The 71,316-nt window shown below is 44.1% G+C and overlaps 2 protein-coding genes across 4 annotated transcripts; one reads left to right on the top strand and one right to left on the bottom strand.

Moving 5' to 3' along the window:
* The first annotated feature begins 20,795 nt into the window (after positions 1-20,795).
* Positions 20,796-36,666, top strand: Tada1 (transcriptional adaptor 1). Its single transcript, XM_048421008.3, has 8 exons — positions 20,796-20,965; positions 24,773-24,864; positions 25,074-25,139; positions 29,814-29,911; positions 31,380-31,589; positions 33,294-33,445; positions 35,060-35,222; positions 35,557-36,666. The coding sequence occupies exons 1-8, from the start codon at positions 20,892-20,894 to the stop codon at positions 35,707-35,709; spliced, it is 1,008 nt and encodes a 335-aa protein (XP_048276965.1). The 5' UTR covers positions 20,796-20,891; the 3' UTR covers positions 35,710-36,666.
* A 1,512-nt stretch (positions 36,667-38,178) lies between these two features.
* Pogk (pogo transposable element derived with KRAB domain) lies at positions 38,179-52,223 on the bottom strand. Of its 3 annotated transcripts, XM_048421143.3 has the most exons (6): positions 52,090-52,223; positions 51,374-51,715; positions 50,803-50,936; positions 45,826-45,952; positions 45,075-45,173; positions 38,179-43,489 (listed from the first exon to the last, which is right to left on the bottom strand). In XM_048421143.3, exons 3-6 carry the CDS (start codon positions 50,932-50,934, stop codon positions 42,027-42,029), a joined length of 1,821 nt encoding a protein of 606 aa, XP_048277100.2. In that variant the 5' UTR covers positions 50,935-50,936; positions 51,374-51,715; positions 52,090-52,223; the 3' UTR covers positions 38,179-42,026. The 3 variants fall into 3 exon arrangements, with proteins under 3 accessions (XP_048277100.2, XP_048277099.2, XP_048277101.2); XM_048421142.3 differs by lacking the exon at positions 51,374-51,715 and having other exon boundaries at positions 52,090-52,219; XM_048421144.3 differs by lacking the exons at positions 45,075-45,173; positions 51,374-51,715 and having other exon boundaries at positions 52,090-52,220.
* Between the last annotated feature and the right edge of the window lie 19,093 nt (positions 52,224-71,316).

Here is a 71,316-nt window from a genome sequence, read left to right as displayed (position 1 = left end):
TGTGACCTAGCAAAGTCCCATGGCAAAGGAATGGCTTCTGGAAGCAAGGCACCGGCTGTCCCTACTATGCTTCCTTTCAATGCCTGTTTAATTGTCATAGACAATGAGCTTTATTTCATCAGGGTATTGATGCTCAGTGTCCCCCACCCCTGACCACTGTGTGCCTTTCTCTTTAGACTGCATCTTCTGTTTCCCTGCTGTTGGGGCTCAGCAAAAGTCAGAGGGACAGAGGCACGTCTTCCCAGGCTTTTCCCATTCTATTGACTCCCTAGCACTGCTATAGCTAATTAACACAAATTAGGGGACTTAATATAAACTTGCTGTGTTCACAGACCTGGAAGTCAGAAACCCCAGATCAAGCTGGCTCTTCTTGGAGGCTTTCATGGAGACTTCATCCCATATCTCTCAGTTCCGAGTGGCTGTTGGCAACCTACAGCAGTCCTTGGCTGGCAGACACATCAATCTCCACCTTCATTTTCAGATTTCTTTTCCACTTGTGTGTCTGTGTTTCAAATATCATTTTCTCCCCTTATAAGATCATCAGCCCTACCTACTCATGGTAGAGCGTATTTGTAATCAAAACTACTTCAGAGGCAGAGGCAGAAGGGTCACTTGGAATCAGGAGTTTCAAGACCTAGTTATGTAGTAAGACTCCCATCTTAAGACAAAAGCAAAATCCCTTCAAAACCAAAATCCAAATTGCTAAATGGTGTCCTTAAACCCAAGATGGTACCATTTTAGATCTAAATACATTGAAAAGCTCTTATTTCCAAATAAGTGCATATTCGCAGGTGTTAAGCTCCAGGTGCTGGGTGTCTTCCTGGCCCACAATTTCTTCTCCGGTCACAGGTCTTTTTTTTGTTTTCCTAATTTAACTTTTAATTGATTCTTTGTGAATTTCACATTATGTATTTCAATCTCACTCATCTTCCCATCGTTTTGCATCTACCCTTTGCCCTTGCACCCTCCTCCCAAGATAAAACAAAATGAAATTAAAAAGAAAAATCTCATCATGGAAGCTGCAGTGTGACACAGAGAGTCACACAGCAAACCCTTTAGTCCATCCATCTTTACATTGCAATGAATCATCCGTCTGGTTCCAGGCCTCTGGTTTCTGCTACACTATCAATACTGGGTCCTCACTGGGACTCCTTTGGGATATCCTGTTGTTGTCCTGTGTCGTGGAGATCCTGCAGCTTTGGGACATGAAGAGGACTGGCCTCCTAAAGTGCTCTAGCAAGTCAAAGATGGGATGGATGTTGGGATGGGCCAACTCATAACCCTGATTCTGGGCCCGAGTGTTTGACGGGTGGGTCAGCCCACCAGCTCTCCCCCATCCTCACCACCACCAGCGTCATCACTGCCCCCAAGACTATCTCACGCCCTTGGTCTGGCGCGTCTGCACCACCACCACCAGGGTCAGCTCTACTGTGTTGTCCAGGCGAGGAACAGAGGCCATTTTCCCAAGGGCTGCAGCTGGTGGGTGGCAGGGCCAGCTCCCCTACCTGCCACTGGCTTCAAGAGGGGGGCATCTTTCCCTCACTCTCATCACCACATGGGCTACCTCTACTGTGCTGACCAGGTGAGATGCAGGGCCTGTTCTCCAGAGCACTGCAGTGGGTCAGTGGCCAGGCCAGCTCTCCCCTTCTCAGGACTGCAGGGCCAGTACTCCCACCCGCCACAGGTGGTAAAGTGTGGGAGGTGGGGTGGGGATCCTGTCACAGTTCTTACTGGTAACACTGCTTCATCTCTTTTGCCCCCTTTGCTCCAGGATTGACCATTTCTCTCCACCACTGGCTAAAGTCTGAGTTGCCTGAGAGACCCCAAGGGATTGAGTTATTGAATACATTTCTAACCATTACTTCTAACACACATGGAACATGAAAATTAAATTGATATTCCTGGAAAATGATTAGAAAGATATAAAAGTGAGCCTGGATATAGAATTCATAAGAATATAAACCAGGCCTCTGAGTTCTCCCCCCATCCATGTTAGGATGTCCATTAGTTGACATTGTCATATCTATTGAACAAGGATGTCTTCCTTGTTTCCCCTCAGGTGTAGTCAATCATATTGGTGAGACATTCTTAGGAGACACAATCTCAGAGAGAACTCCCTGTCCCTCTAGCTCTGATGGTCTTTCCATTCTTTCTCCCTCAATGACCCCTGAGCCTTAGGTGCAGAAATTGTATTGTAGCTGTATCCATCAGGACTGGGAACCACAACTGTGTTTGATTGGTTGATTTCTGTCATCGCCTCTGACTGCTACAAAAAGAAATTTTCTTGATGAGGGTAAGGACTACATTCATCTGTGAGGATAAGAACAAATATTTAGGATGTAGCTAGGGGTCATGCTGGTTTAATACAGTGGTGGTTGTAGGTTCTCCTCTGAGATCATGACTGCACAGCCCTGCACAAAGAACTTCAGGTCACTAACAAATGCCAGGAGTGGGGGAAATAGTCTTACTTGGGGAAGAGCACACAACTGGCTATCTAATACCAACTTACCAGCCTTGAAAACATGTACACATACAAGTAACATTATATACACTAAGCAAATGGTACATATGTGTTTAACTATATATGTGTATCTATAAAAATTAATTTTTAAAAGAGGACATTAACTTGAAAAATAAAGTAAGGGGAGGTATAGTAGAGGGTTTGAAAGGAGAAAAAGGAAGGGGAAGTGATTTAATTATATATTCAAAAAATAAAAAAGAATATAAGCCAGGTGTTATGGCAAAGAATAAATTTCATGCTTTTTCCAAACAGGGGACCACCTTATATTTAGTTCACTTTTACAAAGTCTGTCTTCAGAGCTTACTTGTTATAGTTATGTGTGAAAATAAAAGGGCTCATTAACATTTTTTAAACATTAGTATTTCAAAAAGGACAGTTTTGAATTCTGTGTCATCTCTAAAAAGGAAATACAGGTCAAGTACATTATGATCCTCTGGGTATTCTTTTTTAAATAAAGGCACTTGGTTTGTGCTCTGTTCTAGATGTACTGAAATAAACCAGCCACTGCGTAGTTAGTGGTATTTTTATATCAAATCTCAACATACAGGGATTAACATGAATGCTTTTAATCATCTTGGTTTGGGTTCTGTGCTACTTTCATTATTGTGATAAGTCACTATGACCAAATGCCACCTAAGGAAGAACGAGCTGATTTGGTTCTAGGAGGAGAGTCCATAACAGGGTGGTGGTGGCAGTAGGCAGCTGGAGCAGGAAGTTGAGAGATCACATCTTCATCCACAACCAGAAATCAGAGAGCCGCCTGGGAGTGGGATGAGGCTGCAAGATCTCAAATCCCAGCCTCAGTGGCCTATTCCCTCCCTCTCCTTGAAGGCCCCACAGCCTCCACAAACAGCGGCACCAGCTGTGGACAAAGTCTTCACGTCCGTGAGCCTCTGGGAGAGCTTTCCCTATTCTAACCACCACAGCTTCCCGTAAAGTGTATCCTGAAATAGGAGAGTGAAGATAAAGGAAGCTTTTGGAGAAAGGTGGTACTGGGGAGTGGAGTATGAATGGAGGAACAGAAGGGAACCAATGAAGAGTTTATTATCAACTGATACCATTTCTCACAACTGGAACTCAATCCCAGCAGGGATTTTTTTTTTTTTTTTTGACTGTAGGCATGCATCCTTGATTGAGAAAAGAAGGAGGAATCTGGTCTTATTTCCCTACCACCCTGTTTCTCTCTCTGTCTTTGGTTGAAAGCTGTTTCTGGGAACATGGACCCTCCAGCATGTTACACTCATCCCTTCAACTCATTATTTTAATACTTGAAGAAAGTCAGGGGTTTTTAGGGTGAACATGGCCAGTGTAGGAAGGTATAAGTACAAGAATAAGGGTGCAAGTAGGGCACTGTCTTATTTACTGTTCTGCTGCTGTGGAGAAACACCAAGACCAAGGGAACTTACAGAAGAAAACATTTAACTGGGGGCTTGCTTATAGCTTCAGGTTAGTCCATGATCACAATGCATGGTGCTAGAGAAGCAGCTGAGAGCTACATCTTGATCCTCAGACAGAAGAGAGAGAGAGAGAGAGAGAGAGAGAGAGAGAGAGAGAGAGAGACTGACTTTGACTGGGCATGGCATGGGGTTTTGAAACCTCAAAGCTAACTCCCAGTGACATGCCTTTTCCAACCAAGTCATACTTACTTCAACAAGGTCCCACCTCCTAATCCTTTCCAAACCTTCCACCAGTTGGGGACCAAACATGCAAACACATGATCCTATGGGGGTTATTATTATTCAAAACACAACATTCCACTCCCTGGCACCTGAAGGGCACAGCCATGATATGAGCTCAACAGAGGCCTGAGTTTCAGACGAACTGATTCCAGGAAAGACCACAAACTGAGAACATTCAGGCAACACCCAGGAATGGACCATCCAAGGGGAAAGTCCCTAGCATTCCAAAGGAAATTCCTAACATTCCAACCTTTGTAGACAGGATCACCTGATGTCCCTTATCCCAAGAAACAGCCACCCTCTTTCACCAAGACACCTCTAGACAAATGTCAGCCAATCAGGGGTCTTGAATCTTAGAAATTCATCACCCCAACCTCTACTATGATTTAAAAAAAAAAAACTCAGCCCAACTAGGCTAGAGTCCCTCTGATCATGCCAATGAGGTGGACACATGGAGAGTCCAAGATCAAACTTGAATAAAGGCTCTTTGCTTTTACACGTAGGATTTGGTCTCTGTGGTGGTCTTTTGGGGGTTACTGAGATCTGGGCATAACAGCACCCATAGGCTTGTAACCATACCATAATGCAAAATGCATTGAGTCTGACTTGAAAAGTACCCATAGTCTTTTAATCTTAAACTGTTTCAAAGACCAAAGTTTCTTCTGAGACTCATGGCAATCTTTTAACTATAGCCTCCTGTAGAGAGCTGCGTGATGCCATGCCTTACAGGTGGCGCTGATTCTCACCTTCCACCTTTCCAATGGTGAATGCTCTCAGATGTGTAACAACTCCATATATGGCTAACGCTAAGATCTGGCTTGCTTCTGTGTTTCTGGACCTATCTGTGTTTCCCACGTGGCTTGCTGGGGTTGGCTACCCAGAGGTTATTTAAGCTGCGGGCTGGCTCTGCCTGGGGCGAGAGGTTGCGAGAGGTAGCAAAAGGATGAGAAGATTATTTTAAGGGCCTGAATAAACCACAGTTAAGAAGAGTCCAGTGTTGTGTCTTCATTGCTGATAAGGCGGACGCGACAGCCTCCTATAAAATCAAAATCAAAAAACAGATCACATATATCTAACATACAGTGGCAAGAAATATATCATGTCATTCCCAAAGGAGAAAAAGAGGTGTAGTGAGGGAATACTGAGCCAAAGAAAAGACTAAACTCTATCAGGCAAACCTCAAATTCTGCATCTCTAGGTCAATGTCCAGGAATATAGATGGGCCTTTCCTTCTAGCTTTGCTGACCGCAGTACACGCCTCTCTCTTCCACACTGCACCTGCAGTCTTCCTTGGCAGGTATCCCATGGTTCTGGTGTCTCCAATATCTTGGAGTCTCAAATAAAAACCCAGGTTTTAACTTCATAGCTTCATACAACAGCCTCTCTGGGCCTCTACTCAAGGACTCCCATGCAACGCACCTGGTCTTGGCTGCTTTCCTTAACCACAGAGGAAGATTTCACAACCCGGTTCTTGAATCCTTTCTTGACTCTATATCCAGAACCACATGACAAAAGCTACTGAGTTCTTCTGCTTGCTGGGTCTAGAGCCCAGCCCCCTCCTTGAATTACATTTGCATAAGCTTTCTGTTAATGGTTTTCTTTGTTGCTTGGCTTTCCTTTAATTCCTTTTCACAAGTTGAAGCTTAACTGGGTGGAGTCTTACTCAATTAGGTCTTTCTTTAAACTTTTTTCCCCTTGATCATTGCACTTGACTCCAACATTACATTTCCTGGTGCTCTTTTTCTTCCTAAACGGTACAGTTTGTATTTCTCTTTGCCTAGTGTGGTGGTTTGATTGTATTTGGCCCTCTTAATCTCATAGGGGATAACACTATTAGGAGGTGTGGCTTTATTGGAATGGATATGGCATTGTTAGAGGAAGTGTGTCACTGTGGGGGTGGGCTTTGAGGTTTCTTATGCTCAGGATACCGCCCAGTAAGTCAGTCAACTTCCTGTTGCCTGCAGGATGTAGGACACTCAGCTATTTCTCCAACACCATACCTGCCTGCCTGCATGCCACCATGCTCCCTGCCATGATGAACTGAACCTCTGAATTATAAGCGAGCCACCACAATTAAATGTTTCCTTTATAAGGGTTGCTCTGGTCATGGTGTCTCCTCCCAGCAATAGTAAGCCTAACTAAGACACCCAGCTTGCTCCTTTTCATTGTAGATTTGCATAAGGGTGATCACTAATCATCACGTACAGAGTCAATACTAGACTGTCTTGAAACTGTCTCTGTCAATGACATCAATCCCAAACTCTTCCAGTTCAGCCTCAGGCAGATTTTTAGGACAAGGGCAAAATCCAGCCACATTCTTTCTCAAAATATCATAAGAATGGCCTCTTGTCTACTTGCTAATATTGTTCTCCTTTGAAATCTTTTGAGCTAGGCCACCACAGTCCACATCACGTTCAACACTACTGTCTTCCATGCTCCTATTAGAATGACCCAGTAAACCTTGGGTTAAAGTGCTTAACTGCTTTTCTAGTTCAAAGCTCCACATTCCTCTAAACAACAGCCTGTCAGAGATGTCCACTCCAAGTACCAGCTTCTGTCTCAGTCACTGTTCTATTTCTGTGAAGGGACATCATGACCAAGGCAACTTATAGAAGAAAACACTTAGTTAGGGGCTGTTTATAGTTTCAGAAGGTGAGTCTATGATCATCATGTTGGGAACATGGCAATAGGTAGACATGTGCGAGAGTATTAGCTGAGAGCTACATCTCAATCCTCAGTAATCAGGCACAGAGAGAAAGAGAGAGAGAGAGAGAGAGAGAGAGAGACTCTGACTGGGCCTGGCACAGGGTTTTAAAACTTCAAAGCCCCCTCCCAGTGACACACCTCCAACTAGAGACCCAGTACTCAAACATATGAGACTATGGGGACCATTCTCATTCAAATCACCACAGACACCAAGAACATTATTTTAAAGTCATTAAAGAAAAGGGAAGTTAGGTTATATTATATATACCAAAGTCTTTCTTCCTTCACTGTCCTTGCCATGAATGAATGACTGGCAGTGTGGTTTCAATGTAACTTGTGATATGTAATGTGAGGTTAAAAGAGGTAAGAGTTGAAGTTTTTGATGATTTATATGGTTTGGCTTGGCCTCCTTGGGTTGCATTACCTACATTTTAAACTAGAGTTCCATATTGGGATTCAACCTAACACTAACATGGGGTGAAATACAGCTACACAAATAAGTTATGAAAAATGTGGTTATTGAAGAATTTATTATAGAGGCAATTTAGAAAGAACAGAAAAGGTGAATAAAAGTTATGAAGTTATAGAATATTCTTACTATGATGTCTTTACATGGAGAGATATGAACGGTGTAAACCAGAAAAAGCAATTCCCAGAACTATAGATGGCTCCACTTTTGTAGCAATGAAATTTATAATTATGCATAGTTAAAGATACATATTTGCATCTTTATTATATGCACAGAGGAGAAAAGCTGAACGTAAAGAGTATCTCCAGCCATTGCAGTGAAGAAAAGGAGCCCTCTGCTGGCAGATTCTGAAAGGTTGTGCATGGGCGCGTTGTATAAGATACTAATGAATGAAGGACACAAATGACAGTTAAGGCTCTTTTCCTTTTCTTCATACCAGCTTCCATCTCGCTGATGACTATTTCCTGTAGTTCTTTTTTTCAGAAGCTCTTGCAATTCACACAACCCCTCATATATGCATCTATTTATCTGTCCTTCTCTACGTTGGAACCAATTCCTCTGCCTCTTGAGAATTCTGAGCTACCTCATTGTCCTCTCAGAGGCATCATGAGTCCACACCTGAAGTTTCTGTTAGGCAAGCTGTCCCCACTAGTGAATGCTAGGTGTTTTCAGTGTTGCACTTTTGTAAAAGCAATAAAACGAAACCATTCTTGTGAATACATTTTTTGCTAATCATACGCAGCTGTATCTATAACGTAAATTTCTGTCAAAGGGATCATCAGTAGAAGGAGATATGCATTTTACACCTTGACACGCTTTGCCAAATTCTCCAGAAAGGTCACATTAATATCCATTTCTACCAGTAATTTGTGAGAGTCCTTGCTTTGGGCTTGTAGCATTGGGCATCATCTTGTAGCTAAGCTTGTCAATCTGAGAAGCAAGAAACAATTTTTCTATTCACAGTTTTATTCAATTAATTGTGAATGAGGCCATGCTCATTTTTCTCAGAGGCTTTGGGCCATTCTCCTCCTGGACTGGCCATCCTTTTCACCGTGACTTGTAAAGGTTTTTTTGATAACTGAAGAAGTCTGACACTTTGTCATTAATTTTGTAAATACAATGTTCCAATTTGTCATTAGTCTTTGGATTTTGTGGCATTTTCCCATGTAGCTTTTTGAAATACTCTATGAACAAATACATTGATTGAAATGGAAGTTACAAAATAATCCCTCACTAGCTCAGAATTGCATATAATAAAGGGTTATTTAGGAGTAGATGCACAGATCACAGTCCTCTGCACAAACAGGCATGAAGAACTGAATCCAGAAGCCAGGAGAGAGAGAGAGAGAGAGTGAGAGAGAGAGAGAGAGAAAGAGAGAGAGAGAGAGAGAGAGAGAGAGAGCATGAGTGAGCTTTGAGTCAGCATTTATAATATAAGAAGTCATGCTCAAGTGGGCTGGTATTTTAAAAGCTACTGACTGAAGGAATCCCTACAACAATTGATTATATTTTTATGACTTCTGATTTTGTTCTTAATTTAAAACAATTTATTCACCACAGAGGATACATTCTTGTGATTTAAAGTCTTTTATGCTTAAATCACTTATCTGCCAAGCACTGACTTTAGTGGAGAGAGAAATATTCAGTTTTAACTTTGTAGACATTTTTATAGATAGTTTCAGTTTTCTAAAATGAATGTACATTTGTTTCTATAATTTAAAAGTTCCGGTAAATCAAAAAAGACAGTAAGGCGCGATGACCCAAAGGATGAAGCCGGGAGACAGAAAGAGCAGCTAGTTTAATTGGCGTGTTTATTCAGTACACTGACCACCTGTAATTTACCAGGTCCAGTGCTGGGTCCTGATGACATAATACAAGCCCAGATTCAAGAACGGACAATGGGAATTAGGAGGCGGAGAAGCACTGGTGGAAGTGTTTTAGACTGCAGAACAATCACCATGACAACAAGAGCCTGAACCATCACTATGGAGGGACAGTGCTCGAAATTAGGACTGGAGAGAGTGTGATTGGTGAGGATTTTGAAAAAGGTATACAGGCATGGTGTAGATGCTTCAAAATTGTGCTTTTATTTGTCAAACAGGTTATTGCTTTCCCTTTTCTCTTTTGGGGAAGCTAGAGACAAACTACGCAGACTGAAAACAAGTATAAGATTTACCAAGCCATTGCTATGCATGACTATCCCGGCTAGGGAACAATGCATAACCTTTGACTCAGAGAATAATCAAGCATTATAACACATATTATATCTGCAGTGGCCTTGTGGCCTGGAGCTCTGCTTATGCTGTTTATTGGAGAGCCTGTTTGATTGACTGATTGGTTAAATGAGATTTCTCTGTGGTCCTGGCTGTCCCAGAACTCCCTCTGTAGACTAGGCTGTCCTCCAACTCAGAGATCTAGCTGCCTCTGCCTCCCAAATGCGGGGATTAAAGATGTGTGCCACATTTTCTTCCTACGGCAACCATAAAGATTTCTGTCCAACATTTAAAGCCAGAGAGAAACTGACACATTTACATGCTGCTTGGTTTCAACAGGGAAAATCGATCAGGATTTGAATTAGTAGGAGTGTCCAACATTTTGACATTGCAACAAACATGTTATCACCTATAAAGTTATTATTGGGTCACTTTTATAGTTATCCAGGGTAACAAGCAACCCCTGAACCCCAGGTTGGACATGCATATTTGGTTATTCTGTTATGTGTTATGTGATTTCTAATGAATACAAGTGAGGTCACATTTATCATGTTCAAATAATAACATTATGCCCCCTACCATACCCCTTCCCTTCACTTAAAACTTCCAACCTCACTTTGGGGGTCACTGGGGGCTTGGACAACTCTGAAGCAGAGGGGTACACACAGGCACTATCTGTCTGAGACAATACTTCAGTCGCTTCATGTTCTGGGCCTTGCTTGTCCCTGTGGTCACTGCTGGCCTAGCCCTATACTGTCCAGCTGCCATCTCAGCATCAGCACTATTACTGCTCCTCTCTTGGAAGCCCCTGCTTAGACCTGCCCTGATTCCTCCAGCACAAACCAAGACAGATCTTCGCATTGACAGCGATCTATCCTAAAGCTCATGTATACAGAGGGGAAAAGCAGGAAGAAACCACATTCACCATGTTTTACACCATGTCTCTTTGTCCACAAATGTAACAAAGGCCCTGGGCTTCCAATGCAGCACAACGATACAGCTGTAACAATGACATACTTCCTGTAATTTTGAAGAGTGTCCATTCTTACTAGGAAACAGCCAAGTGCATCACTCCTCTGAGGGAGAACACTTCCTCATCTTGGAGTTAACTATTAAGATATAGTAACTGTGGGGTTTCAGAGAGCTGGTACACAGTGAGGGTGGCGGCAGATGCCATCGGCTGCACGGATTATAGCACACCACACCGCCTCAACTTGCACTAAAGGAATCTGTGAGAAGCATGCCTCTCACATGTGAGAATGTGGTTGCGGCCCTCCACAGTTAATAATCTGAATGGACAGTATAAGCCCGTCTAGTCACAGGCAAGACCAGGCTCCGCCCCCAGGACGCTAACTGCCAGATTCCACCCACAGGATGCTCTAATTTCGCTCACTGCTGGACCCTGTCCCACCCTACAGAATAAAAAGCTCAATTTCTGGGCATGAAACCCAATAATCTCCACCCTGAAAAGTTCCACCCTCTTCCTAAGAAGCTCTCTATAAGCCCTGTGTCCTGTTTAGTTTGCTGATGCTTCTTGCCCAAGTGGAGGCAGCCACCCTCCTGACTTTTTTCCTCCCAATAAATCTCTTGTGTGAGGTTTGTTGTGTGGTGTGACTTTGAGGTATTCCTTGGCTCCTGGCTTCCAGGATACCTTTCACCCGAGCTGTAATGCTCACAGGCAGTCCTGGAAAGGAGAAATATAAGTGGTGAGTCATGTACTTTATAAATTGTTCAATATCCTTTGTTATCAGGGAAGCACAGTGAAAACTGTGAGATTCCATCTCGGCCCGTCAGAAAGGCCACCATAAATCATACAACCCCACCAAACCAAGCCAAATCCGCTGACTCCTAGTGCTGCTGAGGATGGAGAAGGACAGGAACCCTTAGTCACTGTTGATGGGAATGCAAACTATTGCAGCCATCATGGAAATCGTAGCAATTCCTCAAGAAAATTGGAAACAGATCTGCCACGTGACACACTTTGGGGCACATGCCAGAAGGGCTCCAGGTCCATATGTCATAGAGACCCTCGTGCACCGAGGCTTCCTGCTGCACTGTTCACAATAGCCAGGAAATTGAACCTGCTTTGATATCCACCAACAGATGCTTGAATAACAAAAGCGCGGTGCATGTACACAATGCAGTTTTTATGCACTGTAAAGAAAAATGAAATCATGACATTCTCGGGAAGATAGGTGGAACTGAAAGTCATTATGTACAGAGAAATGAGGCAGATTCAGAAGGCAAACATGTTCAGTCTTACAAGCAATACCTAGGTTTAAAATTATGTGTGTGTTTGCCTTTCTAGCTATGTGTGTAATCTACCAAACTAAAAAGGGAGTCCACCCCCAGGGACACACTGCCTCCAACAAGATCACATCTACTTCAACAAGGTCACATCTAATCCCTTCCAAGTAGTGCCATTCCCTAATGACTAAGCATTCAAACATATGAGTCTATGGGGGTCATTCTTATTCAACACCGCTGCCAGTACCACCACCACACACACATACACACACATGCACACACACACACACATACACACACAGGCATTAAGAAAACCTGCACTGAATGAACAGAACAAGTGGAGACATTTTCTTATTTTTATTCCCTTACACAATATAGTAAGAAAACGATTTACATAGTATTTCCATTATACTACATCTTATAAGGAATCCAGATTTCAAGTTTATTTGGTGGATATGTACAAATTATATATGAATATGGTTCTACCTTATTTAATGGACTTCATTCCCAATTTTGGTTCCTATGGGAATCCTGGAATCTGAAGGAAGACGTATTCGGTGTAGTGCTTGACAAATATGAACCACAGTTGACTTGGTTAAAATGTCAGTCGATGAACTCTGGTGTCATTCAGACTCAGTTTCCCCAGTTTATTTCTGTCACCCATTGTGTAATCTTGGGCATCTATGGCGTGAAGATAACAGAAGTTTAAACCTCACTGAGGTAGAGCGGGTTAGTGGAAGTGATGCAGTGGCCCTGACTTTAGGTAGACACTCAGTATGTGTTATCTCTATTCATAGGGCCTGATGAGGAAGCGCCCTCACAAAGGCTTCTGCTATTTCCCACCACTGGGGGAGGGAGGCAACATACGTAAGATCTCTTCCGTAGACCCCAGTCTTCCTCACTCAGGCTGACCAAAGCCTCTCCCAGGTTGTTTCCAAATTCGAATAATTGTTCAATTTCTTCCTGTAGAATTCAGTTTTGAGTTAAAGTCCAGAAATGTTATTTTTGGAAAGACTGACAAAAATTCATCTTTGAATTGCCTGGTGTGTTAGCCCAAAGGTCAGGGTCTCCTGGAGTTTCACCTGAGATGCCTGTTAGCCGCTGGGCCTCTCCCTGGGTGAAGAGTTGACTGGAAAGCTATGGTCGTCACCAGAATTGGAGCATCCCGGAGCAAAGGTGAGGAAGCAGCGCCTCCTGGTGGCTTCCGCGGAGACACCAGCTAGTCTCTTCGGAGCTGCGGATCTGGAGTCTCCTGTTCATTCAGCACTAAACCATGGACCAGGAAACACGGTCTGAGTCCCTGCCCTTCCTTCTGGGAAATGGCTGTTAGCCCAGAACTCCTACTTCAGGACAGGGTTTTCTTTTTGGCAGACAATATAATATAACCACATAAAACATCGCAGAAAATCTTCAGTGGAACTGTTAGGATAAAAGAATAGGGGATTATATAATGATTGCTTTTTTTTAAATTCCATTTTATTTTTGTGTGTGTGTGCCTTAGTATGTATCTGGGTGGATGCATGTGTGCCCTTGTGTTTGTGTGAAGGTCAAAGGACAGCTTGTGGGAGTCTATTTTCTCCTTCCATCACATGGGATTCAGGAATCAAACCCAGGTCCAAAGGTCTAGTGGCAAGCACGTTCCCCCGCTGAGCTATCTTGCTGCACCCACATGCTCTTATTTTGAGCCGGATATGGTGCCAAGAGCTTTCAGGAATGCTTGTCTATCTGTCAGAATAACTTCTCACAACAGCCGTCAGGTAGGCAATACTATGATTTCCACGTTGCAGTTGTGGAAGCTGAAGCAGAGTGATTAAGAAACAGTAAACACAGGAAGAATCAAAGTCGACCTCAGTCAAAATATCCCTGCAGTTTGCCCTTTAACCCTATGCTCTTTTCCCTTGCTACACTCCAGTACTCTACAAAATAAAGTGGGCACCATAGCAAGAGAGAGGTAACAGACAACAAGAAGACATCATTATAGAAACAATCCAACTTTTAAAAAGGAAACAGACAAGAAGCCAATCAGAAATGTAAGAGTGACTTTCTTATCTTGTGGGAGAGTGTGTTCCCAAGGACGCGGTGAACTCAGTAGCAGGTGGATGGTAATGCTGTCTGTACAACTCCAGGCAGCAAACCGCCTCCCTGATTTTGACCAATGAGCCTTGATCAAATCTTGTAAAACTCATTTACTATGTTCCTTCCCTGAGGTCAGATTTTCCTAGGGAACACCAGAGAGCAGTTCGTCTTTCTGGGCCAACAAGGGCCTTTTCTTCTCTGGAAGGCGATTTCAGAAGCACATTCTGCTTCCAGCGAGTCTCCCCACATCACGAGCAATCCCTGTGGCAATGTGAAAGCTTGGGACATCTCCCTGTCGGAATGCCAGACATCTTCTGGCATCATCACCACACGGAGTATGTTTGAGCACCTTGTAGCTCTCACCCACACGGTGAGCAGTGACTACAGTGTTTCCAGCCTTCGCCAGACCTCAGTTTTAGCTCACTGCAGAGGCTGCAGAGGTGGGAAAGGGCTCTTTTCCAATAGGTGCAGTTTAATAACTCATGCTTGGGATAGTTTTTGAGGCCTCATATATATCATCTATGATCACGTCCACAGACAACTTTACCTGGAGTTCTTTAAGCCATCTGCTCAGCTTCACTGCAGATGGTGCTGTTTTACTACCATGTAGGACCAAGGAGATGTTGGCTGCCAGGCTTCTATGGTGAGAAGGGGTACAGAAAGGCGCTTCTGAGACTGACTTCACAGGAACAGTCTAGAGAGACCTAAGGTTGTGCTTACAGTTGGGGTGTTGGTTTTCTGTTAGTGCACCAAACAACGAAAACTTAAAAGACACCATATGATTCTGGCTCACAACTTTGGAGACATCGGTCTGTACTCAGTTGGTCCATTACCTTTGGGATGGCAGGAAGGGTGGCACACGGTTCACGGGAGAGCAAAACTGTTCATGGCTGAGAACAAAAAGAATGAAGAAGGGGCTGGGTCTCCCATAAGGGCACACACTCAGTGACCTAACTACTCCTCACAGGACCTATGTCTAAGAGGTTCCACTGTCTCCCAGCAGCATGAAGCTGAGGACCAAACCTCCAACATGTGGCCCGCTGGGGATGTCTAGCCCCAGCCACAGCAGTTAACTAGTCTGTGTCTCCCGGCTCACCCCACACTCTGCCCTGTGAGCTGAGAAAATGCAAATGCATCTCTGCTTCCCTTCTATTAGCTGGAAGGAAAAACTTCATGATATCCTAAAGAATATAGAAAAGACTAACCTAACATTCGTAGTGTTCTTAGCACTCTTTCTGAATACATGAGGACTGCATGGTTGATGTGCAGAAATCACGCCTTGCTTGGCCTTCGACTGCCTACATGTCTTTCCCTTTGAAGACACACAAGTCCAGAAAAAGGTGCTTCACTCAAGCACAGTAGTCATGGGATAGATCTGGAAGATGCTGGGCTTGTCTTTCGTTTGATAAACCCCTAGGCGCCTTCCATTTCTCAGTTCTAGAAACTGGTCTCTGAGAGTGTCTGAGAAAAGGAGACCAAAGCTACAATCATTTCTGTCATAGAATCAATGCAAGTCCCCCAAATGTAGATGTCAGAGCTCTGACCCTCAGCAGGGCTATATTCAGAGATGGGGCCTCTATATTCAGAGATGAGGTAGCTAAGGTTACCTGAGGTCTTTAAGGCGGGTCTCTGATATGCTGGGATTAGTGTCTCTCAGTTTCCTCTACATTGTCGTGATAGTCCATTGTGAAGGCAAGTGGGGGCAGGAATTCAAGGTAGGAACTTGCTAGGTGGAGTGGGGGTGGGGATGCTCTTTTCCAGGCCTTCAGAGGGAAGATCTTCAGGAAGGCAAGAAGGCAGTTCGGGCAATTTGGTTCAACACAGTTCAGTTGGTGGTGGTGTTGTGAGGGCCAGCCATGATAAATCTGGGCAGAAAGGAAGTTCTTTACTTCCAACCATTATCACCCGGGACTCTGGCCATCAATAAATTTAAATGGAGTCTAGAGTCTCAATAGTTTACCCTGAGGCGATGCCTGGCAGGCCGAGATTACCTGCCCCCCCCCCCCAAGATCAGACCATTCAAAGGAAATTCCTGGCATTCCAAGCACTGTAAATAGAAACACCTGCCAGCAATTCACCAGGACACCTCTTGACAAATGTCAACCAATCAGGGGTCCTGGACCTCAGAGACCCCCTCACCCCGACCTTTACAACTATAAAAACCCAATTCTAATTGAGCTTGGGGCTCTCTGAATATTCCAATACATTGAACATGCAGAGAGAGTTTGCAAACTTGATTAAAATAAAGGCTCTTTGCTTTTAACATATGGGACTTGGTCTCCTTTGTTTGCTTTTGTGGGGACTCACGGATTTGGGCATAACAGTGCAGTCTTGAGAGTCTGACCCCATGTAGTTTATTCTAGGCATCCTTAAGTACAAACAGTTTGGTGAAAAATCTCCTGGTGGTAATAAGTTAATTCCAGGTGCTCAATAACTGGTATTGGTTCAAACCATGAGACTCTGACCCCCTAGTAATTTATTTTAGGCATAATTTAGGCACAGCATAATTTGGTAAAAGCTTATTCTGCTGATAGTTAACTCAATCTCACATTCGCAACAAAACGTACACAAATCTCTTTGAGGAACAAAGTAAACTAAATATAGATTGGACGTGACTACATTGAAACGCTTTGTAAAGTCCATAAAGGCAGGTCCTATAGATTGACTGAGGGTTTGGTGTTGGGAAAGTCTCCAGTCACACAGTAGAACCAGGCTAGAACAGGTCACCAGGCCAGGAAACATGTCAGCTCCCAGCCTTCTGGGTGGATAATAGGTATCACATCCTTCTCTTGAAGGCATGACCCTGTGTGTTTAACATGATAGGTTCCGCTCGGGCTTATTTGTGAGCACAAAGACCCCTGAGCAGAAGCCATGGAGAAATGCTGCTTATTGGCCTGATCCTCATGGCTTGTTCAGTATACTTTCTTATACCACCCAGAACCACCTGCCCAGGAGTGGCACTGCCTACTCAACAGTGGGTTGAGACCTCCCCCTCCTACATCAATTATTAATCAGAAAATGCCCTGTAATTTGTCCAGGCAATCCGATGGGGCCCTTTTCTCCATGGAGGTTCCTCTTCCCAGATATATCTAGGTTTGTTGTAAGTTGACAAAAGCCAACCAGCACAGTGTCCTTACAAGAATAAACACCAGAGACTCCTGGTTTTCTCTCATCTTGAGAACTCCCTGGGGAAAGGCTAGGATACAGGCAGAAGGTAAGTCTACAAGCAAGGGAGAGAGTACTCACAGAAACCAAATTGACTAGCATCTTGATTATGGACGTCTAGCCTTCAAAAGTATGAGAACCCAATCTGCCCCTGGTATGTGTGTCTGTCCCTTCCTCGTTCTCCCCTGCTCCTAGCCAGGGTTCCCATATCTAAGCCACATGGGATTCTGGCAAGCAGCCTAAGCAGAGCAAGACGAATGTCTGAAAGCATTAAAGACACACAGTTTCTAAAGGGTCTGTGGCTAGAACTATGTTTCAATAAAGCCGTGTTAAGTGTAAACATATGTATGTAGGCATTTAAAAATGTTATTCTTAGAATGACTTCAAAGACATCACCAGACTGCCAATAAGGTCCATGATGCAAACCCAAAGAAAACACCAGACAAAAACAACCCCCCCACCTCTTTCTGTGGTGTTGGTATGTCTCTCAACTTGTTTTAAGCCAAAAATTTTACTAGGGCCCAACATAATCCAAGTCTATAACTTTTAACTATACTAGAATCTATTGTTTGCTACGGTCATATAGGGAGGAACATTAAACAGAATCCTCTAAAATATTTGATTTTACCAGGCATTTATATTGAGTATGAGCCACTAAATAACACCATGTAACCTTATGTATAGACATCATATGTTTAGTTTGCATGTGCATGTACCATATGTGCTGTAGCATACCATGTACGTCTTTCAAATGACAGCTAACATCACAGTACATTTGACAAGGAAACGGGATATTACAACTCTTGCATAGCGGAGTTGTTGGTGTTGGAAATGGAAACAACCCACACACTTAGTGACACTGTATAGAGAAGATGGCCAGTAAGGGGCACTAAACCCCTCACGAAATGGAGAAACGAGTTTCTCCTGTACTAGGCAGGCACTGTAAAGGGGTGATGGTTTCCAAGGAGGTCTAAGGTAACCAAGCAGCCTTTCTTAGAGACTCCATAGCCAGACCAATTCACAAGTCCATCGGCAGCAAGTGTCTGTCGGTAAGGATGTGGAGAAACCGGAATTCCGATCTTTCGGTGGGAATGTAAAAATGATGTAGCCACTTGGGGAGCTACATTCCACAAAATCTTAAATGTAGAAATAGCATATGGTCAAAGGATCAGATTTTCTGGGCATTTATCCAAAAGAGCCGATATAATAGAGAGCTCAGAGAGGAACAACACTCCTTACAATAGTTAGCATGTAGCCCAGCCTAAAAGTAACCACCTTCAATAATCATAATAGTTAGGCTGTAGCAGAGCCTAAAAGTAACTACTTAGAATAGTTGGGATGTGGCCTAGCTTAAAAATAACTACTTGCAACAGTGACAATAGTTAGGCTGTTGCCTCACCTAAAAGCAAGTACGAGCAATAGTTACAATAGTTAGGTTGTGCCTAGCCTAAGAGTTTGTTGACAAGTGACCGAGGTAAGTATATAGATCAAAATGCTACTTAGTCTCAAAAAGGTAGGACATTCTACAAAGTGTGACAACACAATTGAATCTTGGGTACCTACTATGTCATATGAAGACACATGTGATGAAAAAGACAGATTTTTTTATGTCACAATTCCATTCATAGGAGGTATTTAAAATAATCAGATTCCTAGAGTCAAACATTAGTAGGGACTGGATGCAGGAGAAATATGGAGCTAGTAATCACAATTTTGGTCCAGCAAGATGAACACTCTAGAGGTCTGCTATACACAGTTGTGCACATAGTAACATACACTTTAAGATTTTGTTATGAATTGATTTCATGTGGTGTTCTTAGAAAACAAAACCCAAAATAACCGCTAAGCCCAAACCCAAACCCAAACCCATAATGCTACATAAAATTCCAAAAACTGAGAAATAAGCAGAGGCCAAGTTTGTGTGACCGTGTAAGCAAAATAGCTACAGAAACAGGGTGCTGAGATGGGTAAAGGTGCTGGCCACCAAGCCTGACCACATGAGGTCGGGTGCTGGAATGTACATGGTAGAAGGGCAGGACTGAGTCCTGCAAGCTGTCCTTTGACTTCACACATAGGCTGTGGCCCTTGAGCCCCTACACACACACATACACACACACACACATACACACACGCACATAAAGTAAATGAATAAAACAATTGTAAGCGTTGGTGAGAATTTCCCTTTGGATTGTATTGGCCTATGGAAATAAATTGCAGAGAACAGGCACTATGTAAGTAATATTATCTGCCTCCAATTATCCATCCTAGTGAAAGGGGGCGAGTGCCAGGCACATGGCAGCAGTCATTTAATGCACCTTAAGAAAAGCAGGCAGCCAGGCCAACTCTGTAAGCACATGACAGGCTTGTGGGTTAAAGTTGGGACTTACTTTTGATTATCTGTAGGATTATTACAACTTTTGGAAGGTACTTGACCACAGAGACAAGACATATTTTTAAAGATGTAAATATTCTCATCATTTGGTCCCACGATTTTTTTCTGGGATTCTGTCCTCAAGTAATAACTCAAATGAGGAGACTCTGCATGAAGATGCGTGTCGTAGTATCGCTTTTAATACAGAAAAAATAGTTTACAGTCAGGAAAGTCATTTGCATACTTCTGTTAGCACTGGGCTGCAGAGCCAGCACAGGGGTCGAAAGCAGTTGTTGCTCTTCCAGAGGACTAGAGTTTGCCCTAGTGCCCTCCTCTGGCCTCAGGGGGCAACTCTCTCTCTCTCTCTCTCTCTCTCTCTCTCTCTCTCTCTCTCTCACACACACACACACACACACACACACACACACGTGGAAGCATACACTCACAAAGACATATACGTAAGAATAAAATCCTAAAAAAATGCTGTCACTAAAAGTATGAACATTAAGGCAAAGTCATAGCCTGTTCTATATAGAGAGTTCTAGAACAGCCAGGACTACATAGAGAGACCCTGTCTCAAGGAAACAAAAGACGAAAAATAATGCAAGTAAGAATTTACATTAGGTTTCAAAAAGTTGCAAACAGAACCTAGCTGTGACTTTCGTGTGTGGATGTGTGTGTGTGTGTGTGGATGTGTGTGTCGCGTGCACATTTGAGGCTGCACAGGGAGGAAGGGCTAGGTCCTACCACTTGACCTTGACTCGAAAAAGGCTGTCAGTGCAGTTTTTCTCCGCAAGCCAGGCTAGCTGGTCACTGAGATTATTCCAGGGTCCTCCTGTCTCCGTCTCTCACCTCCCCCGAGGAGCTTTGGGTTTTCTGTTTGGGAATTATTTTATTTGGTCAGCAAAGGCTGAAGGTCCAGTACTTGAATAACACAAATCCTGCCTTCAGGGAACTTAGGTTTGAGTGGCGGGAGGCAGGAATCGAGATAAACCAACTAAGCGTCATCACCTAGATGAGTACTCAGAGAATAACTTGGATACTGCACGTGCGTACTCTGCGTCTGGAGCTCTTCCTTCTGGAAGGAAGGCGTGGGAATTCAGAGCCCGGCAGTCAGTCAGGGCGGGGTCTGGCGGCCAAGGCCGCGGTCCCAGCGCCGCCGCGGGCGGGCGTAGTTTGGGCACGCGCCTACTAGGTGAAGCGGATCACGTGACCCGAGAGGCGGGAGTTGGTGAACGGAGTTTAACCGGGTGCTCGCCCGACCGTGAGACGGGCGGGGCCGAGAACCAAACAAAGCCAACGTCTCCCGAGCGGCTGGGGGCGGGGCCGGCCAGTCGAGTGGAGCCTGCCGAGGCCCGAGCGCAGGCCTTCCGCCGAGTTGATCTTACGGTTGCTGTTCGCTGTGGGCCGCGCGGTCTGCGGTCGGCCTGAGACGCGCGCTGCAATGGCGACCTTTGTGAGCGAGCTGGAGGCGGCCAAGAAGAACTTGAGCGAGGCGCTGGGCGACAACGTGAAACAGTAAGAGCCGCTGGGACCAGCCTCGGGGCCTGTGCGTGGGTGTGCTTCTGGCCCGGGGCTGCCGTAGTCCCTGGACTCCCTCCCCTCCCGGAGGCCTGAGGCGCCTCGCGGCCGCCGCGGCACCCGTACGGATCCCGACCGGGACTCGAGGCGCTGGAGGATTGCCTCCCGGGCTCGCCGGAGACCAGGGATGCCCGCGTGGGGCGGGAGCAGAGTCTGAATGCCAGGGATCCGGCGGCACTGGGGCGCGCCGGGGCGGGGAGCCGGGAAGGCTTCCTGGAGGCGGAAGCCTGCGGCGCTTCGGGGCCAGCGGGGCTGCTGGTGAGAAGCGCTTTGAGAGCGGGTTGGGAAGGGACACAGATGTCAGGGGAAGCCGGTCACCCAACGCCACAGCTTCCACAGGGATCCAGCCGGCCGTGAGACGCCCTTTTCAGCTCTCTTTACGGATTATCAGATCCTCCAAAGGGGTGTGAGATCGACACGGTACTACGATTTGATAGACAGGGCACCGACACCCCCAGAGGTTAGTTACTCCCCAGAAGCCAGCGGCTAAGGATGGGACCAATCTGGTTTCGGCTGTGAGATGCTTCACGGAGGATGTAAAGGGACCCTCAGGCGCCCAGCCAGACTGTCAGGGGTGACAGCTCCTTAAACTGCAGCCTGCTGCGTCCCGAGGAAGTGCCTCAATCTTTTGGGGACCGGCAACTCTGTCAAACCCGTAGTTCCTGGCATCCATGCAGAAAAGATTGTCCAGAGACACCAGTGAAGGAGAACTGGGGTCTGCTGATGGAAAGGCTCTCAAGACAGGGCACTCAAGAGCGTCGGTTCAGGCTTCTCACCCGGCCCCCGCTTTAGTAAAAGGCTTTAAAAAAGGATAATTATTACATTTTAATAATACATTTAATTGTATATTTTAAGCACCAGAGATAAAAAGAGATGCCCAGGAAAAGGGTAAGACAAACCTGTATGCATTGCAGCTTGGGATGGAAAGGGATCCTGGCAGTCGGGGCCCAGGGAATACTAAGTGCTGCAGCTCGGGTGGAGGAGCATTCTGGCAGTCGGGGACTTGGAACAGCCCAGGTCACAGTCAGCGTAGCAGCTTACAGCCCTTCTCTAGGGAAAGTTTCCCCAATGTAACAGCTCTGTTTCTGCAGGAGAGGGTTTCCCCAGCAAAGTTGTTACAGCAGGGCCTGTGCTTCCGAGTGTAACAACTCTGATCTACTACTAGGGGAAGGTTTCCCCAGCCAAAGTCTTAAGTCTTTTTTTATTTTCTTTTCTTTACATTTTTGTTTTTCGAGACAGTATTTCAACGTAGCTTTGGGGCCTGTCCTGAAACTAGCTCTTGTAGACCAGGCTGGCCTTGAACTCACAGAGGTCGCCTGGCTCTGCCTCCCGAGTGCTGGGATTAAAGGCATGCTACCGCCAACCAGCTCCCAACCAAAGTCTTACAGCTCTGGTCCACTCTGCTCCTCCTTCTCTGGCTTCCCCAGTGAAGTTGTAAGGGGAAGTCTTGCCCAGCGAAAGTCTTACAGCCCCACTACACTCTCTCTGCTCCAGGGAAAGAAGGTCTTCACCCAAATCTCTGTTCAAGAGATTTTTTTGGGAGGGAAGAATCCTAGAGAGTGGTTGCCTTTTCCAGGGTGGAACAGGTGCAGGACTTATATAGGGCTTCTTAGGGGTGGAGTTTTCCTGGGGTTGAAGGGTAATTGCTTAGTTTTCTCTGCTCAGGACTTAGTTTAGTTGGTCAGGGGCAGAGATGGCTGATTTCAGGACCATACTGTGTTTCTCACACTGGCCTTTTTTGGTGGTGGTGGGGTGGGGGGCAGGGCATGTTTTCTTCATTGGCTCTGATTCTAAAAAGTGTATGTTCCCTTGCCACTGGTTCTGGGTTCTGGGTTCAGGGCTAAAGCATTTTTGCTGGCTCAGGTCTGAGAACCAGGGTGTGTTTCTTTTACTGGCTCTGATTTCAGGGCCAGGGTGGGTTCTTTGGCTAACCCTTTTTCTCTACAATACTCAGGTGTGGGCATAGGCTTCTCAATGGAGAGTCACAGCTATCTTAGCAAATGTATTTTGGTGGCTGTCTTTTTTTTTTCTTTTTCTTTGTTACAATTTTCTTTCCCCTTTTGCTGGTGAGTCGCATGGACTTATATCTGATAAGTCAAAAACCAGGCGCCATTAGGTTGCACAAGTTGGGATGACTAGAAAATCGCAGGCGTGCAGCCAGAAGGGAGAAGGAGGTCTCAGGCAGATGATGTTGTTTTGGAGTTTTTGGTTTCAGCCAGTGACAGGTTTTAAGCTGACTGGGGCGAGGGGCTCTTTTTCCTTCTTATGTTCTCAGTTTGATCATCCTGCCACAAGACCTTGACACTAAGCTCCATGGGCAGCCAAGTAGTATCATGGAAGGACCCTGAGGTGCAGGAGGAAATTAAATTAAAAAGTTACTTTAGTAGGTAAAAAGGACAGCTTTTTGCCTTCACTAGAATGGCTTTATGCTTTTGTAATACCGAGTGGTAAAACTTAGGTTTAAAAAGCATCCCAGAAGAATTGTCTCCTTTTCCGTACACAGCGTGTGCTCACAAGATTCCGGCAGTGAGTGGTCTTACATGGTGCTAAAAATGAAGGCCATGGCTTGTGTATGATTAGCTTTCACTTTGGTTCGCTACTGTGCCTTCCAGGATCACACATGCATCGGTCACACAGTAAATTCAGGGCTGACAGGAGTGTTTTGTTAGTTAGCAGTACTTCCAGTCCAATTGTACAGACCAAAGCTCATTGTGATGTTGTCAGATATGGTGCTGAGTCTAAACTTCATTGATTTGTAATGGGAAATCCACAGGTCTTTGTGCCAGGTGTTAATAATGCAGTATAGAATTGTATGGGATTCTTCTTCCATTTGAAAAGCTGCCTCTTGGTTAAGGTTGTTTTACAAGCTTGTCATTTCCTCCTAAGCAGTTTGCTGTGCATTGTACATCGTGACCATTGAAATGTGATCCTGGGTGGTGGGTGCATGAAGCATACACAGAGTGCATGAATGGAAACCGTTTACTGTTATCCAGAGGTCCAGATGTTAAAACCAAGTTCTTTCTGCTTCTCATATCCAGGGATATTTTCTTTTTGGTGAGGTGTTTAGAAACTCAGTTTTTCTGCCGATTCGATTAAAACGTGAGCTCATCTGAAGGGAAGCATGGTACCCAGAATGCCCCCCTCCAATAAAAGTGCACATTTAGGAATGAAGCTGCCATGTAGGCTTCTTGGGGGCAGCTTTTGAAAAGGTGACCCCGAGAAGGGAAGGCACAGCTGTGCCTGTTGTGAGTCAGCCCCGGGCCCACACCAGCCTCCTTTTAGGGAGAAAGGATGTTTCCTGTTGGTCTTCGGTGTCTTGGGTGTGTCCATGTGCTAAGCCTGCTGAGACAACATGCCACAGGCTTGTTGCTTAGACCACAGAAATTAATTTTCTCATGGCGCTGGAGGTTGTAAATCCAAGGCCAGCGTGTTGAAGGGGTGGGTTTCTTCTGAGACTTCTGTGGCCTCTCTGCAGGAGTTTGGAGTGTCCGCCCCCTTCCACAGTGCTGACTAGATTAGAAGGTCATTAGCAATCACCTTCATGGGCTCACCCTAACTCAGTTATATCTTTATATAGGCTTTAGCCTGGGCCTGGAGCTTCCCCAGAGGAACTCTGGGAGGCTTCCCACAGCTCAGCCATTGACACAGGTTTATAAACTTCTTCCTTGGGAGTTGGAGCAGCTAGAGTGACCCCGGGGACAGAGGCAAAAGCCTGTGGTTTTACTGTTATTTCTCCATCTGCAGATATTGGGCCAACTTGAAGCTATGGTTCAAACAGAAGATCAGCAAGGAAGAGTTCGACCTTGAAGCCCACAGACTCCTCACACAGGACAACGGTAGTCCTTCATTTCTCCAAGTTTCTCCAGACTTACAATAAGTACTTTTGTTTTTGATGTGTGTAAGGTAATCTTAACAATATTAGTTTTAAAAGTTAACTGTTAAGAATGGTAGAGAGTGGGGGAGCATTAAAGTATTTACAAGCTAGGCTAGAGTTTTTCTTACGTTGAAAGTACTCTGACTTGTGACATCCTTCTTTTTTTTTCAGTCCACTCTCATAATGATTTCCTCTTGGCCATTCTCACACGTTGTCAGATTTTGGTTTCTACACCAGGTAAGGGAGTGGGAATGTTTCCAGTGTGGATCACTTGGCAAAGCCAGGCAGCACTGGAACTCAGCTTCCTTCATGGGACACCACTCAGGTTTGCAAAGGAAATGGTCTCTGAATTCCCTAGAACAACAACAAAAAGCTATGTAGGTGATAATTATCTTAACAGATGACTTTCCCATATTTATGACTTTTAATCCTCACTCAGCTTATTACATTTGAGATGAAGTAATGAGAGGGTGGAGTCAGGATTCCTTCAGAAAATGAAGGTAGGGAGGAGGGGCACGTGGCAAGAGGAGGGGATGTTCAGGAGGCTGTGCTCTGAGCAGAACAGCACCCGGGTGTAAAAGTTCAGTGCTTATTTGGCAAATTGTTGGTAGGAGGGTTGGTGAAGACTAAGTGTAACTGGTTGTAGGTAGAAATTGGGGTTCTAAGGTGCACATCAGTTGTTTATACACTTGTCCTTCAGCCAGTTGTAGTAAGGCAAAAGTTAAGTAAGTGCTTTGAAAACTTCATTTGTGATAAAGTTGTCTTAGACTTGTTAAAAACCAAGGATCATGGGCACTTGCTGCCTCTGTGGATTAAGTCAGCTTTTTTTTTTTTTTCAACCAAATGGTAAGTCTATCTTAAAAGTCAGCCAGAAAATGGCTGGTGTTTTGTATTATCCCTTAAGAATTTTTGCTTTTATTGCTTTTACTTATGTGCTTGTGTGCAAAGTGAATATAGTTACAAGTAGCACATCCCCTTGGAGCTGGAGTTCTGGGCAGTTGGGAGTCACCCAGGTCTTCTGCAAGAGTAGTACATGCTTTTGACTGCCAAATCAGCTCTCCAGCCCCTGTATCATACCGCTTTATCATTATAACTAACTTGGATTATTTGTTAAAGAACTCACACATGGTCTAACCATCTAATTCTCTTAGAGAAGCTGTGGATGTTGAGTGTAGTGGATAGTGGTTGTTCTGAAAGGTCAGCGCTGGAGACGGGGTGGCTCCCCAACCCTTTCCTCACTGTTACCACACACACTCCATGGTTCTGTTTAACTGAAATGGAAGTGGACTTTTGCCAGACTTCTTTTATGTATGTCTAAAGTTGGATCATGTTGATCATCTCCTGTGCCTGAACAGAAGAGCCAACCTTGTGAGGGCCGGCTCTTTCTAGGTAGGCATGTTAAGAGTGCCACACTCTGAGCAGACAAGTACAGTGGGCAGAGATAACACAGGCCTGTGGAAGCAAGGAATGGACTCAAGATTAGATTTTATCACCAATATAATTGATACTTGATGATTCTAAGCTTTTACACTTATGAAATACATACAGTAACAAAAAAAAGATGAAAGTATATGTAAAGTAGTACATTTCCTAGTGAAAAATGGCATTAGTAAGCATATACTTGGCTGATTAAATAAAGCTCAGTATTCTTGAATGTATATTGATTATACAATTTTAATGATATACATTAAGTTAGATAACTTAATCTTCACAGCTACTCTTCAGGGTATTATTAACTTCTTTAATAGATACAAAAATAGACATCAGAACAAAACAAGAATTTAAAAATTTGCCCAAGGCCCTGTCTACTTAAATGGTAGCCTTGGCCTAAAGCCAGTCTTCAATGCTGTGGGAAACCCCCTTTCTCTGGGTCATCTTTTCCCCTTTGTGTCCTTACCCTGCTCGCCACCTGCACAGCAGCTGCCGCTGAACTCTGTTCTGCTCCTCCACGTCCCTGCAGTCAGCACTTCATGCTGGCACCTAGGATCCAGTTTTAACTGCAGGAGTAGGTTTCTTTGGGAAATCATTCAACTGTAGAAACCAGATTATGCCCCCCCACCAAGTTTTACTAACCATCTCTCCAAAAACAAAACAGAACAAAGCAAAAACTCTTAACTCATTAAAATGGTACTAACTGAGGCTGGGGAGATGCTCACTGGTTAAGTGTTAAGAGCACTTGCTGCTCTTGCAGAGTAACAGTTTAGTTCCCAGCACCCACATGGCAGCTCACAACCATCTGTAACTGCAGTTCCAGGAGATCTGACACCCTTCCCTGGGCTCTGAGGGTCCTGAGCATATTTGTGATACATACGTGAACATGCAGGCAAACATTCATACTCATAAAATAAAAATAAATAAATCTTAAAAGCACGGTATATCTTGTTACTACAATTACGAGTATTTCTTTTCTTATTCAAGATTTTGGTGGTGGGGCTTGAGAAATGGCTTGGTGATTTAAAACACATACTGCTCTTGGAGGGGACCCAGGTTTCATTCCCAGCACCCCCATGTCCGATGGCTTACAGCTTCCTGTAACTACAGTTCCAGGGGATCCAAAGCCCCCAGCCTCCTCAGGCACCTACACCCCTCCCCCCCCCCAGACACACAAGTACATATTAAAGAAAAATTTTAAAAACTATTTTGGAGGAGTACTTTGAAATTTCTATTTTGGAGGTATTTTTCCCAAGTGTAATACACACTCTCACACACACTCACACACATATACATAACACACACATGCACATTAAGCACTGTTCATAGCTCTGAGAAAGTCAGCACAGACAGTTGTTGGTAAAGACTGCTCCTGACTAGATGCTGCATCCTAGTGCATCCCCTGCTGGGCTCTGTTCTTATGGGGAGTCGGGGAGTCGTTCATTGTCCCTCGTTGTTGCTTACACCTGTCTCTGGTCTGTCAGCTCCAGTGTCTGTCTCTTTACTTCATTACCCTGTCCTTTGAGTGTTCCTCAGCTTCTCCAGGCTTTCTGTTTAATATACTCTCGAATTCAGCGGCTTTTGTAACATTTTCTTGCTTGATTGATACATGTGTTCTCAGACTTTACTGGAGATGCATATGGGTCAGTTATTTTACTTTCTGTCTAGAATATCTGCTCAGTTAGTTGATTTTTTTTGTTTATTTGTTTTTGTTTTTAACTCATGTGCTATTGTTTGGATGTGGTTTGCTCCCCATGGGTTAAGTATTGGGATCTTAGATTTCAGTGTGGGTGGTAATGAGGTGGTGGGAAGTTCTTAGGTACTGGAGTAGCCATCTTCAGAATCAAGATAAGATGAATGTATCTTGTACTCCTGATTATTTGTGTTTTTCTTTTTCGGATGAATAATTTTGCTACATGAACTCCTGAGTTTCTTTTTGGGGAGGTGGGATAGTATGCCTTCTGCCTTCCCAAGTGCTGGGATCACGTGCCACCACGCTAGTTACTGCTGGTCTTGGGAGAGTAATCAGTTTGTTAGAAGAACAAGCCAGATCCCGGATTATCTTTTTGACTTTCCTACCCCCTCAAAAATCTTAAGTAGGTTTCTTCCATTGGCGAATATTCTGCAGTACCAAATATGATCAAGTGCCTACTCAGTGCTGTCCATGTGGAGATTTTGCTGTAGAGTGTGCTGACAGAGCCAGCTGCTAGGAAGGGGTATATGCTGAAAGCTTTGATCTAAGAAACCAGCATCCATACTGCCCACTTTAGCAGGTATCAGACACTGAGTGTGGCTTGAGAAGAGTTGTCATTGTTGTCCCCACACCAGCTCACCTTCATGTGTAGCTGTTGTGCCATCCCATGCTTGGAAGTGAGCAGAGTTTCCTTGTGGGCATGGGAACTGCATCTGCACAGAAGCCTGCACGTGGTTTGGTGCTTCGTTGCTGTCTTCATGGTCTTAATTCTTGAACAAGGAGTTCTACATTTTAAAAATGATTTTTTTATTGTTTGAGAATTTCATACTGCATATGATGTATTTTGATTAAATCTACTCCCATGTTTTTATTTTATACTGATCTAGTTCATGGGAGTGAGGAAAGGCACGCATGTGGGTAATTTTTGAACACAGACCTTGCATTGATAGTGACTTTCAGGCTTACCAAGCCCTCTTTGCTTCTGTGGGTCTGTGTTAAGCTGCCTCTGCCTATCCTTGCAGACTCACAGCCTCTCTGGCTAAGCTTTGTAAGACCTCGTTAGTCCACCTTGGAACTTGTTGAGATTTCATTTCTTTCTTTCTTGTGGGTCGCCTTCCTTTACTTTTGGTTTTAGTCAGGTTTTGAGAAAGAGATATATAAATGTGATCAGTTCACCAGCTTGGGCTATAGCCCTCCAAAACATTAATTAAAAATAAAGGACTGAGAGATGGAAGCAGAAAGACCTGAATTTGGTCCTCTTGAATCCATGTCAAAGGCAGGCATTGCAGCATCTACCTATAATCATCTGCCTGTAATCTCTTCATCGGGAAGGCAAGGAAGGGAAGAGCTTGCTGGCTAGCTAGTTCAGCCAGCATCCAGCTCTAGGTTCCACAAGAGATCCCACCATAATAAATAAGGTAGAGAAGAGACTGAGGAAAATATTAGACATTCCCCTCTGGCCTCTGAGTGCATGTATGCATGCACGCACACATGCACGCATGAGCATGCACACAAACACCCAAGCACACACAACATGCTTGAACACATTAAAAGAGTTTTGCTTTCCTCAAAAAATATAGTTAGAAAACAATGTGATATGAGATTTGTCATTTCATATATAGAGAAGTAAAAAGAGAAGATAAAGATTTGAGCTTCATTATTTAAATTTTCATTACCCAAATGGGCCATGCTTTTAATCTTCAAATGAAGAAAAAAAAATGGTTGTTGTCATTTTTCACTCTGGCTATTGTCTTTTTCACGGTGACTCTTATTTTTCTGTCTTGTAGAGGGTGCTGGATCTTTGCCCTGGACAGGGGGCTCTGCAGCCAAGCCTGGAAAACCCAAGGGCAAGAAAAAGCTTTCTTCTGTCCGTCAAAAATTTGATGTAGGTCTTTCTTCAATAAGGTCCTGGCAGCTACAGTTATCAGTACTAGTGTGATAAACAGCTATGGCATTGGAGGTGGGGGCGGGGTTGATGAAACAGGGTTTCTCTGTGTAGACCTGGTGTCCTGGAACTCAGATCTGCCAGCTACTGCCTCCTAAGTGCTGGGACTAAATGTATCACCACGCCTGGCTAAGTAACTGTGATTTTAAATATTACCAGCAGAGTTGAAGAAAAAAGATTGTAAATATTTCTTTGAAATGTATTCTTGTCAGTGTTTACAGATGAATGTTGTCATTAGCACGTCAGAGTTTCCAGTGATTGGAAGCTGGACTTGTGTTCTCTCACCATTCGAGGCTCAGAGCAAAGGCATCTGGGAGCTTCTGGTAGGCTTCTGTTGAAATCTAGCTCCGCTCTAAGCCCTTAGAGATCTACTAGAGACTGTGAGGCATTTGGCTATTAAACATGTAAACCTTTGAAATATATGTTTTTAGGTAGGAAGAGAAGTTTTCCAAAAGTTTCTCATCCTAGGCTTGCCAGGATGCCTTATGTCAATAACACTACTCAACCTGGGTCTTCACTGTCTCCAGAGGCATACCTGGTTTGAAATGTGTTAGCTATGTCACAGCCTTATACTTAGGAAATGGAAAAATACTGGTATTGTTTTTTTATAATATATACATGGAAACTGTCTCCACTACAAAAGCAAAAGTACCAGGAACAAATCTCCCAGTGATGGTAGAGTATATGAGTTTCATAGGAATGCTGAAGTGTTGACAAGTGAACAAAGGCTGAGTATTTTAGATCATGCCTTAGGCTGTGTGTTAGGAATGCAAGCAGACAGAAGAGCTGCTTCTGTCCCATAGCATTACCTCAGAGTATTTGTCAGAGTTATCATTTGATTTCTTAGGTTTTGTAAATCCTAACTGAAGCATTAATTGTATGTCTATACTTTTAGACTCTACTTACAATTAAACTTCTGTGATTTTCTGAGTACAGTTCCGTGTCGTCTCTTCCGATTGTTATTCTTAGTGTAAGGCCACACATTTTGTCATCACCGAGGTACTGAGTATAATCAGCGGCTGTGGGCATGGAGGTGCACAGCAGTGTGCAATCCCAGCTCTCGGGAGGCTGAGGCCTGTCAAGGGTATGAAGTATGGAAAGACTGTTTCAAAAAAGCCAAAGAACAGTCTGATGTGTAGACAGCCATTGCTTTCTTGACTCACTGTGTAATGGTTTGAATTTAGTCATTTGTATGTGATTTACTTTTTGTAGGTTTTGTTTGAGCCTAGCCTTTCATGACTGAGCCATCTCTCCAACCCACGATTCACTTTTTACTTTGAAAATTTTAATACCCTGTGGTATAGTTTTGGTGGGCTTGCTTTGTAGGTCCCTGTTTCCGGCAGACAGGTTTTTTTGTTTGTCCTGTTACTTGCTATTGAAGTAAATAATTTTGAATTTCTTTATTCAGCATAGATTCCAGCCTCAGAACCCCCTCTCTGGAGCTCAACAGTTTGTGGCAAAGGATCCCCAGGATGATGATGACTTGAAACTCTGTTCACACACAATGATGCTCCCCACACGGGGTCAGCTTGAAGGGAGGATGATCGTGACAGCCTATGAGCATGGGCTGGACAACGTCACTGAGGAAGCCGTTTCTGCTGTTGTCTATGCTGTGGAGGTGGGTTTGCTGTTGGTAATGATTTTTATGAGATGTATGTGTTTTAAAATGATAGTGATAGGAAGGAACTGAATGCCACTCAATTTCATATCTGTCATCATTAAGAGAAACATGTCATACTTCACAACCGAAGAATTGCCTTTATTTGACAGAGGTTCTCCAGAAAGGTTCCTTGCAGCATCCATACTTTTGCTTATCTCTTTTTAAATTTGTTTTGTCAACACACAATAGTGTTTAAGCAAAAACAGAAATCAGAAATTCTAGTGGTTCAATGTTGTATTGAGGAGTGCCGCTTCCCACCGCCTGACTCCCGGTCGCCCGACTAGCTTTACCCAAAATAACCACACGGAGATCTGTATTAATTAAATTGCTGCCTGGCCCGTTATCTCCAGCCCCTTATTGGCTAACTCTCACATATTAATCTAACCCATTTCTAATAATCTGTATCGCCACTTGACTGTGGCTTACCGGCATAAGTCTAAGCAGCATCCGTCTCAGAGAGGAGAGCCATGGTGTCTGCCACACTGCCTTCTTCCTCCCAGCATTCTGTTCTGTCTACTCCGCCTACCTAATTTTATGCCCTATTAAAAGGCCAAGGCAGTCTCTTTAACCAGTGAAAGCAACAGAAATAGAGAAGGACCTCCTACATCAGTTCAAGTCACTTGTGTTTGAGGTAGTGCTGCATTTAAAGAGTGGGCATTTGAACAGTTGATCGTTTGACCCACTGTTTCTTTTATCACTTAGTATTCGACAAAATGTACATTGCACTGATTCCAGACAGTACTCAAGTAACTATAGGTAATTTTCTGGGTCTCATTTTCCTCAAAGTCATTTCTGAGATAGTAGTTGCACTAGAAACATTGAATGAGTTCTATATGAAAACCTGTATTAAATTGCACACGGATGTCTTGATAGCAGAAGTCATACTGGTATAAGTGAGATGCTGAGACTGATCCTGGCTCCCTGTGCTAACATATGCTGGAAGTGTCCTATTTTCATGCTCCCCAACCAGCTCTAATGTACTTGGTTCTTCTATTTGTTTGTTTGAGACAGGGTTTCTCTGTATAACAGGTTTGGTTGCCCTGGAACTCTCCTTGTAGACCAGGCTGCTCTTGAACTCACGGAGATCCACCTGCCTCTGCCTCCTGAGTGCTGGGATTGAAGACATGTGCCACTTGTCTTGGCTCCCTGCTACTTGGCTCTTCTAAAGGTGATGAGAATTGATAGATATGTACAGTATTCTCTGTTTGTAGAGCTTTTGAGAGCAAAAGATTTTGGTAACCAGTGAATACCAGATCTTAAAACTTTTGTCTCATTTTAAGTCAAATTTCAAAGTTAAAGCCTTAGAAAATTTACTTTACCAAAAAATGTTTTCTGAGAAGCGTCCACTTAATGCATGTGGAGTGGTAGAGAGCTCTCACCTTGCATGGGAGGCCCCATGTGATGCTCAATCTCAGCACTGAAGACTATGAAATAAAACCCACCGCAAAGAAAACCACTGCATGTAGAGCAGCTTCTTTAAAGAGAGCCAAGTGAAGCTAGCACATCCTTCCCTCCCCCGTGCCCTGGCTGGGCTCTTTTCATGAGCTTTTGTCGTTCTACATCACCAAATGCAAGGACTGTTTGGAATGGAAGGACCGCTTGACAATGAACATCTTATAGTTTGTTTTTGAGCAGCTCTTGCTATTTTCTTTTGTTTTTCAGAATCATCTCAAAGATATACTGACATCAGTTGTATCAAGAAGGAAAGCTTACCGGGTACGAGATGGCCATTTTAAATATGCCTTTGGTAGTAACGTGACCCCACAACCATACCTGAAGAATAGTGTGGTGGCTTACAACAACTTGGTTGAAGGGTGAGTGACTTCTTACTCTTGTAGTGATCCTTTGCTGCTTGGTCACTGACTTTATGTGAGAGGCCACTGTTAAAGAACTGGTTATTGTGTTTCTGCAAGATTTGACATCAGTGCAGTTATAGAGTGAATTACTTTAGTACCCTTTTAAAACCAGAAGTGATTGTTTGATTGTCTCTCTCTGTGTGGGATGGAGTAGTCCTTCAGTAGTGTTTTCTGATGGTGGCCTCTGCCTGGTGAGGGGGTGGCCTGCTCATGGCCTAAATCTGGGTTTCTGATGGTGGGAAGAGGAGGAAGAGTGGTGGATGTTTGTTGTCCATGTCTGACGCTCATGGCTGTAGCCCAGTCATGGCCTGCGCGCATTTCTGCTTGTTCTCAGCATCCTGTTGTACAAATTGACCTCTGTCTACCATCCACTCAGGCCCCCCAGGGCCATCTTCAGTTCTTAGCCACCCTTTTATGAGTTGGTTCAGGTTATCTTTATCCCACAACATTTAGTGTTAATTTTAGCCTTTTGGAAAAGAGCTCGCAGTGGTTTTCTTTGTGGTTACTGCCGTGGCTATAGTCTGTAAAGACTGGATTTCGTCTGTCTGGTGATCTGGCTGGTGGCTGACAGGAGGACAGAAGTGACAGTGACACAAGATCAAAGAAAACATTGAAGGCTAGGAGGACTGGCGGCAGTAGCAGCGGTGAGATAACAGAGAGGACAGACACTGCCGGGGAGCTGGCAGCACATGGAGAGGTGACGCTGTGGCCATCTCCAGGCTGTGGAGACATGGTGATGAATAGTGTCCTTTCAAATTAGGGTCCCTGTTTAGGTTTCCATCTGTGGTGACATACCTGTTTGGGATTGTTTCATATTTAAGTCATCCTCTCGGGAAAAATGAAAAAAAAAAAAAGTGGTTCCTTGTAGTAAGGTGTGCTCAGAGTTGACTCTGATGGCTTTGCCCTGAAGCCCTCCGTTCCTGTCCCAGTTCCAGGAAGCTGTTGCTCTAACAGAGCTGCTTCCATCAGCTGCTCTAAGCCACAGCTGCTGCCCCGCTCTTTGCTTTGCCTCCTTGTATATTCCTGGCAACTGTGTAGTTACCGCATCTGTACAGATGTAAAGCCAGACCTGACTTCTCGGCTTGTCTTCTATTTGGCCTGTATCTGGTGGCGTTTTTTCCTCATCCTCCCATTTGACTGCTACTCTTCTAGCTGTTTATTTTTAAGCTTGCTATCAGTATGATTTGCCTTCTCCATAATTTTTCAGTTTCATATTCCTTCAGTTATACTGCTTTTGTTGTTGTTGTTGTTGTTGTTTATATGCATGTTTTGTTTTATTTTTCCAAACTAGAAACTCTTCAGGGGCAGCAAGCAGTTTGGTTCAGTACCCTGAGCTTATATGTTAGTATTGTGGGAAGAGGGAGTAAATGTGACTGCATTATATTGTTTACTCCTGATACATGGGACCCTTTAGAAATTAAAATCATGGACTCTTTGTTTATATAGTGGTGGGTGTTTGCTTCATTTAAAGACACTCAGAATGAGGTGTGTTCCAGTGAGCCTCTCTATTCTTGGTTTCACTTATCTCTGTTTTAGGGACTGAGAATATTTCTTTAAAAACTTCTTTTCTAGCCCTCCAGCCTTTTCTGCTCCCTGTGTTAGTCAGAATCCAGCTTCTCAGCCACACCCTGACGATGCTGAACAGCAGGCGGCATTCCTGTTGGCATGCTCCGGGGACACTCTACCTGCATCCTTGCCTCCAGTGAACATGTACGACCTTTTTGAAGCTCTGCAGGTATTTTTAAAATTTAAATTGGCATTGTGTGTATGCACATGGGTGCAAAGTGTCATGGCTTGTGTGTGGTCAGAGGACAGCTTTGTGGGGTCATTGCTTTCCTTCCACCGTTACTGGACTCGTCATCAGGTTTGCACAGCGATTACCTTCTCATGGCTGAGTGGCCCACAGAACCATCTGTTTTATTATCTGACGAGGGATTCACCATGTTCTGATTTAAAGTTTATAGGGTACCTAAGTCATGAGAAGTTTTTAAAAATACAGGTTATACTTTTGAATGCTGGAAAAATAAGTCTATTGAAGTGTAATAGAAAACATGATTTTAAACTCTCAGGTACACAGGGAAGTCATTCCTACACATACTGTGTATGCCCTTAACATCGAGAGGATCATCATGAAACTCTGGCACCCCAATCACGAAGAGCTACAACAAGACAAAGTCCACCGCCAGCGCTTGGCAGCCAAAGAAGGACTTTTGCTCTGCTAAATCAGGAATGGAAGATTTGGGACCATCACTAAATTAATTGATTGCTGAAAATTGAAAGCTTTTGACTCCACATTTCAAAACTGAAGTGTATAATGTATGTATGACCTTTCCTATGGAAATGTGACATTGAGTGCATTTTGTGTTGCTACTGTGAAGCTATTAATAGATGCCTGACTAATGATGACCTGGGTGTCTGTGTCCCCAGGTATAGGAGCAGGCGTTCTTCTGTACCTGAATAGGGAGATTGAGGCAACTGAGGTGTAGTGTCTCTGGTCTATGGTAAGGTAGGTGACATCCTAGAATAAAGATGCTGTTTGTAGCACAGTCCCCATGGTTAGGAGGGCTGCATGTTCAGTGATGTATGTGCTGTATCTGACAGTGAAAAATTCTGCTTTCCCTGAAGAACTAGACTCTGCATATTGGTGGACTAACCTAGTGGTAGTCAGAATCTCCTTTAGTGACTAGTTAGCAGCTAGATAAGTTCCCAGGAAACCCACTGTTTTCACCCCAGAGAACAGGGTTTGGATTTGTGGTGGTTTTTGTTGTTGAGTTTTTTTTCCCCTTTAATACTCTAGTCCAATTCTTAGAATGCAGTTATCCTTGTAGTTCAGTTGTTTTAGCATTAGTGTGTCTAAAGGCTGATGGACAAGCCTGTTAATCCTTTAGAAATGTTTTCATGAAATCTTACAAACTGCTAATTTTCATATTTCTACAAAATGTTTTACTCTTTCAAGTGGTACTATGAGCTTACATTTGACAGTGTTACTGGTAACCAACTTGTTTTAAAGCGATGTTACTTTTCATTCATGTAGTATTGATGGGCAAATTAGACGTACAGATGGGTTATCAGAGGCCTCAGCAGTAGATACATGTGAGTATTTTTGTGTGTTCCTATATCTGGATCTGTGGATTTGATTTTGTATTTTAAATGTGACAAATAAACATTTTGGGAGAAAACCTTTTTCTGTTTATTCAAGTAAGCATATATATACTATATAATCTTATACTGGTTTTTTGAGACATGCTCTGTAGACCAGACAAGCCTTGATCCGCCTGCCTCTGCCTCCCAAGTGCTCAAATTAAAAGCTTGTGCCACCATTGCCCAGGCAGGTAAGGAATATTATCTTCCATAGAAATAGGAAAAATCCAGTCATATGAGAGCTTGGTTCAAACTTTAAAAGAATGTTATTAGGCAACTGACAAGGCAGGTTCCCATTAAGGTATGCATTTAGTGGTATGTAGCCTAAGATTTAAAAAAAAAAAATCAACAGCTTAAGTTGTTCTTGGTACAAACCTTTCTAAGTGTCAGGTGGGTGATACTCAAGAACTTTTAGGGGTTGAAAGGGATTGGCGTGATAGGTACACACATAGTGGTCTTGTTTTGAACTGTTGCTGTGTGAAGGGCTCATGCTGCCTAGTGGGTGGTGTGTGTGTCTGGAATGGAGAATTCCAAAGGGTTCTGTGTAGCAGAGGGTGTTTGTTTGTGTGTGTGTATGTGTGTGTGTCTATCTGTCTGTCCCCAGCAATGGAAAATTCAAAGGGTTTGTGTAGCAGAGGAGGCTCTAAGCTGTAGACTGTTCACTGTGTTGGGCTCTAACCAGTCACTAACCAGTGGGACCACAAACTCCAGAATCAATGCAATGATTTTACCTTAATTATTTTGAGCTCTACACTCACATCTGTCTTCCACGTCAGTTGTCAAGGGATTTTCTGAAGTGGGGGGATAGGCTTGGCGGTAAGGTCAGGACATAAGAATAATTAGGATATTCCAGAGTTCCTACAAAAGATCGCAAACTTTGTGTTCCACCAAAGGCTGGCTCCTTTAGATACCTCTGCCAGTTGTGAATCTATGTGCAGTCTCCTGTAATTAAGAAATTATGAACACATATTGTCAAGGTTCACTTAGGAAAAAATCCCTGGAAGAAGCAAGCTGTTAGAGACTAAGTAGTTATCTCTACCCCAAGGTTTGCAGTCATGTTTAGCCAGTGTGGCTGTTACAAGTCTGCCTTGCTTGCTTGCGGACCAGGCACACACAGTAGCACTCCAGCACTGCTGTCACCCCCTGCTGTGACCTAGTTCACCTAACACTCTACATTGCCTAATAGCACAGTAAAGGCCGGTGAATGACGCTCTCATTTGGGAAAATTATGAAAAATGGAGATTTCTGTCCATCAACTTGTTAGCACATTTTGACTCATCTGTAACTTTTATGGATGTCCTTCTTAACACTGCTAAGACATGACTTATTGAGGAAACCTATCCAAACCCCTCCAACTTTTAAGAACTAGTTTTAAACCCCATAGTCCCCTCAATTAAAAAAAAAAAGGCCTGTAACACAGTACATCCCATGAGGGCTTTGCTTCAAAGGTGTAATACAGTGCTACCAAATCTGATGAATCAAGTATAAGGCAATAGATTAAAATTTAACTTTTGACAATACTAACAGATAAACAAAACCACCAGAGCCCATTGCCTTTGTTATCAAAGTTTATTACTGGGATCAGCTTCTATTTAGTGGAGAGTAGCAGTCTCAGTGTGCTATGGTAATTTTCTGGTTAACTGTTATTCTGCTAAACAGCTGTACTGGGGCTGTTTGGCACAGATCGTCTTCAGCCAGTGAAGGAGAGCTCCCAGAGGACCCTGGCAGCAGAACCATCACTCTAGGGAAGTTCCAGTGCTGTGCAACCTGTAAGGCATCTCAGCTGACAGTGATGTTATGGAATGAAACAGGAGTTAAGTCCATTTTCTACTTTGTTAAGAGACCTGGCTTCTGTGTGGAAAGCCCAACATGGCATCTTTTAAGCTCCCAAGCAAGAGAAACAAAGTCAGGAAAGAGGACAACGGAAGGAGGGGAAACTGATGGCGTGGAGAGTACAGATGTCATGTGGGGATGACAAGACAGCACAGACAAAGCCAATCAGAAACAATTAAGATGTCCGTTCATTCAGATCTTCGAAGTCATTCTCATGTCTTTGGAACTCTGACAAACTGGTTAAAACAGATCAGAAAAGTGGACAGCAAACAGGAAAACGAGTATTTTGAATGACAGATCTAGCAACGGCTTTGCCTATGAGGTTCTGGTAGAATTTTTGTAGCATAGATAACTTTGAAGGAATGTTTTTTTAACAGTTGAATTATGCAAGAATGCAAATTACTAATGTGGAAAAAGTCAATGACTCATACCTATTTTTGTGAAGTCTGAAAGCAGCTGTGGCTCAAGACCTAATCCCTCCCACTGCCCTGTAGATTAAAATATTAAAGAAATTAACCAAATAAGTATGAGTCAGTGGGCCTCGTTCTGTGTAGACAGCAGATCATTTAGAGACTTCTGCCAGCAGCCTGAAAAGCAAAGGCTCGTATACCAAGGGTTGCCTCATTAAAGAGGGTAATAGGGAAGAAGGTAGGGTCATTAACCCTAAAAAGGTCTAGCTGCCAACCAGATTAGGAAGGTAAGTGTAACAGCATTGGAAACTCTCATCTCTCATACTAACCTAGTTTACCTATAGAAAAGTCATCTTCTGGCACCAAGTGTCTTGATTTTGTGGTTATTAATCTCATTCCCTCAGTGACATGTAAGAACAATAGTACAGGAGTGATGGCTTTCTACCAAAGCTTTTCCGTAGTCTTGACCTTTGTGGAGTCAGGCTCTACTGAAGCATCTGCAGAGGTTCATACTTGAGGTTTCTGCTCCACAGAAGAGACACGAGAGCTGTGGTGATGTGGCGCATCTTGGTGCTGAACCACATTCTCTTGTCCAGGAAATACCTTTGTCCTTTCGTGTTTACAGGCTTCTATAACGAGCAGAGGAGACAGCTCCCAAAGGAGAAACGGGGTAGAATGTTGTTCTAAGCTTGTTGCTAAACTTAAGGGTCTTAGGCTTGGCTGATACCGGATGGGATAGGGTGGGTGGGGCTGTCTTGAGATGGGATGCTCAGGCTGCTGCCCAGACCTGAGATGTTCAGAGCCTATTGCCCTTTTCGGCCCCTCTGCAGCCATCTTCTTACAAGTGCTTTTTTCTTCCAAGTGCTTCTATCACTTGGAAGTTTCATTTGCTGGAAAAGAGAGAACCTAAGAATGAATTAGCTTAGATTCCTGGATATTTCCTAACTTTAAAAAATAGCATTCTAGTCCATGACAGGAGGTTGTTTTACTGCCCGTTGTGTATCCCTGTCTATTTCCATCACTCCCTGATGGCATCTGGAGGAGCAGAAACTCATGCTGACCGGGCTGAGTACCTGTGTGCACAGCCGGGGCTTAGCATTGTTTTCTGCCCTCTCCTCTTCCGGGACAGGTTCTGATTGGGTTCCTCGAGTGGTACATTGCTTAGAAAATTACAAATGTTTTCTAACAGAGGGGGAAAGCAAATGAGAAAAGACAAAACAACTGCAACTTCAGCTGCCAGTGGGGGCAGCAGAGTGAGCATCAGGAGGAGCCTGACTCCACGGGACTTTACACAGAGTGGGGGCAGCAGGAGGAGCATGAACCCACGGGGCTTTACACAGAGTGGGGGCAGCAGGAGGAGCCTGAACCCACGGGACTTTATATAGAGTGGGGGCATGGGAAGATAGATTTCAGCTATCTTGAATGCAGTTTTATAACTGCTTGCTCTATCTTAGGTTTAGGGCTCAGTGTTGAGGGTAGGATGTGAGGGCAGGAAGGAGGTGTATGCCACTAAGAGCCTGTGCTTGGGTGGAGACTTCCATTAGGATTTCAGTTGAATGGTGGGTGGGCAAGTAAAATGTACACTTAATAAAAATGTCTTTTTTATAAAGGGAAAGTACGTTAGATAGTTTTAAGTCTCCTGTTAGAGACTGGCCACTTTCCTTTTCAGAGGCTGTAGGTGGAGAATGAGAATGGGTGAGTTGTCTGTGCTTCCCATGTATCCCTTGCTCTGGTATTTTCCCACTCAAGGTGAATAGGGCTGTGGGCTTTCCAGGTGGGCTCTGCCTGGCTCCTCTTCTGCTTCCCCCTTATCACCTGATGACCTTAGACTTCACTCACTATAGTACTATTTCTAGAAATCAATTTTTTAAAAATATTTTTTAATATTTATTTATTTATTTATTATGTATACAATATTCTGTGTGTATGCTGCAGGCCAAGAGGGCACCAGACCCCATTACAGATGGCTGTGAGCCACCATGTGGTTGCTGGGAATTGAACTCAGGACCTTTGGAAGAGCAGCCAGTGCTCTTAACCTCTGAGCCATCTCTCCAGCCCCTAGAAATCAATTTTCAAATAAAATTTATTTTTGTGTGTATGTGGGAGACTGCACAAAGATATGTGTACCATACGCATGTAGGTACTGGCAGAGGCCAGAAGAGGGCACTGTATTCCTTGGAATTGGAATTCCGCTGGTTGTGAGCTGTCATGTGGGTGTTGGGAACTGGCCTATAGTCTTCTGCAAGAACAAACAGTAAGCACTCTTAACTGCTGAGCCATCTCTCGAGCCCAAAGATTTATTTTTAATTTTATATATATACTGTGTTTCTGTGTAGAAATGAGCATGTGACTACAGGTGCCTAGCAGGTTAAGAGGTCCCTGGGTCCATCCCCTGATGCTGGAGTCACAGGTGATGATGAGCTGCATGATGCAGGTGCTGGGAACCAAACTCTGGTTCTTTGCAAGGGCAGCACATTCTCTTCACTGCTGAGCCAGCTCTGCAGCATTTTTAAGACCGAATTAACACTTTTCAGACATCTGCTGACAATAGGAACTGATTGTAATGGCTCACCCCAGCTAAGTTCCATGAGACTAAGATGATGTTTTAAAACTCTCAACATTCCCTAGAGGAAAGCAAACAATATATATTATTATCTCCCTGGTGGGCATGGGTTGATCACCCCAGGACACAGAGCTGAGGCTCAGAGGTACTAAAGCAGACTCCACTCTCTCCCTGGGTCATGGTCCTGCAGATCAGGAACAGGCAGTACAACTATGTTAAGTAATGCAAGCACACAGACCAGCCATAAAAGTTCAGAATTTTTAAGGGAAGAAAGTTATCTTCCCAGACAAACTTTGTGAATGGAACACTGTTGGACCAAGTAACTTTCTGCAGTAGTATTGCTCTCATGTGAAGTGTTCCGGCAGCTCCTTGTCATCTTACCCACTACATAGGTGTTCCTGGATCCAGGCCACAGAACAAAATACCAAAGAGAAAATGTTGATGACCTGTTGTCTACACTGTGGCATGGCAGGCTTTTTTGAACAGAACTAGAAAAGAGAAACTCATGGCCAGAAAAAGGGTGAGTGTTAGACATGACTGGGGCACCAGTGATGGTGAGATCTACTGCTGGCCAGTTACCTCAGCTCTTCCCTCAGTTGACCTCAGCCACACTTTCAGGATCACATTCTTTTGGTGGTTCTCTGGATAGCTCGCTCTCAATTTCCCACAGAACATCATCTTCCTCCTCTAAGTTGCTGGAGATGTGGCACTTTCTGAACCCCTGGACAATTGATTCACTTGAGATGCTGTTCCATGCCATCATGACCCACTCCAGGAAGAGGCCCAGCGGTGGTTTTTTAGCATTTCCAGTGGGGCTCAGTGCCAGGTTCCCCGCCAGAAGCCAGTTGTAATACTGGGCCCGGACACTGTCATTCAGAGGCTTGTAGACCACCATATCCAGCACCTGCAGCTGTGAGGTCAGGCCACCTGGGATGATCACCATGTCTGTGTTCATGCTCTCCATGGAGCTCTTCACCGAGTCGGTGGCGTGACACCGGAAGCCATTCAGGATCAACATCCCTCGTTGTTTGGGCACAGCTCCAGTCCTCCGTTTCCACACAACTTCCAACCAGTCTTGCATCAAGTCCTCAGTCATCCACCCATAGCGGTGGCAGCGGATTTCCATGCCACTGGGGAACTTCCCAGGGGGAATATATGTTCCCCTCAAAATGATGTATGGGGGTAACTTCCTCCCATCAGCCAAGACACCCAGCATGGCTGTGATCTTCAATTTCTCCCTACCTGGTGTCTTGACCAAGACAGGCTTTTCACCCTGGTTGTCTACAGTCACTCTAGAGGGCACTTCTAAGCAGATGGGTGTCTCATCTGCATTGCCCATTTGTGCCACTTCATAGTCATGTGTCCGGCGCAGAGCCAGCACGCTCTGCTGGTAAGTGATGAGCTTCTCAGTCAGGTCCTCGGCCAGGTGCTGGGGAACCGGCACTTTATGCCTCAGAGATAGGTCATACCTTCTCATCATTCTTCTACACCAGCCCAGACTTGCCTTGAATCCTTTTTCTGGAATGTTCATTTCCTGGGCAATTTCAAGAGCTTTCAACTGCATTGCCTCCCTGGTGATGGGGTCCCCTTTGGCCTGCATGTGTCTAACATACTCAGCAACACGCTGGTCCACCAGAGCAAACCTCCCATTCTTAGGGCCTCGGAATGCCCGCCGCATGGCATGGGCACTTTGGAGCTGTGGCTTCACTTTTCGCCAGTCTCGAACATTTTTTTCCAATACCCCAAACTGCTTGGCAGCCTGACAGTTGTTGGTGGTTTCAGCATACTCCACCACCATCAATTTGAACCCAGCATCGTAGCTGCGGCGCATGCCCCTACTGAACTGAAACCTGCTAGCCAAGTCATCAGCTGAGAGGTCACACCCTGGGAAGCCCAGGGCCATGTAGAAGGGGTACCCCTCACTCCATTCAGGCAGCTCAGCGATGTCCCGAGGCAGATGCCAAAAGCTGTTGAATTGCTGAGGTTGAGGGAAATGGGAGGTGGCAGTCATTGGGCTTGCCCAATGTGGAGTGTTAAAGTCAGATTCTTCACTTTCTAGAAGGTAAATAAAAAGGGCAAAAATAATGCCATAAGGTTTAATCTGGCACTCATAAAAGTGAACCAAAAGTTTAACAAATAACCCAGCGTAAGTCCTTATCTATGTCCCATTAGCATGGGCTACCAAATCTTATTTTCACAGTTCGGTCGTGTAGTATAGGCCCTTTGCAGTCGAGCAGAGAGACCTTAGATGCTATGATTATAGCACGGCCACCAAGTTATGAAGTGACGAGAGAACGTTCAGTGGGAACTGAATACAGGTACTAAGCCTGGAGCAAATAATATCAGGATCACGTTTGGATGAAAACAATGTTTATGTGAGGACCTGGTGGTGTAGCCCTGTAATCCCAGCTATGTGGGAGGCAAAGGCAGGAGGATTCTCAAGTTCAATGCCACACTGTCTCAAAATATAAAGGAAACAAAAAGACAGCCGGGGCTAGAGCTTGCTTCTCAGGCTTCATTCCCACTCACACCAGTATCACCCACTGCTCATGTGGATGGGGAGCCAATGTATCCACATTCCTACCTAATACTACAGACATCGGGAAGCACCATGTGCTGACTCACAACCCTTCAACTGAACTGAACCAAATCAAAATAAAGCAACAAAAACAAACCTACAGCAAAAACCAAGTTAGCAAAATGAAGCCTATACTGCAGACACCTGGTTCCTGCACGGCACAGACGGAACTGTTTCATCATACATTTCCATTTGGAAGGTAGTCACAGGAAACAGGGTTTATCGTGATTACCGTACCTTCCAAAACAAAAGGCCATCAGCTATAAAACGCAGTTATGTATCATTAAAAACAGCTATCACATGCCATTCATTTTTAGAGGCATTCTCAACTGTAATGTTAGTAAAACAAAAAGAAAAACATGTTGTGGAATCAGCAAAATATAGCATTTTAAACCTAATCACAGAGAAAAGCAAATATATTTTGGTAGTCTCAAAATTATGATACATATGCACACATACATGTGTGTATAAGTATGTGGGGGTGTGGGGGTACACTAATACACATACTTTTTCTCCCTTCTTTTGAGGTAGTCTCACGTAGCTCAAGCTAAGAATGACCTTGAACTTCAGATCCTCTTGCCTCTACCTCCCAAGTGTTGGGACTAAATATGTTTTTCCAACTCTTTCTTTTGATATATTAGGTACTTCTTAGAAATAACTATCCAAATGTGCACTACAGCTCTTACTGCCTTTCCTACCCAGAGTGGAACAGGTAGCCTAGAGTGTGCTTTGTCCCTCCTCTCACTATGCCTAGTCTGTAGAGACACACAGCATGCTGACAGAGCAGCTCTCTGGTGTGGACCAACTGCTGTGTCAGCCTCAGGTCACTTCATCCATGCACCATGTGCACACCAAAGTGGAAACTCACAGCCAGTAATGAAGAACTGGAGGCCCAGGAGACAGAGGTCACCAAGTTCATACAGTGCTAAAAAGGGATCTTTGCATTCCAAAGCCTACACACAACATTTGTGCCTCACTCCTAAATACACCACAGAATACACACTGACACCGAACACCTAGCTTGTTTCCCGTGGGCGTATGCTGAGTTGGCTCATGCAGTACCTGCAAAGGTTACTCCCTGGAGCCGCCAGTCATCAGAACTAGGGTACTGCTCTTCCCTCTCCAACCGACTGATCACGTCTGGCTTAGGGAATGGGAATTCTGTTCATAGAAAATAAAGCAGGGAAATAGCTGTGTATTATGGTGTAAGGAACACCCTCACCCCCACTGAAGAAGACAGGAGCAGAGCGGGGTGATACTTAAAAACACAAAGGATGGAAAACACAGTCTGGGCGTTCCTGGAGCTTGGTTAATGGGAGCTGGTACTAGGAACAGCAAAGTGCATTGACTAGCAGGGAGGTGGGTGGATAGTCATCGAAACAATCAACATTTTGGAACTCAACTGATCAAAACTGGGAAATTCTTCCAAATGCCTACAGTCTGAGAAGAGGGGTGATGCCCCTGTATGTGTTTGGGTGCACCCTCAAGTGTCTGAGGACAACAAAGCTTTCCTTCCCAAGGACACAGTCCTAGATCCATGATGACATTTTGAAGGCTACACTTTTTATGTTTTTTTAAGTAATGGAAACACTTGGGCCAAAAGAGGACTGTTTTAAGAGCTAACGTGAGTTTTCAAATAGAAAGGCGCCATCTGTATGTCCTGCCCAAATCAAAACCAGGGAATGAAGCTGGCACAGCACGGGAGGAGAGTCCCATTCAGATGAGGAGACTAGATGCAACAGAGAAGACAGAGATAATGATACAGTTCTCTGGGTCCAGAGCTTCGCCGAGACAAAGGAAAACAAAGCATTACCCAGGGACAGGACGGTCTCATAATTCATCCTCATGACTTCCCGGTAGAGGGCTTTTTGTTGCTCTGTCAAAACTTCCCACTCCTCATCCGAAAAATATATGGCCACCTCATCAAATAGGGCTGGTACCTGGAACACGAACAATATTTTCTCAATGACTAGCATGTACGTGCACAGATGTTCACATCTGATGGGCTGTGACAGACAAGTGGGTACAACAATGAAGCCTTCACTCTCACAGGTCAGGTCAGGGCTCTCACCCAGGGGGAATGGTCTGTCTATTCTCACTGCTCTTGAGGACAAGTGTGTGTGAGCCCTCCTGTGTCCCACCACCACAGCAGCTGCCATCATCATGGTGGGGGACTCTGGCATCATCTCCTCAGATACTGCATGAGATCTCACAGTTCACCCGGGACTCCAAAGTCAAGACTCACCACGCCCTGAGTAAGTATCCCCATAAAGCTGTCCATCCCATCTTACAACCTATCTCTAGCCAGAGACCCTAAACTCAACAGGATTACTGCTCTCCACAACATCTTTGAGGATCACACAGACTTTCCTCTTCAGAATGAGTCAACACTCTACACCAATGCTGTCCTGAGGGGAGTCAGCCGGAGAAGGCACCTTACTAGGCCCTTCCAATCTATAGGAGCAAAAGTAGCAGAGAAAGGCTAATTCGAGCTTCACGGACAGAATGAGATTATGTAAGACTAGGATGCCAGCTCCCTGTCCCATTCTTCCATCTCTTTTTCTGGGTCCCAGAAGGAGGGCATGCCTTCCGAGCTAAAGAAGGCCAGCAACCAAAATCTCTTACTTTTCCAACTGATTTGCTTTCTTTTCTACTGCATTTTCTTTTGTGGTCATTAGAAATCGTACTCCAAAGCTCATATTCAGTGATAAGAAATCACCAATGAACTTATTTCTGGCATTCTCTCCTTCAAACTTACTCCTCAAAGCTCTATCTTGGGGCTGGGTGATCATATTGTTTCTCCCTAGCTTAGAAAAAAAATCAGTGTATATATGGCTAGCAGCCTCTTCAAGATCAAGTTGTCTGTCAGTCACTCACACACCCTGGCCTTTCTTCCCTTGTCAACTAGACCCACTTACTATACTGTTACCACTATACTTTCTTCTATATGCGAACACTTGCTGGGAAGCTCCTTGATCTCCCCCAATAATCTCACAACAGAGCAAAGATTTTCAGTTTAGCAAGGGCCGTGGGGGTGGGCTCAGGGGATCCTCATTTCTAGGCAAAAGACACACAGTCGATAGTGGCAAGGTTGAGACGCAGACCCAGCACTGTGTGAGTCTAAGGCTCTCACTAGAGAGGAGAAAGCTTTGTCCCAAAGGACTCTCCATCCATCCTACAGCTGTACTAACTGCTCATTGTTCCCTGATGCCTATCTATCTCTGCCCACTATTCCTCTGGGCCCTTGAGGTCCTCTTCTTTCACACCCACCCATCTTCCAAGACCTAGCCCAGGTACACCATTCTCCAGGCTGTACGCACACCTGCACGACACCTTGATGCCCTGCTTGCAACTCTCTGGCTTGTCACACTGTGCATTTGTTCCTTCTCTGCTCATCACTTAAATCTGACTTTGCTGAAAACAGCCTGCAATTACTTTGTTTCCCTAAGCCAAAGATGCTTCCTATAGCCCAGTGGTTCTCAATCTTCCTAACGCTGTGACCCTTTAATATAGTTCCTCATGCTGTGGTCACCCCTAGCCATAAAATTATTTCATTTTTGCTACTTCAAAACTTTAATTTTGCTACTGTTATGAATTGTAAATATCTGATATGCAGGACATCTGCAACCCCTACAAGGGTCATCTGACCCCCAGAGGTATCACAATACATAGATTGTGAACTACTTCTATAGCTAGTATGCACATACTATATATTGCTGAATGACTTATTGAGGCAAACATATTACCTCTGGATTTCTCTTCTCTTGTCATACTTGGAAGTTTCAAAAATTAAAATTTTGTCAATAAACCAAGTCAACTCTTTGGAGTAAAACTGAACAAAACTTCTTCACATATGGAACAGCAGGAGATAAGAATGGTGTGGTTCCTAGGCTTTCCTCAGACTTCCTCAATCTGAAAACCAGGCAGCTCAGACAATTTCCAGTCTACTCTATTCCTATTACCCAAGATTTTAAACAACTCTCTCTTTGGCCTTTTCACTCCCTTACAAGTTCTAGATCTAGGCCATAACTATTTATACTCTCCTTCTGTTCACTGACAGAAGAACGTAGGCCTAGTTACATCAATCCCTGCAGAGCGGGTAACACATTCTAGACCCGGATAAATGTTGACTTTCTAGAGCTGGTGTGGAGACTCATCTTCTAATTAGCACATGGTTAAAGTATCTTCAACCAAATCCAAAATAAGCACCCAAAGCACAATAGAAAGGCTTAGAAGTCTCCCCAGAGCCCTGTGAAGTTGGGGCAAGACTTTGGGTCCTGCTATGCAGGTCTTTTATTTCATCAAGTGCAGCAGAAGGTAAGCAGCGCTGGCTGCAGTTAAAGCTGAGCGGCCAGGCAGTCTGCAGGCAGTTCCGGCTTCAGTCATCTCCCCACTCGGCCTTACAGTAAGAACCTGCAATTCCTGTCCTTCCTCTCTCACGTGATTAAGGACTCATCAGAGGAGTGTTTTCCAGCTTGTGTGCACTGTCTTGCTTTCCTAGGAAACTGGCGTCCCAATCCTTATCTCCAAGGGCAATATTTTGTAAAGCACTTTCCTACTTAGGCCTACGAGAGAGGCAGCACCTGAGAGGAGCTGGAACCACTGTATCAACGCAGCTCTGCGAGGTTAGGCACTGCCCAGGGAATTTCCAATCACATAAACAGATTATCTCTTTGAATTATTTAAATAAGCTATAGATTTGGGGACTGCTACTGAACTTTTATGGCTAAGGAAGCAGTGGCTAAGTAGCTTAGCTGAATTCAAACAGCTAGAGTCTGATTCCAAAGCCAGTGTTGTCTCAACAGGATACTCTGGCCTTACCAAGGTGACTAGTATGTAATCCTTCTCAGCTCTGCTCTACAGAGGCCTATTCATGTAGACTGATGGGTTTAAGACTCATTCCTTAAAGTTCCTCAGGCCAGCGCTTAACTATCCAGCACAAAACACCACGTCCCATCCCCCGACTTTACCTTTTCCCACTGCCTAGTTTGGCTCCAGCTTCAGGGGTATCTCCTAGCTCCACCCATAGCCTCTCTTCCATGCCTCTGGCCATGCTGTTCTCGTGCCTAGCATGCAAGCTCTCCCCCTCCCTCTGCTCATCCCACTCATTGTAAGGCTCAGTTCAAAGTATATTAATTCTATCTGAAACTGTCTACTCCCATTCTATTACAGAGCATACTGACATGTGAGTACTTCTTATGAACCATCTTAATTATTAAAAAATATGCATTTAAAACACAGATTCTATTTTCCCTTCTCCTAATGTGCTAGATCAGTGTCTCAACCATATGCTATTGACATTTTGGACTACCTAGTTCCTCTCTGTACATGCATGGTTCCTTCAACTGCACTGCAGATGTACAGGGAGCTCCTTGGCTCAAACCGAGGATGCGATAAAGGCCTCACACCCCAACCTCTACTTTGGGTCACAACAACTAAAATTACCTCCATATACTGCTAAATGTTCCAGAGTGGGGAGGGGCAAACTGTCCCTGCTTAAGGCTAAGCTTTCTCTAAGAAGCACACTGTCAGGCCTGAGAGACACTTGCCGCTTTCGTCTGTGAGAGAATCCTGAGCTGCCCTCAGCTGCTTCTTTCCCTTATGAGACTGGGGCTGCAGAAAGGCAGGGATTTGTTTTAATGCTGTGCAGTGGCTGTGGATGGACAACTGACTTCCTGGAGCTTCCAAATGCCCAAACCCGAGCCCCACCTCTCAAGCTGTCAGGCCCCTCCTCCAGCCTCCAGCTACTCTGCTCACTTCTTTCCTGGGCAAGGCCGGCTCTTCTCATTTGTTCAACACAATCAGATCTCTACTTTGACTACACCCGATTTCCATACTGCTCCAGCCTCTTTAGACATTCTGGGTTGCTCGATTTAACCTTAGAATCCAGGGTTTCTGTAGCTTTGAAGTCTTCAAGTTGCCAGAACTGAGCACTGCGTGAGTCAGATCAGAACTGGAGAAGACAGGGTGACAGACACTAACAGGTAAAAGCTTCAGATCAGTGAGCCCTGAGTCTGGCGATGTCCGGCAGTTTACAATGAGACACAACACACTAACGCGCTCCGCTGGCTGGCTGCCGCTCAGGAAGCAAGTGGACACAGGGATCTGGACAGCAAAGCAGGTATCTTTTGGTACCTGAGGTCCTATAGGAAGGGTGGACTAGATAATTTGGAAGAAGGGTTTTTCTAGTTTATTGCCTGCAGTTCTGTGTTCTATGATGAAAGGCTTCCCTTTTATTGGGCACTAAGGACATTATGTATTGATGATATTGATAATGTTTATATACAACAAAAAATATACAACAAAAAACTAAGCAATATCCATTTATTACTTACTAAAAATATTTACAACTCGAGCTTAGTTTCCATGCCTCCAGTACCTACTGTAAGCAAGCGCATGTATTAGATACGGTCGCACTTACACTTGTACATTCCCTGCAGCTTAGCATTTCCACTGACACCTGGGGGACACAAAGCACTCAACGACCCGAGTCTTACAGGTATTTGGTGCCTACAATATCTATGATGCCATTAAGTCAGGCACACGGGAAATGGGTGAATGATAGTGTCAGGCAGACAAGGTCTCAGTTTCTGAGACCTGAAATCAGCCTTGGTGCCTGAGGCCCCGTTCCCATCACCATAGCACCGCCTTTTGAAGCCACGGGTTTTTTTTTTTTCTCAGGAATGCAAACACATTGAGTCTGGGCTATTTTTACTTCCCACGTCTGCCCCAGGAGGAGACCTAAGGCAAACCTGGCTCCCAGGCTGGATTTCCACACCCTCTTACTTACCCATGAGCCTTTGGAACCAATCAGTACTTTCTGCATATCTATAGGGGGGCCATTCTCCAATCCCCGGGTCCGAACCTCCTCCTCTTGCTCTTCTTTTGGAGTCATGTCTAGCGGGTAGGCTGGGGACTCCATCTCTGCACGCAAGATTTAGCAGACAAGCCAGGTGTCAGTGTGAACTCTCAGACCGAGAGGGTGGTTAAGATGCACACAAAACGGCAAAGCACTCACTGTCTGCTTCCAGCTAGAAGAGAGGGATTCAGGGAAAGTGGGTATTTCATCATTATTAGAGGGGCTGTGGGCAAATAATGTATTTGGCTAGCTTCAAATACTTGAAGCGTTGTGTGGCTCGGGAAACCAGACTAGTTATCCCAGACCATTTGTGCAGGACAGAAGTGAGAGCAGCGGACGGGCAAGGAGAGGTTTCAGCAGTGCACTGACAGGCCTAAGCTTCCCACTGCCGGTACCAACTGCACACATTACCGGGGCCAGAGGAGAGCGGTGCTGATCTGCTACCAGGCTAGAATCTGAGCCTAGACAGGAAGTTTGACTAGTTAGCACAAAAACTTATCACCTGGATTTCCCAGATTCACAGGCGCTGTCCACAGGCCAGTTCAGAAACTTAACAGTATTTCTTCCTTAAAGGAAGCCAAGTCCGTGAGACGGAGGGGGGTGTGCCTGGGTGGCGAAGGCCAACCCAGACCTGGCAGGGCTCCTCGCCTCTGGGTCGCAAATTCTCTGTACTCGACGCTTCCTCAGGCCGGTACAAAGAGCTTCCCCTTAAAAGACTGCCGGCAACTGCTGGGTGTGTAGGGAGTGTGCATCTCGTGCGTCCCATCTTCCGGGACTTCCGAAGCCAAGATCTTCCCGGAGTTCGGAGTCAGCGTCTCCAATGTCTCCGGAGGCGGGGGGCAGCCTGCGGAGGCAGGAATGCCCGTGAGGTCCCGGGAGCTTGGGCCTGAAGTTGGCCGCGGCCTGCACTCGGCGGCGGGGCGGGAGGTGGGAGGGGCCGTCGCGAAGGTGCCCGCCGCCGCCGTCGCCCCTGCTCACTTCAGCCATCTTGCCCGACCCTTCCCCAGCCGCCCCTGCACACGCTCCCAGCTCGGGTGCCCCGTGCACCTGCAAGGCGGCGACAGCCCGCACAGCCCACCTCCCCGGCCAGCCCACAACAAAGGCGGCGGCGGCGGCGACAGCTGCCAACGGCGGCCCCCGCCCGGCAGCGGCCCAGCCTCCCCCCGACACCAGCCCCGAGGAAGAGCCGCCCCAGCCCCGCGTTCTGCGCGCACTCACCCCGGCCGAGCGGGCGGTGTCGCCGCCAACGGCGACAAGGGCTGCGGCCCAGCATTCAACGCGCCACCGGCTCTGCCGCTTCAGCCTCCCCAGCGTGGCCCCTCGCGACCGTGCGAGGACACGTGGTGGGAGGGGAGGGGAGGGCGGGACCGAGGGTGTTAGTGGGCGGGGCGAAGGTGATGACGCCAGCGGACCTCGGCGGTGCTTCCGGCGACGTTGGTGCTGCCAGCATTGCTGGAGCATTCGGGAGCAGAGCAGTCTTACTCGGTGGTTGACTCGGTTGTCGCTGCTGAGGTTGGCGTTTGCTCGGCGGGACACCGGTGACCGCTCGACACAGGCGTCCAGGAAAAATGCACTGTGACCCTAGCCCACCGAGGAGGTGGAGTGGTGACCCGACTTCGCGTTCCTATTCTGTCTAGAAGGCTGATTTTTGCATTATTGACTATTAACTCCCAAGCATGTAATCCCCTGGATGAAGCAGCTGTGTAGAAGTTCTTTCGAGATATTTGCCTGCAGCTCTGTGGAGAATATAGCAACAGTGTTCCAAGAGACTCCGAAACTCTCATCATTCCAGAAGATTTTATGGTTAGATTTATGTTGGGAGCTTGTTTTTAAAAAACAAACACCCTGTTGATACTTATTAAAACCTTAGGAGACATTGAGTTCTACTTGGGGGCTGAGGGGAAGGGGTGTGGATGTGAGGGGATGGAAAACTACCAAGAGCAATTATCAGAGGTTAAGGGATTCTTGCTAAACTCACTGAACAGGATTCTTGTTGAAAGCAGGCCAGGGTGATCAGATATCAAGGGTGCTAAACTGACTGAGGGGGTTTCTTGCTAAAACTAGGCTGGGCAAGCCGACGATGGGGCAGGCACCAAGGCAGAGAGGCCTCTCCCAGGAGAGGACTCGAGCCTAACTGATCAAAGAAATAATCTTTTAAAAAAAAGATTTATTTTATTATTTTAAATTAGACGTGCATGGGTACATATTTATGCCTGAAGGGATAAACATAGAATACCCTTGGAGCTGACGTTAACAGTTTGTGGTGAAGCCCGCTGATGGTGATGCTGGGAACCAAACTCTGATCCTTTCCAAGAGCAGTGTGCTCAGCCCGTGAGCTGTCTCCACAGCCTCAGGGGAAGCTTTCTTTATATCTTTTAAACGCATTGCTTCTGCACCGGTATGCATGCACAAGATGTGTGTATAAGCACAAATTCCATGGCATAGATGTGCTGTGCTTTTAACACATAAAGTACAGTACCAAGGATACAACTTTGAAATGTTACTGCTGGCAAGAGGGGAGAAGGCTTAATTATTGGATAGAAATTATAATATTGCTAACGGAGGTTAAAAATTCCTTGTCTTAATGGACAGCCCTTTTGATGTGTAAATTTAATCTTTTAGAAGCAGGAGTGACAGCTTAAATTGATTGATATTCTCATTTTAACTTTTCTGAGAGAAAGGGCAGTTTCCAGTAGAAAAACAAGGAGGGTGTCAGGGAGAGACAAGGGTGCTGGGTCATTGTTGGCACTTCAACTTGTTTCAAAAATGAGCGTGTGTTCTGATGTAAGAAAAAAAAAGCAATACTAAGTTCTAGTCTTTGAGAGCTCCAATATTATTTAAGTATCTGTAAGAAGAGGCTCTTCAATGACCTATTTGAATCCTTTAAACTTTTATCAAAAAGATTTATTTATGTGTGTGTGTGTTTGCATGTATATCTTAGTTTGTTCTCTATTGCTGTGATTAAACACCATGACCAAAATCGTCTTGGGGAGGAAAGGGTATATTTCAGCTTAACAGTGGTAGTCCATCATGAAGGCAAGTGGGGGACAAGAACCTTGAGGCAGGAACTGAAGCAGAGACCAGGAAGGAATGCTGCTTATTGGTTGGTTCCCCAATGTGGGGGCCGAATTATGCAGGCCCATATTCCATATTGTCTGGTGGTCAGAGGATCTGAGGACTTACAGGGTGCAATTTACACCTTCCACACAGGAAGAGATTGCCTGGCTCTTTTGAAGCAAAGCAAACATGGCACCACCTCAACAGGTGCCAGGATATGCTAATGTCATTCTGTTCCTTCTATTGTAAATTAGGAGGCCACCTGGGAAGAGGTGTTTTCAGCCTACTAACAAAATAGGTGTAGGCAAGAGTGACCTGTGACCATCCCCCTCCCCTCCCACTACCTAGGAAACAATGCTAATGCAGTTTGTGTTACCTTCCCCCTCAGTTTACCTTGATATAAAAGCTGTTTGAAAAAGAAATGTGTGTGGATTTCAGGATTTGAATGATCACTGAAAGTCCCTCCCAATACTGTTGTATGAATTGTGCCTTCATTCCCACGCCTCCACTCTGGCATGAGAAATGTTTTATATTGGGGCTGGACCCCAACACCCCAAAGCTTCTTCAGACCACTTTCCTATACTACTCAGGACTACCTTCCAGGGATGACATCACCCAGTAGGCTAGGTCCTCCCATGCCAATCATTAATCAAGAAAACGGCCCACAAAATTGCCTATAAGCCAATCTGGAAAAGGCAATTCCTCAGTTGACATTTCTTCTTCCCAGATATGTCTAGTTGACAAAAACAACCAGCACCATGTATTTATGCGCACTACATGCCTATGGAGGGCTGAAGAAGAAATTGAATCCCTGGAACTCTAGTTCCAAGATGGTTTGTGAACCACCATGCAAGTCCTGGAAACTGAACCCAGGTCCTCTGCAAGAACAATAAGTACTTATCTGGGCAGTGGTGGTGCGCGCCTTCAGTCCCAGCACTCAGGAGGCAGAGGCAGATGGATCTCTGTGAGTTCAAGACCAGCCTGGTCTACAAGAGCTAGTTCCAGGACAGGCTTCAAAGCTACAAAGAAACCCTGTCTCAAAAAACTTCACCTGAATGGGTGTGGAGGGCCGCAACCACTTTCTCCATCGCTTCAAGGGACAAAGGTAGAGATTGACCTCTGTGACCTCAAGGTGTGGTGGTACACGCCTTTAGTCCCGAAGCCTGGGAGGCAGAGGCAGATTGACCTCTGTGACCTCAAGGTGTGGTAGTACACGCCTTTGGTCCCAATGCCTGGGAGGCAGAGACAGGCAGATCTCTGTGAGTTCAAGGTGTTATAGCATACGCCTTTAATCCCAGCGCATGTGCTTGGTAACTTACTACTGCTGTGTCCCTGCCTACTTCCGAGGCATCATCTGGGATAATGGGCAGCGGACCAATCCAAGAGTGACACGTCAGAAGCGAGGACTGTTTCCTTTATAAGGGCTGGGTTCCCCTCATTCTGGGTCTCCGCCATGTAAGCTTATGCTCTCCCTCTCAAGATGCATTAAAGCTTTGCTGCAGAAGGATCCTAAGTGCCCCGCGTCGTTCTTGCGGGCGAGATGGTAGCGCGGGACAAATGGGGAGTGAATGAAACCAACCTCTCTGTCTTCAGTGATTTGGCAGATGGATTTCTGCTAGTAGTTGCTTTACATATCATCAGAATGCCTGTGTGACCAATGTAATGAATCTTTAGTGGTGCTGTCAGTCTGATTTCATTCTTGCTCCTATTGAATTATAGCAGCACCCTACCATAAGATTCCAAAGGCAGGGCTGGAGAGATGTCAGTGTTAAAGAGCAAGTATGGAGACAGGTAACAAGCTGGACATAGTTCTGGCCAGCACAGAGGTGAGTGCAAACAGGAAGGCCACTGAGGCTTGCCATCTGTCAGCCTCTGAGAGGGTATAGGGAGAGTTAGGACACATACATACATACATACACACACACACACACACACACACACACACACACACACACACACAGAGTTCCAGGTCCAGGGAGAGATTCTACCTTAAAAAGAGTGAGATAGAGAGTGGTAAAGGCAGACATTGGACCTCTTCCTCTACACCCAAATTCCACAAATTCTCCAAAGCTTCGAATCCCGCACAATGCTCATTTTTAACTGAAGTATCTCTGAAGAGCCTGCCTTTCTGACCTTGTTCATAGTCTTTAGATCAGCATGGCTTCTGTCACACTTCCTTCTTTTCTCTGGCACTTTGGCAGATTGAACTAATGACTCTGTCCTTTGTGTACCTATGGTCCTGTTGCACATTGTGCCATCGCTGAGGTGTTGTGTGCCGAATGAACTCCAGTGCCCCATTCACTTGACATGGCCCTGTGATGCACGTTGGCAAATAGAATGTGAGTAGAAAGAACCCTGTGTGACTCCTGAGCGGAAGTTCTAAGAGGTTTGTCTGTTTCCACATGAACCTCTGAGAGCTGATGACCTCTGCTGTGACAAAAACATTGAACTTCACTTTCTTTCATTCTTGGTGTCTTGGTTTCTTTTCTGTTGCTGTAAAGAGATTTCAGGATTGAGACGGTTTATTGGGTTTACTGTTTCAGAGACTGAGTCCATGATCATCATGACAGAGAGTATGGCAACAGGCAGGTAAGCATGGTGCCGTGCGGTAGCTAAGAGCTTACATTCTTATCTGCAAGTCTGGAGGCACAGAACTGACTTAGAATTGTACGGGTTTTTAAAACCACAAAACCTGCCCCTAGTGACAGACCACCTTCAACAAAGCCACACAAATCCTTCCCAAACGGTTCCACCCACTGGGGACCAAGATTTCCAACATCTAAACCTACGGGGACCATACTCATTCACTGGGTATAGAATGAAATGTGTTATGGACGCTTCCTGGATGACCCAAAGGCAAATAACTATATGTAGGAATCATCACTATTTCCAAAGAACTGAGTACTGGCATGTCATGTTTTAGCGCATGCTCGTCATGATAGCCGGTTAAGACAATGACAGAAGGTCACCTTGGACTGAGAGTGCTCAACATCAGCTTTCATAGTCATGCTCTGGGATAGGAGAACAGATATTCTCAGCTACCCTTGATGAGCAGGGAAAAAGGGTAAGAAGAATGGCACCGACGAGCATATCCTCTCTGATGAGATTCTGGTATTTCAGAGGGAGAGGAACGTATGATTCCCCCTTAGAAATTACCCATTAAAGTATTCATGGGATGATATGGGATTACCCTCTGTATGCTGTGAATACCATTGGTTAATAAAGAAACTGTCTTGGGCAGGATTAAAGAAAAATAAGCCATGTAAAGAGAATACACAGAGATTTTGGATAATACACAGAGAGTTTGAATTATGTATATTATTGTGTTTTCTTTGAATTTTTTTTGACTGTGAAGGAGCTAAGTACAGAGAGGCATTTCATTGTATGGGCTACTAAACTAAACCAACATGTATTTTTTAAAGGTTTCTTGACTTTAAAACTTCAAAACTTCAAAACTTGAGTCTAAGAATATATTTTATGGAAAAGAGGGTCTTCTTTTGTTTCCACAGAGGATGAGAACCTATGGAATCCTTCCAGACTAATGTGGTTTGATGGACCAAGTCCCCTGAAAGGTCACCATAAACACCCCTAAAAATTACTTTGCCCAACAAAAAGAAGGAAGCAGTTTGGAGAGAACTATGCCCATATTCCCAAATATTTTTTATAAATGTTTGTTTACATTTAAAGGGGGATATAATATAGAGATGAATACTTTGCATTGGTATGGATCTTGGTTTATTAATACAAATTTAAGGTCAATTTTGTTTTATGTCTATTTCTGCTCTAAATTAAGATATTGTGTTTGTGCAGCTTATTTAAAAATGTAATGTATAATTACAAAATATAGGTTAATAGGTAATCATCTATAATAGTCAATCTTGAAGTCATGTTATTTAGGTTTTCTAGATATATAGAGATATTTCAGTTAGATAGGTATTCTTCAAATCTTTCAGAGACCTTCAGAATATGGCATTTAAAAATGTTTTAATAACTTAGGACTTTTCATGACAATGAGACACCAATCTACTTCAAGACAATGATGGGCATTGAAGAGGCTCCTTATGGAGTTTGTTAGCCATTTGGGCAAGAAACTGATCTTGCCTAGATTGCTTGATATTATGCTGTATGAACTAGACATGCAGGACCCACAGAAAAAATTACAACTGAAGTTGCCTAAGGAAGGTGAGACAGTCCTTCAGGGTTCCTGTTTCATGAAAGAGTCTGCCAGACATTCTGAAGGACACAGAGGAAAGCAACTGATGGACTTTGCCATTACAAGGAAGAACAGGTCTTCAAATTTCCTGCTTCAAAGAAAAGTCTGCTGGATACTGTGGGCCTGTAGGCTGAAGATGGATGCTCCAATGATGCAGAAGACCTTTGGGTGACTCTCCAGGTAGTGAGATGTCTCTGTCAATTCTAGAGTTTTGGAAGTTGCTTATAATGCACTTCCTATTTACTTAGGTAATATTGTATCTTTCTGGAGTCTTTGATGGAATTGAAGAATAGTTATAGTTTTCCTTAATTATGATAAAAGATAAAAGAGATACAAATATTGTAACTGTAATTCTTGCTAGATACTTGTTTTGTTATATGTAATTTTTAAAAGTTATTTAAAAGTTTTAAAAGTTAAAACTTTCCTTTTTATTTAAACAGAAAAGGGGAGGTGATGTGGGATTCCCCTCTGTATGCTGTGAATACCATTGGTTTGAAAGACCCCAACCTTAGTCTTCATCTTAAGATTGAAAGACCCCAGCCCTAGTCTCCATCTTAAGATGTTTTGATCAAACTGGCCAGGGCAAAACAGGATATCTGTGGGTGGCAGAAGCAGTCTTAAGACCGGCTGCACCTGCCAAAAGGATAAAAACAGGATATCTGTGGGGGCAGAAGCAGTTTTGAGAAAAACACCCAGTCCTTTGTGTATCGGAACCTAAGGGGGCAGAAACTGGCTGAAACTAGCTTAATTTAGACCTGTTTTTGTAGACTTGTTTTTGTCCTGATGTTGATCCACCCCATATGTTAATTTTATTTGAGTTGACCAATGATGTTGCTGTTGCTATGCTTCCCCATTATGTAACCCTGAGATCCTATAAATACTGGCTGGAAAAATACAAGGGGGGCTCAGTCTCACTGGAGTACTGAGTCGCCTGTTGGCGCCTTCGACAATAAAGAATCCTCTTGCTGTTTGCATCCATTGGCGTGGCTTATTGAGTCTGGGGGATCCTTCCTGAACCCTAGAAATTAGAGTCTTTCAGGTTAATAAATAAACAGTCTTGGGCCTGTGCAAGACAGAATAGAAGTAGGTGGGGAAAACTAAACTGAATGCTGGGAGAAAGAAGGTGGAGTCAGGGAGATGCCATGTAGCTGCCACTGAGAACAGACGAGTTGGAACCTTGCTGGTAAGCCACAGCCATGTGGCGATACACAGATTAATAGAAATGGGTTAAATTAAGATGTAAGAGCTAGCCAATAAGAAGCTAGAACTAATAGGCCAAGCAGTGATGTAACTAATACAGTTTCTGTGTGGTTATTTTGGGGCTGAGCAGCCAACAAACAAGTGTCCTCCAACTACAATGGGAGATGTCAAATAAACCAAGCCTTAAAGCTTAGTATGGTAAAATGTGCCCCTTCAAGTTACCTCTGAATACCCTGTTTTCTTCAACAGTCTTTCACAGGACATGGTTTCAAGTTTCGTGTCCATTAAAGTAACTAGAAAATAATTTAGAAATAATATTTTTTCCAGCTAACATGAAAAGAAATATTATAAAACATTGGGTTTTGGGGGGATTAGTTACCTAGTGGAAGCCTCTTGCTGGAGCCCCAGATGTTATCCTGTTGTGTGGGAGTTTCCACTGAGATTGAAACATTGTATCCTACAGGGAAGCACTTTAAACAGGAAGGTTTCAAAATAGCTTCAGGAAGTCCTTGAAACTGACTAGATTCCCTAGGCACCTTACTACCAGAGAAAGCAGAGAGCCAAGGTGCAAAGACTTCCAGGTCCCCAAACTGCCAAGAAGACTCAGAACAGCCCAGCTGCCTGGGAGAAGCAGAAACCAGCCGAGCTGCCTGGAAGATGTTTAGTCAAGGGTCATTAAGAAAGGACATGCTCCAACCTGTTGAGCTGTATCCATGCTGTGCAGTGTGTTCCAGTTTTCCCAGCTTTTGTGAGCTGTCACTCATGCTGGAGTGGGCACGGTGATGCAGCTCTCTTTGAGCTATAACTCCTCACTGATATTCCTATAAGTAACCCCGATAAAATTCATGGTTCACCAAGTAAGACTTTGGTGGGATTTGAAGGAGACTCCTGCACAGTGAGGGCTCCCTTCCAGATCCCAGATTAGGCACTAATCACACCCAAACACTTGTTTTCATGGAGAAATCCTCTGTTAATCAGGAAAGGAAAGTTAAAGTGGGTGCTTTCTGACTCAGGTAGAAAAACAGCAGCAAAAGACCTTGTTGCAATTTTAATAGGCTGCAAGGGGGAGGTCTTTATTAGAATGGGCTAGGATGCAGTGGTAAAGGGGATGGAGGTGAGGGAGAAGGAGAAGGGGACGTTCGAAGAAAAGGGGCAGGGATATTTGTCCCAGAGGGGCAAATGACTGCTTCAGAATAGAGAGGGGAAGTTGCCATGGCCCATAGGCAAATGACAGTTTAACAGTAAAGGGGGAAACCTTGTGTTAGGATGATGTGTTTAACTTTAATTGGGCATATGAATTAGGTAAGTCAAGGGGAGCTTCTAATTGTTGGACTTTAGTAGTCAACCTCAGGAGGAAGAAGTGGCTTGCCTATTAAGGGACTAGACCTTGGTGGCTGGTTTTAGGAATGTAATCTAATGGTTTTTAGTAAGGCAGAGGGAATGAGGAGAAGGGTAAGGCCTGCCTGCCAGAGCCACATGTTTAAATGGACTAGTGCCCCTTCTGTATCTGTACCTTGGTCTTTTGTGGTTTCTCTGTCTGGGGTAAGTAGAAGTGTTTGCTGTGTCTCCCTAGGAAAAGTTTTGTCATGAAACAAAACCCCCACAGTACAAAAACACCAATCCTTAGCTTTTACATATGAACTGTGGTTAAAAAGTTCCCAGGGAAAAGGTACACCTTCTGCAAGGCTGATTAATTCACTAGAAATTCAGCAGCTATGGATTGGGGTGTTGCAGATCTGTAGTCTAATGCCAATGATCTTTGGGTATCTTTGATCCTCCTATAGACATTTATTGCTATCTTCTGTACCCAATTTTACAGCTTTGTGGCTGTTAGGAAAGTCATTTGGAATGTACAAACATAGCACTGGTTTTTCAACCAACCCAAGGCCCAATACAGTGTCGGACAGCGCCTGACAGAAAAAAGTGCCCCTTCACGTTCCCTCCGAGAACCTCTGTTTTCCTTAGCAGTTCCTCACAGGCCCTATGACAGGCTTCCACTTTGGTTTCAGCTCTCCTTAGTGGTTCCACCAGGGCATTTGAAACGTGTTGTGATCTGTGACCCATGTTCTGTTACTATGAAAATTTTCCAATACTGTTATCATGTTGGAACCTGGAGTGACCTAAGTCTGTGTTTCCAGGACATAGTCACTCATATTAGGCTTCAGGATAAACTGTTTCTTATCGCATTGGAGGTGAGAGTTACCTTTTTGTTTTGACACTACTGATATACCAAATACTTTCAGGGTCAGACTTGAAGTCAACAGACATAGAAATTGATTATGCCCCCTATGAGGTCGTGACAAAGGTGCCAACAAATAGTACTGTCACAAAGAAATGTAAAGAAAAAGTAAGAGCAATAATTTGGCTTCAACATTATATCTGAGCTCCTTCATGCAAACAAAGAAAGGACCCGTACCCATCCCAATATCTCCCAAAGCCTCATCTAATCATAGCATCAGCACAAAGTCCAAATTTTAATGGCTTTTATTGGGTTTACTTGATCAGATTTATGGGTTAAGAAAATGACTTAGAGACAGGATAACAGAAATAATGGATTCATATGAAAAATGGGAGATGGTAGCTTAAATAGTCATATTCATAACAAATCTGAATTTCCAGTGGACAAATGTTGGCAGATTGCCTTGCTCTGGGAGTAGAGCCTGTCCTGTGGGCCCTGGTTCAGCTCTGTGCTGAGTGACACCAAAGTCGACTGTTCTTCAGTGTTACGTGTTCAGTGTTATGTGTTCAGTGTTATGTGTTCAGTGTTACGTGTTCAGTGTTATGTGTTCAGCTTATGTGTTCTGGAAGGTCCTTTACCACCATTCTCCTTTGCTCTTCTAAAGAGGTCAATGAGGTCAATGCAGTCAATGCATTGTTCCTGTTGACAGAACAACCCCAGCCTGCTTGCTTCCTTCCTTCCTTCAGGAGTGATGTGGGATTCCCCTCTGTATGCTGTGAATATGTTTTATTATCATTGGTTAATAAAGAAGCTGCTTTGACCTGTGGCAGGGCAGAAATAGTGCTAGGTGGGGGGAAAACTAAACTAAATGATGGAAGAAAGTAGGCAGAGTCAGAGAGACTCTGTGTAGCTGCCAAAGGAGAAAGATGCCCCGGAACCTTACCAGTAAACTACAAACCTCGTGGTAAAATGCAGAATAATAGAAATCGCTTAATTTAAGATGTTAGAGTTAATTAATAAGAAGCCTAAGCTAATAGGCCTAATGTTCCATTCGAATCCATGCCTCCCACTCACGGTACAGTTTGCTCACCTCCTGTACCTCCCATGAACCTGGGCGAACGCCTGGGAATTGAATAGAGACATACACACAAAGAAATCTGGGTCATCCGTCAAGAGCCGAATGCCAAATTTATTTAGCTTCCGCCAGGTTAATATACTCTTCCCCAGTAAAGGAGATCCCCTTCTTAGCTAGTCAGGCACAAGCAACCTGGCGCTTGTGTGAGAAATTCCTCCCATGCAGGGGGTGGTGGACTGAGGGTAGCGACAGACAGTTGAGAGGGGATTAGGCGCCATGGGAACTCTTCTGGGCAGGTGGGAAATTACCACTTCAAAGGTTTAACAAAGCCTACAGCTAGATCACCAGGCTAAAAGCGGGGCTAGCACAGAAATAGCAGGAAGCTTGGCTGGCTAACATAAACAGTCCTTGCAATTTGTGCCTCAAAGAACAAGGGAGACCCGGGATCCTACAGGCTCCCCTTTTATATAAATTTATGTGACTAGGCTTGTCTTAGGTGGCAATGGACATCAGGCAAAAACCCTTTACTTGTCATGGGAAAGTATCCAGGTCTAAACACATTTTCTGTCTTAGGTTGGGGTTGCCTCTCATAAAATCTTACCCATCTCTGGCTCACAGCCTAACAGTGTTGTAATTAATACAGCTTCTGTATGATTATTTCGCATCTGGACAGCCGCAAAACAAACAAGCAGTCTCCACCAGCACAGGACTATGACGCTTGCAAATCTTTTTAAACATTGAACAAAAGTCAATTTTAAATATTTCTTTTTATTTTTATGTGTATCTGTATTTTGCCTGCAGGTATGTCTGTATACTACATGTGTGCAGAGGCCAGAAGAGGGCATCAGATTTCTGAGACTGGGAACTGATCCTGGGTTCTATGGAAGAGCTACTGAGGCAGTTCTCCAGCTCTTCAATTTGCTTTCATAGTTTTAGTTACTTCAGGCTTCTGAGACAAGACATGGAATATTCCCACCAATCCTCTGATGCAGCTGGAAGGATACACTCCATGGTATTTGATTCCTCTCTGAGGTCTCATCAGAGAGCACACTTTTGATCTTTATCTCTAGAAAGTACCTAAAGTGTCTGAGCCTTCATGTTAGTCTTTTTTCTTTCCCTTTTGAGCTAGTTTGGGGTGGGGGTGGGTAGGGGAGGGTGCAGAAGGTACTGGAACCGTGGTCCTCAGGCATGCTAGGCAAGTGCCACGTCACTGAACTACATACCTTGCTGCATAGCTCACGTCTTGGCTTTCCGCATGCTGAATTACAGGTGTATGTCACCATGCCGGGTGGGAGCCAGGTTTGACTGACAGTTCTTGCAGTTTAATGTGAAATGGCTTCCTTTTTCTAACTCTGCACTTTCTGTGCACTTGGGGTCCATTTATATTCACGCACAAATTCTTTCCCCCACATTTTGACTATTTGCCCTGGTACCTCATCAAATGCACACAGTAGTGGCTAGTTCACCATTAACAGTCTGACATAAAGTCATTTCCTTAGGTCTGACACCGGTCTTTCTGGCCTCCACGGGTGCCAGTTTAACCATTTCCTAACAGAACATCACTCACTAGCTTCTTGTAATGGGTACTGGGACACCTGCTACCCACTCAGAAATACGCCTTAATGTTTTAGTCTCAACACCAGCTCACTTCTAATTATACTCCTCTGTGTTTGCCAAGCAAACTTCCAGCCTGGCATATAAAAGCCATTACAAAGGTCATGTTCATTTACAGAGCATTTATTTTCCTCCTGACAGGACTGGAAGTCCACTATTGTCTGGTCCAACTGGCCTTGGCTTACCCATGTAGCTAGTTATGCCACTCGCGGATGGCTGGCAGCTTATGATTCTAGCTTTTGGACTGGACTCAGGTTTGTCCGTTTTGGGTTTCAGAAACTTTTCTCATGCAAGATAATAGAACACAAGGGGGAAGTCCCCTCCTGTAGGTGGAAACTACTTGTTTGTTTCCTGACTTCTCAGACCCAAATAATCACACAGAAACTATATTAATTACAATGCTGTTTGGCCAATGACTCTAGCATATTCCTAGCTAGCTCTTACATCTTAAATTAACCCATTTCTATCAATCTGTGTATCGTCATGAGGCTGTGGCCTACCAGTAAGGTTCCTAAGGTTACCACATGTCCTCCTTTGGCAGCTACATGGCATTTCTGACTCTGCCTACTTTCTCTCTCTCTCTCTCTCTCTCTCTCTCTCTCTCTCTCTGTCTGTTCTGATTTCCAGCCTGGCTTTACTCTGCTAAGCCATTGGTCAAAATAGCTTTATTCATCAACCAATAAAGCAACACATATACAGAAGGACATCCCACATCAGCCTCTGTTCAAACACATTTCAAGTCTTCTATTATTTACTAATATCCTATTAGCTAGTCTTCAGTATGGAACTTTTTTTGGTTACTGATCCAGTTCCATTAATTACTATTGTTATTACCTGTTATTGTTATTGTTATTATTACCTATATTAGTCCCCCCTTTTTCTGCTGTGATAAAATACCCTGACAAAAGTGACTTATGGGAGAAAGGGTTTACTTTGACTTACAGTTTCTAAAGGATGTAGTCCATTATGGTGGTAGGAAAACAAAGCTGGTCCCTCACTTGGCTGTTCAGAAGCAGAGCAAAAGCAGGCAGCTGGGCCAGCCTTAAACGCCGAGACTTATCATCAATGACATAGTTCTTTTAGTAAGGTTCCACTAACCTAAGGTTCCAGAACTTCCCCAGATCAGACAGCACCCACGGCAGGTGATCAGGTGCTCAAATACACGGCCTCTGTGGGACATTTCACATTCAGACAATAACATGGAGCTATGCAAGTGTTGTTTCTTCATGATTCAGTCTTGTTGGGTGTTTGTGTCTAAGAATGCCTGTGCTTCTTCTAGATTGTTAGATTTCTGGTGTGCAGTTGCTCACAACAGTCTAGTGATCATTTGTATGTCTGTGGTGCTGGCTGCAGTATCTGCATTTTCATATCTGACCTTCACATGTTTGAGTCTTCTGCCTTTTCTGCTTGCTCTTGCTATGGGCTTGTGCCTTCCTTCCTTCTTTTGCTTTCCTTTCTTTCTTCCTTGTTTTTTTTTTTTTGAAGGAATCAATTCTTTGTTTCATTGGGTTTTTGTACTTTGTTCTCATCTGATTGATTTCTACTCTAATATTTATTATTTCTTCTAGTAATTTTGCATTTGGTTTGTTCTTAGTTTTTAGTTCCTTGTGATGCAATGATAACTTGTTAATTTGAGAACTTCTTTTTAAAATGCATTTATTTCCATAAGCTTCTCTCAGTATATGACTTTTGTTGTGCATTATAGTTTTTGGTATGTGATGTGTGCATTATCTTTTATCCAAGAAATCAGAAATATCTTTATTAACTTTCCTGCACCACTTGGTTACTAGGAAGATGCTTAATTTATACATACTTGTATAGTTTACAGAGTTTTCTTGCCATCTATTTTTATATTTACTGTCTTTAAGTTAGAAAAACTAATATGGTTTTAATTTAAAAAACATTAGAAGCTACTGTTTTGTGACCGGTCACATGACATGGCCTAGAGAACGGTAAACATGATATTTAGAAGATGTTTTTTTTCAGCTTGGGCAGAATCCTTGTAGTTGTCTCTTAGGTCCATTTTGCCTAGGTGCAATTACCGCTGGTGTATTGATTTTCTGCCTGAATAATCCATCCATAGTGAAGGTGATGTGTGTAAGTACTATATTGTTACTGGGTTGGTTTATCTTTCCCTTCAGATTTATTAAAATTGGCTTAGATATCTAATATTGGGTTCATGTTTATAATTGTTCTTCTCTCTGGTTAAATCAGCACTTCTATCATTAGATAAAGATCTCTCTATGCATGTGATTTATTTAAAATCTAACTTTATCTTATGTAAGTGTGGCTGCCCCAGCTTTGTTCTGGATTCCGTTTATATAGAGAGCTTTCATAGCTTTCCACTTTTGGTTTTGTCCTTAGAGATCATGTCTCTCATGAGCAGATACTTGTTTGTGTTCTTAAAAATCCATTTGATCATGCTACATCTTTTAATTGGAGATTTTAATGCACTTACGTTTAAGGTAGCTATTGGTAGGTTATGTGCTATGTGCCAGTGTATTACTGCTTTCTGATATATCTCTAGTTATTTTCCTTCCCTTTTAAGTGTAGTTTTCCTATGTGGTTAAATGGATTTTCTCTAGTCATGCTTTTATTTTTATCAAAAATTGTGTGTGTGTGTTTGCTTGCATATATGTTAGGGTAGCATGTATGTGTGACCAAACATGTCCACAGAGTCCAGAAGAGGGAAACAAATATCCCGGAACTGAAGTTACAGATGGTATTGAGCTGCCATGTGGATGATGGGAATGGTACCCAGGTCCTCTGGAAGAGCAGCCGGTGCTCTTAACCACTGACCCATCTCTAGAGCTTCTAGAAGTGTGTTTTGATTACAAGATTTTACTTGTAGATTTTTAATGTTCATTATATACACTTTTATGTTTTAAACATGTTGCATTGTTTTCTTTTTAACATTCATTTTAAAGATATAATTCTTCCACGTGTGCACTTATGTCATTAGAGCATTCTGAATCTGTCTGAGTAGTTACTCCTACCAGCGAGTTTCACACCTTCTGACCCCCCCCCCCCCCGTTACTGTTTCTGTCTTTCAGTGAGAAGATTCTCATTAGCATTTCTCAGAAGACTGAGTGCAAATAAATTCTCTCAGCTTTGTTTATCTAGGATGTCTTTACCTCTTTTTCATTTTTGATGGATCAGTTTGCTGGGTAGGCTGGCAACTTTTGTCTCTCCATATACTATGAATATCTCATTCCACTCCTTGTGGCCCAGTAGGGTATCTGCTGAGAAGTCAAGGGAATTGGAGCACACATGTACCATTTGGGAATTCTCCCTCTTTCTTCGTGTATATTCTTGTGCATGCACATGTGATCATGGGTGTGTGTATACACGTGATTATGTGTGTACAGGTATGCATGCGTGTGCAAATTTGATTGTGTGTGTGTGTGTAAACCAGAGGATGACACTGAGTATCTTCAGATGCCATCCACCTTTTTTGAGACAAGGTCTCACTGGCCTACAATTCCTCCTGTAGGCTGGGATGATTGGCCAGTAAGCACCGGGAAATTGCCTTCCCAGATCTGGGATTATAAGCATCTGTCACCGCATCAGGCATTTCTTTGCATGGGTTCTGAAGATTGGACTCAGGTCTTTGTGTTTAAAGGCAACCACTTTACCAAGTGAACCACCTCCTATGCCTGAATTGAGCTGGTTACCTGCTGTACCACTGCGATATCCGGATGTTTGCACTCTCCTCTACACTTGGGAAGTTTTCTGCCATCTCTTTTCATGAGCTTTCTGTCCTCTGGCATTCTCAAAACCCTCTTGAGAATTCCAGAAATTTGAATATTAGTTATTGTATTTTTGTCCTGTAGCTCCCATAAGATTTATTCAGTTTGCCTCCTTCATTTTTGTTTTTCAATTATGTGTTGTCAAATAGACTGTCTTTGAGCTCCCTGATAGTCTTCTGTTTAAGTCTGATAATGGTGTCTTATGTAATGTTTTTATTCAATTTTGAGTACTTCTCTGCTTGAAGGTATAATTTTAAAAATTGCTATCTGCTGTCTCTGATGAATGTGTGTGTGTGTGTGTGTGTGTGTGTGTGTATGTGTTTTATCTGCATGTACATAGGTACACCACATGTGTGCCTGGTGCATCAGATTCCCTGGAACTGGAGTTACAGATGGCTGTCGTGTGGGTTCTGGGAACTGAACCTAGGCCCTCTGCAAGGACAAGTGCTCTTAAACTCTAAGCCATGTGTTTACTTAACATTTGTTGAGTTTATTATAAAATAGCCATTCAAATTCTCGGTCTATGAGTTTGCACATATATATTGCTTTCTGATCTGTTTTTGATGCCTCGTCTGTTAGGTAAGGTCATGGTCCCGTGAGAATTCTTCGAGAGGTTAGAAGTCTATTTCAGAGTCCACAGTATGGATTTATCAGTGCTTCTATCCATCCAGAAGCTCAACAGCCTGTCCTGTCTCAGTTTATTGTCACCGCTCTTTCTCTAACACTAGATGGTGTGCTCATACAGATTTCCTAAAGTCATGGTTAGTGTATTATCAATGTCCCAACACTAGAGGGCACCCCAAACCTATATTTGTAGCAATCAGAAGTTGAAGTCGTTTTCTCAGGATACACTGGTTGCTAAAGTGATTTCTACTTACTAATTTAGACAATTTTAAAGAGGGAATTCCTACGCTGGCAGGATGGCTCAGTTGGTAGAGGCTTTTGCTGCCAAACCTGAACACCTGAGTTCCATCCTGGGACCCACATGCCAGAAGGAGAAAGAACCTACTTCCTGAGGTTGTTCTCTGATTCCGCCCCCACCCCCACAGGCGTGCACACACGTGTACACACACACACACACACACACACACACACACACACACACACACACACAGTGATTGTAAAAGAAATTAGAAGAAGGGATTTTCATCTATTAAAAAGTGACAGCTTTGTTTCTAATCCAGATGTCAGAAGATGCAATGTGAGAATGTGATCATCAGTTTATCTGAAACAAGCTCTTCAGAGGATTGTAGGTAATTCTCCGTCTAAGAATCCCGACTCTTCTCTCTTAACCACTCATTTTTGCCTAAAGCATGTTCATAGTTGAACAGTGTTGTTCTGCGGTGTCCACAACATACCCTCAGTCTTTAAGTTCTTGTAAATAGCAAAAACTCGTCAGGTGAGTTCTGTTGGACTCACACGTGGATGCTGCTCTTGCAGAGGCGGAGGCTCCAGCCTCCGGGAACTGTGTTCTGTCCAGGGTGACAAACCGCCAGAGACGGTGGGAGAATTGAGGAAGAATCGGTGTCATCTCATAGTCCACGCTTCACAGAGGCTGTCATTATCACTGCTTTACTGACAGGAAATGGAAACAGAAACAGGAAGTAACGGATCTGGGCTACTGAAGGCAAGATTAGATTTATTCAAAAGAAGTTTTATTTGTTTATTTGTTTTCCATTTCTCTTTTTTAGCTGAAATTGGCACATCACTGCTTGCGTTTGGGGTCACTTAGTAGGTGGTTCTTAAATCCTTCTTGTTTTGGGTCCTTGTACTATCACCTTAAGTTTGTCAAGACATTTTAGGCTCTTGAAACATTGCCCAGCAATGTAAAGTGCTGAGTTTATGCAGGATGTGACATCTTGACTTCCCCTGCGTAGGGTTTTCCCCACGTTGATCCTGGTGAGTCAGATGTACAAGCTTTGAAGTCTTATTGAAGTCTTAGGGCATCTCAATATCCAGGATTCTTTTTGTTTTTGTTTTTTGTTTTTTGTTTTTGTTTTTTTTTTTGACTGCTACAACAATCCCACAAGTACGTGTTACTTTTGCTGCTTTATGGATAAGAAGTCTGACATGTTGGTAGATTAAGTGGCTTCCCTGTGGTAACATCAAACAACATGAGGCCAATGTGGAGCTGAAATCCAGTCCCCTGGGTGCTCTGCCCTTTAGGAAATGCTACCCCCACTGGGTGGGGATGCTTTCTGCACCTGGGGTCTACTCTCTCTTTCTCATACCCAGTTCTCTTCTTTTCTAAGTTTATACACTTGAGAAAGGAGCCTTGGAAAACAAAACAGCACCATGACCCGAGCACACGCCCCGCAGAGCAAGGAAGATGGCTGAGGGTTTCCTCTGCTTTGCAAACAAAGGCTGGGTCTGGGAGCTAGATGGGAAATTCACAGCAAAAAGGAAGGAAACAAGCAATAGAAAACTCTATTCCTTACTTCTTTGTGCAACTCCCCCCACCCCCAAATACTGTGAAAATTAAAGTGGAGTTGTTAAAAATAATAAGGATATTATTCATAAAGTGCATGGTACTTATAATAAAAGGCTTGGGTTTTAGCATCAGGTCCATCAGAGGTCTAATCCCCACTCGGAGATTTTGGTTGTGGGGAAGATTAGCCTTCTCCTTTTAAGCTTCACTTCTCCCCTTTGTGAAAACTGAATGAGTCAGTGTGTCCAGTGTGCTAAGCTTCTTTCACACTGTGCAGCACATGGCTACTCCCTGGGAGAATGCAGAAAATCAAGAGTGACACAAGTAACAGGGGGCATTAAAACTGTCCAACGAGAGACTGCCCTAATGGGAGCTATGTCCACTGTATAGTGAATGACGTAGTTAACTATTTGACATGTTACCCTGCATTTTGCTACTCTAATATTTTCAGATGCATCTCAGTTATTTAAATTAGTGAATTTTCCCTTGAAAGCAATAACCTGCAAAATTCCACAGTCATCAAGAGGAAGTACATCTTTCCCACAGAAGAGGAAGTACACATGCCTTGTATGTGAGCTCCGCTCCAAAGAACACTTTCTGTCCTTGCTGCTCTTGGTCTGCAGACGGCTCAGCAGAAAGAGGAGAGGAGGAGAGGCTTCTTGATACAGGTGGTGTTTGGTATGGATTTGAGTGAAAACTGCACAAAGATAGAAATAAAGAGGAGTGGATGAATACATCTCTACTTATCCTGCATTCAGATCCGTGATGAAGGTCTGTGGCTACGGGAGCCTAAGACAGAAAATAATGTCTGCAAGACCTAATGGTACCTCAACAGAAGTTCTGGGAAAGAGGCCATTCAGTGTGAACAGCGACAGTTACATTCAGTGTGAACAGTGACAGTTACATTCAGTGTGAATAGTGACAGTTACA

This window comes from Myodes glareolus, chromosome 5 (genome assembly GCF_982192425.1).
Source record: "Myodes glareolus chromosome 5, mMyoGla1.1, whole genome shotgun sequence".
Lineage (NCBI taxonomy): Eukaryota > Metazoa > Chordata > Mammalia > Rodentia > Cricetidae > Myodes > Myodes glareolus.
This window is presented reverse-complemented; position numbering and strand designations above follow the sequence as displayed.

Excerpts from the sequence above, each read along its gene's own strand:
- Tada1 (XM_048421008.3), top strand. The coding sequence starts at position 20,892 with ATGGCGACCTTTGTGAGCGAGCTGGAGGCGGCCAAGAAGAACTTGAGC. Across the intron at positions 24,865-25,073 it reads ACTCCTCACACAGGACAACG|TCCACTCTCATAATGATTTC; the intron begins GTAGTCCTTCAT and ends TTTTTTTTTCAG. Across the intron at positions 25,140-29,813 it reads GATTTTGGTTTCTACACCAG|AGGGTGCTGGATCTTTGCCC; the intron begins GTAAGGGAGTGG and ends TCTGTCTTGTAG.
- Pogk (XM_048421142.3), bottom strand. The coding sequence starts at position 52,144 with ATGCTGGGCCGCAGCCCTTGTCGCCGTTGGCGGCGACACCGCCCGCTC. Across the intron at positions 50,937-52,089 it reads ACACCGCCCGCTCGGCCGGG|AGATGGAGTCCCCAGCCTAC; the intron begins GTGAGTGCGCGC and ends TCTTGCGTGCAG. Across the intron at positions 43,490-45,074 it reads CCAGGGAGTAACCTTTGCAG|AAAGTGAAGAATCTGACTTT; the intron begins GTACTGCATGAG and ends TTTACCTTCTAG.